Source organism: Ursus maritimus, unplaced genomic scaffold, assembly GCF_017311325.1.
Source record: "Ursus maritimus isolate PB19 unplaced genomic scaffold, ASM1731132v1 scaffold_4, whole genome shotgun sequence".
In the NCBI taxonomy this organism is placed as follows: domain Eukaryota; kingdom Metazoa; phylum Chordata; class Mammalia; order Carnivora; family Ursidae; genus Ursus; species Ursus maritimus.
Genome location: NW_024426552.1, coordinates 56,092,890 through 56,164,978, shown reverse-complemented (window position 1 = coordinate 56,164,978; position 72,089 = coordinate 56,092,890). Strand labels below are relative to the sequence as shown.

General features: G+C 39.6%; 1 protein-coding gene across 4 annotated transcripts; it reads right to left on the bottom strand.

Moving 5' to 3' along the window:
* Positions 1 to 28,084: 28,084 nt before the first annotated feature.
* Positions 28,085 to 46,828, bottom strand: CD200 (CD200 molecule). 4 transcript variants are annotated; one of them, XM_040621228.1, is made up of 6 exons: positions 45,945 to 46,828; positions 42,374 to 42,455; positions 38,490 to 38,810; positions 35,879 to 36,151; positions 33,762 to 33,869; positions 28,085 to 29,361 (listed from the first exon to the last, which is right to left on the bottom strand). In XM_040621228.1, exons 1-6 carry the CDS (start codon positions 45,954 to 45,956, stop codon positions 29,354 to 29,356), a joined length of 804 nt encoding a protein of 267 aa, XP_040477162.1. In that variant the 5' UTR covers positions 45,957 to 46,828; the 3' UTR covers positions 28,085 to 29,353. The 4 variants fall into 4 exon arrangements, with proteins under 4 accessions (XP_040477162.1, XP_040477163.1, XP_040477161.1 ...); XM_040621229.1 differs by lacking the exon at positions 42,374 to 42,455 and having other exon boundaries at positions 45,945 to 46,822; XM_040621227.1 differs by lacking the exons at positions 42,374 to 42,455; positions 45,945 to 46,828 and adding an exon at positions 45,671 to 45,691.
* Between the last annotated feature and the right edge of the window lie 25,261 nt (positions 46,829 to 72,089).

Here is a 72,089-nt window from a genome sequence, read left to right as displayed (position 1 = left end):
AATAATATGTTAAGAGTAGGGGACCTCAACACTCCACTATCAGCAATTGACAGATCATCTAAGCAGAAAATCAACAAAGAAACAAGAGCTTTGAATGACATCCTGGACCAGATGGACCTCATAGACATATACAGAACACTACACCCTAGAACAACAGAATACTCATTCTTTTTGAATGCACATGGAACTTTCTCCAGTATAGACCATATACTGGGTCACAAAACAGGTCTCAACCAATACCAAAAGACTGAGATTATTCCCTGCATATTCTCAGACCACAGTGCTTTGAAACTGGAACTCAATCACAAGGAAAAATTTAGAAGAAACTCAAACACTTGGAAACTAAGAACCATCCTGCTTAAGAATTATTGGGTAAACCAGGAAATTAAAGAAGAACTTAAGCAATTTATGGAAACCAATGAGAATGAAAACACATCAGTCCAAAACCTATGGGACACTGCAAAGGCGGTCCTAAGGGGAAACTACAAAACCATCCAAGACTCACTCAAAAGAATAGAAAAATCTAAAATGCAATCCTTATATTCTCACCTTGAGAGGCTGGAGATGGAACAGAAGAACAGGCCTAAGCCATCACAAAAAGACAATTAATTAAGATTAGAGCAGAGATCAATGAATTAGAAACCAGAAATGCAGTAGAGGAGATCAACAAAACTAGAGGCTGGTTCTTTGAAACAATTAATAAGATTGATAAGCCACTGGCCAGACTTATTCAAAAGAATAGAGAAAGGACCCAAATTAATAAAATTATGAATGAAAGGGGAGAGGTCATGACCAACACCAAGGAAATAGAAACAGTCATTAGTAACTATTACCAACAACTATATGCCAATAAATTGAACAACCTGGAAGAAATGGATGCCTCCCTGGAAACCTATAAACTACCAAGACTGAAACAGGAAGAAATTAATTATCTAATCAGACCAATTAATCGTGAAGAGATTGAAGTAGTGATCAAAATCCTCCCAAAAAACAAGAGTCCAGGGCCTGATGGATTCCCTGGGGAATTCTACCAAACAAGAAGAAATAAGACCTATTCTCCTGAAGCTGTTTCAAGACGATAGAAGCAGAAGGAAAACCAAACTCATTCTATGAGGCCAGTATTACCTTGATCTCAAAACCAGGCAAAGGGCCCATCAAAAAGGAGAATTACAGACCAATATCCCTGATGAATATGGATGCCAAAATTCTCAACAACATTCTAGCTAATAGGATCCAACAGTACATTAAAAGGAATATCCATCACTACCAAGTGGGATTCATCCCTGGGATGCAAGGGTGGGTCAACATTCGCAAATCAATCCGTGTGATAGATCACATTAATAAGAGAAGAGACGAGAACCATATGATCCTCTCAATTGATGTAGAAAAAACATTTGACAAAATACAGCATCCTTTCCTGATTAAAACCCTTCAGAGTGTAGGGATAGAGGGTACATTCCTCAATCTCATAAAAACCATCTATGAAAAGCCTACAGCGAATATCAATCTCAATGGGGAAAAGCTGAGAGCCTTTCTCTTAAGGTCAGAAACATGACAAGGATGCCCACTCTCACCATTATTGTTCAAGACAGTACTAGAAGTCCTAGTCCAGACAACAAAAAAGAATAAAAGGTATTCAAATTGGCAACAAAGAAGTCAAACTCTCTCTCTTCGCAGATGACATGATACTTTATATGGAAAACCCAAAAGACTCCACCCCCAAATTACTAGAACTCATACAACAATTCAGTAATGTGGCAGGATACAAAATCAATGCTCAGAAATCAGTTGCATTTCTATACACGAACAATGAGACTGAAGAAAGAGAAATTAGGGAATCCATTCCATTTACAATAGCACCAAAAACCATAAGAGCTCTCAGAATAAACTTAACCAGAGAGGTAAAGGATCTATACTCTAGAAACTACAGAAAACTGATGAAAGACATTGAAGAAGACACAAAAAGATGGAAAAACATTCCATGCTCATAGATTGGAAGAATAAACATAGTTAAAATGTCTATGCTACCCAGAGCAATCTATACTTTCGATGCCATCCCAATCAAAATACCAATGACAGGGGCACCTGGGTGGTGCAGTCGTTAAGCATCTGCCTTCGGCTCAGGGAGTGATCCCGGCGTTATGGGATCGAGTCCCACATCAGGCTCCTCTGCTATGAGCCTGCTTCTTCCTCTGCCACTCCCCCTGTTTGTGTTCCCTCTCTCACTGGCTGTCTTTATCTCTGTCAAATAAATAAATAAAATCTTTAAAAAAAAATACCAATGACATTTTTCGAAAAGCTGGAATAAACAATCCTACAATTTGTGTGGAACCAGTAAAGACCCCAAATTGCCAAGGAAATGTTGAAAAAGAAAAACAAAGCTGGGGACATCACTTTGCCTGACTTCAAGCTATACTACAAAGCTGTGATCACAAAGACAGCATGGTACTGGCACAAAAACAGACACATAGACCAATGGAACAGAATACAGACTCCAGAAATGGACCCTTGACTGTATGGTCAACTAATCTTTGATAAAGCAGGAAAAAACATCCAGTGGAAAAAAGACAGTCTCTTCAATAAATGGTGCTGGGAAAATTGGACAGCTGTATGCAGAAGAATGAAACTCGACCACTCTCTCACACCATGCACAAAGATAAACTCCAAATGGATGAAAGACCTCGATGTGAGATAGGAATCCATCAAAATCATAAAGGAGAACATAGGCTGTAACCTCTTCAACATCAGCCACAGCAACTTCTTTCATGACACATCTCCAAAGGCAAGGGAAACAAAAGAAAAAATGAACTTGTGGGACTTCATCAAGATAAAAAGCTTCTGCACAGCAAAGGAAACAGTCAACAAAACAAAGAGGCAACCGATGGAATGGGAAAAGATATTTGCAAATGACACTACAGATAAAAGGCTGGTATCCAAGATCTATAAAGAACTTCTCAAACTCAATACCCAAGAAACAAATAATCAAATCAAAAAATGGGCAGAAGATATGAACACTTTCCCAATGAAAACATACAAATGGCTAACAGACACATGAAAAAATGTTCAACATCATTAAACATTAGGGAAATTCAAACCAAAACCACATTAAGATATCACCTTGCACCAGTTAGAATGGCAAAAATTGACAAGACAAGAAACAACAAATGCTGGAGAGGATGTGGAGAAAGGGGAACCCTCTTACACCATTGGTGGGAATGCAAGTTGGTACAGCCACTTTGGAAAACAGTGTGGAGGTCCCTCAAAACATTAAAAATAGAGCTACCCTATGACCCAGCAATTGCACTACTGGATATTTACCCCCAAAGATGTAGTGAAGAGAAGGGCCATATGCACCCCAATGTTCATAGCAGCATTGTCCACAATAGCTGAACTGTGGAAGGAGCCAAGATGCCCTTCAACAGAAAAATGGATAAAGAAGATGTGGTCTGTATATACAATGGAATATTACTCAGCCATCAGAAAGAATGATTACCCAACATTTGCATCAAAATGGATGGGACTGGAGGAGATTATGCTAAGTGAAATAAGTCAAGCAGAGAAAGACAATTATCATATGGTTTCAGTCATTTGTGGAACATAAGGAATAGCAGGGAGATCGGTAGGAGAAGGAAGGGAATAATGAAGGGGCCTAAACAGAGAGGGAAATGAACCACAAGAGACTATGGACTCCGGGAAACAAACAGGGTTTTAGAGGGGAGGGGGTTGGGGGATGGGCTAGCCCAGTGAAGTGTATTAAGGAGGGCATGTATTGCATGGAGCACTGGGTGTTATACGCAAACAATGAATCATGGAACACTGCATCAAAAACTAATGATGTACTGTAGCAGTTCAATAAAGTCTCAAAGGATTAAAAAAAATGGACAAGTCAAGGTTTAGAGAGGTAACAGACTTGTGGGGGGTGGCACGGTGATGTTTGTGCCAGAATGTGAACCTGAGTCTTCTAGCTGCATTACTCTGCTGTGTTCAGAGTGTTTTGCTGAGGAAACATCTGTAGCTTTTTCTTCCTGGGGGCAATCAGATTATACACAAAGAGTGTACATGCTTTCTTGGTTATTTATAACAGCTGTTTCCTTACAGGAACGATTTCAAGAGTTGTCTTTCCCCATTTCCTTCTCCACTGAGAATCTATAGGGTATTTTGTACTCACTGTGGTAGGTATTTAGGCTTTCTCATCCTGGAGATATGCTGCTCCTCTCCCCTCTCTTGCAATGACCTTATTTACTGAGACTTTCAAACACAATCAAACTGTTTGCATTGTGGATGCAAGAACCTTGCTACTACCTGGAGAGCCTAACTGTTGACAAAAACCAGTCCTGCTGGCTGCCGTCTTTGCCAAAGGGGAGAAGACTCTCTGTTCACATATACACTCATATGGGAGCTCTTCCTCTGCTTGGATAACATTTTCCCTCAATTTCCTTGCAACATTATTCATGTCCAAACTCCTTTCCTTAGCAAGTAGGGACATGAGGGATTTGCTCCTGGCTGGGGTTCTGAAATTTTGCACTGAGCTCGATAATAACATGAAGCTTCACAGAGGAATGGATTGTAGAGCAAAGGGGAAACTGGGCTCCAGAATCTTGGGGAAAGTGAAGCTGGAAGTCAAGTAGTCCAAATGCAGATTTTTTTCTAACGTGCAAGGGGATGAGTCATGGTAGAAAACCAATTCTAAGGCCAAGAGGCCAGGTCCAACGTGAGAAGAAGGCAAGGCTAGCCTAGAAAGGCAAGGCTAGCCTAGAAAAGCCTACAAAGACTGAGCATGAGGAGTTTATTAAAGCACCCTAGATAGAAAATCCTTCTTTTTAAGTCCAGGAGCATGAACTTTGTTCTAATTTCTTTATTCTTCACTTAAAAATCTCAATTCCAAGTGGGATGAAGGAGAAGGCAGTCTCAAGAGCTCCAAGTCAGGCATTGAGAAATGGAAAATTATCCTGGGCTCAAAGGCCATTTTGGGACATATAAGAATACTAGGAAGACTTATACTTAAAAATAGTAATTCTCATGAGCCATGAACTAATAGTTCAGTGCTTCAAGAGCAGTCCCTATCTTCCTAGCCGTTCTATTTCTTACTACTTAGTGCTTGAGTTCAAGTTTGACACTGAGCCTACAACTCCCTATTCTTATTAAATCATTTATTTTAATTCACCTCCCCTGACTTCTCTAGGCATCTGAGAATGGAGCTCCTACCCTAGAGGCATAAACAAACTTTATTTACACTCCTTTCCTTCCCCCATCTTTCCTTTTCATTTAGGAATCTCAATTCCAGAGCCTCAAAACTTCGATCAATCCCAGAGTAATACCTCTCCTTCCAAGATTTATGGAGAACCTACTTTGTTCTTGGCACCCTTACCATGTTGTTTAATTAATGAATTACTAAATAACTCTACAGACATTAAATAACATGATCATGTAATGAGGCATTGCATGATGAATTTTCAAATGTGCATCAAAAGTTATAAGTTAGGAGGGTGAGGTTAGAAATGATTTTTTTAAGGAAAAATATAGAGAGCTCTTTTCCTTTTGTAACTCGAGCAAATCTAAAATTACATTGTTTGGGGGCGTGAAAGTCTCTTATATAACACATGATTTGCTTATATAAATAATACAGTTTATTATATTTAGAATATAATATATACTTGTCTTATTGAAAAAATATGGAGGAGTCCACTTGCTCTCATCCCCTTATTTTTTTTAAAAAGAAGTTAGGAAATAACGGAAATCAAAAGCTTGGAAAAAATGATCTGAATTTTTCTCTTTTTATCCCTAGGTCATTACATGTCTAGTGACTGGTCAGTGGAAGCATAGACAGATCCTGAGGAAATCTCCTGGAGGATTTTGAAGGATAGGAAAGATTTACACGAGTGGAGCAGAAGTGGAAGGACAGTTTACCCTCGTCAGAAAAATGTACATATGAGCATAAACACAGAAATATGAAATGTTGTAGCAGAGACTTTTGAGGCAGAATGGGCAGAAGTACAAGTTTGAGGTGATAACGATCTTATTTTCTCCTTAAAAGTACTCTAATCTAGCTGAAAAGTGAGTGTGATATATTTTTTCCTTTTAATAAATTCTGCCTCCAATGGGAACATATTTATCAATTTATTCAACAAATATTTATAGAGTACCTTCCCTCGTGTGACAAATATACAGGTTATATTCTCAACAAAGACAAGTACAGGGAAGTCATTTACACATAACTGTAATTAGCATATTTCATGAGTAGAAAATTTGAACACAAAACTGCCCCCGAAAATCCAGGGAAGATTGTTAGAAATTATAACAAGTATGTATGTATAGGCAAGGACAAGGAGGATCCATTTACTTTGGGAAGGAACAAAGGTGCAAAAGCCTTGCCCATAGGTGAGACTGAAAGAACCTTAAGGCTGACAATACGGCACAAGGAATAAGCTATGGGAATCATCTCATCTTACATTGAGAACACCATCATAGATGCTGAGCAATACACAAACACCTATCATATAATAGAAGAAATGTTTACTGAATAAATGAGTAAATGACTCAAAGTCATTGGGACAGGTGTCCTTGTTTGGCAGTAAATATAATGCTTGTTGGCACAATAAGCAGGCATTTGGTTCCCACATATTATTTATTATTTCCAAAGGCAATCAAGAAAAAACAAAACTCTAATAATTAGAAAAAGAAATAAATCATAAGATTGCCCTCTTTTGAGTTCAAACAATGTCAGTAGTTGACAATGATCTGTTTCTTAAACTTTGAGGGTTTGCATTACATGGTTATTGTATTATCCTGTATTCCTTATAAATCCTTCTTAATAGACACGCGCACGGGCACACACACACACACACACACACAAACACACACACACAACCTCATTGCTTTGTCCCCTGTCAATCTACGGAGTTAGGGAAAGATTGTAGCTGAAGCTAAAGTTGAAGGGGAGTGAGGAGACAAATCTCTTGAAACCCTCTTATGCAGAGGGTCCAGGCGCCTTATGGAGTCCATTCTGCTGGCATTTGGGAAGAGTTTACTAACCAGATTGTCTCTCTGTTTTCCTATCCATAACAAAGTTTTATAATAAGTCTGAACATATGATAAAATACTTTTTTTAGAATGCCCTTTAGGACCCAAGACACTAATATGACTCCACAGAGGATGTCATGGAACCCCTTTAACCTGGTTTATATCTGCCATTGAATTCAGTACTGAAAAGCACAGGGTCTACAATAAGGAAATGATCCTTTCTTGATGTTTAAACCAGCCATTAGTGAACTGGGTCTGAATTCCATGTCCAAGTTTCCTGTAGTTTGATCAAAATTTGATTGAGTCAGCTATTGTCCATTAATTTGCTGTCAGCTTCTCCTGGGGGGGTGCCCCAAGGAAGCTCAGTATTGTCTTCCAAGGCTGTGAAAACTAATCCAGACCTTAAATGTTCTTAATCAATGGCAAATTTATTAAAATTTCAGTTGCAAGAGTGGGCTTCATTCTAATACTCCCCAGAAGTCACCCTGGAAGAAAAATACAGTATTTTAATCGTCAGCATTTATTTAAAATCAGGCATGAAAACATACTTTAGTGTTATTTTCTATTCAAATTTATAACAGCTTAAAAGGTACTTTTAAAAATAGAATTTACTGGGGTGTCTTGGTAGCTCAGTCAGTTAAGCATCTGCCTTTGGCTCAGGTCATGATCTCAGGGTCCTGGGATCAAGCCCTGCATGGGGCTCCCTGCTCACTGGGGAGTCTGCTTCTCCCTCTCCCTCTGCCACTCTCCCTGCTTGTGCTCTCTCTCTCTGTCAAATAAATAAATAAAAGTAGATTTACCTAATATGATACTTCATGGTGAAAAACTAGAACTTTTCTGCTAAGATCAGGAACAAAGCAAGAATGTCTCCTCATCACCCCTTTACAACGTTGTACGGGAAGTCCGAGCTAAAGCAATAAGACAAGTAAAGGAAACAAAATGTATACAGATTGAGACAGAAGAAATAAATCTGTTCACAGATAACATAATTATCTATGTAAAAAGTCTGATAGAACTGACCAAAAAAAACCCTGAAAAAATAAGTGGGGATTATAGCAAGATTATAGGATTCAAGATTAATTTATAAAAGTAAATCACTTTTTTATATACCGCAATGAACAAGTGAAATTTGAAATTCAAAACACAATAACATTCATGTCATTACCCCCCAAAAGAAAGCACTTAGGTATCAATGGAACAAAATGTGTACAAGATTTATATGAGAAAAACTACAAAAATCTTATGAAAGAGATCAAAGAAGTAAATGGGGAAATATCCTGTGGTCATGGATAGGAAGACTCATTATTGTCCAGATGGTAGTTATTCTTGACTCAACTATAGATTCAACATAATTCCAATAAAAATTTCAACAAATTTTTTTTGTGGGTATCTACAAACTGATTCTAAATTTTATATTAATTGTCAAAAGACCCAGAATAGCCAACACAATGTTGAAGGAGAAGAACAAAGTCAAAGACCAACACGATCTTCTTTAAGACTCACGATAAAGCTACAGTAATCAATACAGTGTGGTATTGGTGAAAAAGAAGAAAAGGAGATCAATGAAACAGAATAGAGAGCCCAGAAATAGATCCTCAAAATATAGTCAACTGATTTTTGACAAAGGAGCAAGGCAAAACAATGGAACCTTTTATAAAGAACTTTTATTACATCTACATGCAATAAAATGAATCTAGACACAGACCTTACACCCTTCATAAAAAAGAATTCAAAACGAATCATAGACCTAAATATATAAAGTGCAAAACTGTAAAAGTCCAAGAAGATAACATAGGAGAAAAGCACAGGTGACCTTGAGTATGGTGATGACTTTTTTTTTTTCATTTTTAACAAGAAGTTTATTTAAACAACAAGACACTTCACATGAAGGGAAAACCATCTAGGATTCATTTATTTTAGAGTAATTTATACCTACTTAAAGAGATATTGCCCTACATGTAACAACTATATACAAAAAAAGTTATACAATTGTCCTTGGCTTTACAATGATAAATGAAAAACATTTAAATTAACCAATTGAACAAGGTATGCAAGGACCTTTATGTTGTTCTCTTTTTTTGTTAAACAGTGAGAGCAAAATAACTTACTGAGATATAAAGATAGGAGCTGAGGGCCACGAATGAAGAAGGGGGGTGTTTTCATAGAACCAGTATTTTTCCCCATCTCACGTCCATTTGATGCCAATCATAACATATCACTGGCCATTTAGTTTAAAAAATGCAATATGCTTCTGCACATACACAGTTATATTATATGCAATAAAGGAATGGGGAAGGGGAAAATGAAAGAATCGAGAAAAACTACTGTAGTAGTCAGGATGTGGTGAAAGCAAATTGCAGTTTTCGAATTGAGAATGTCCTCTTTGGTCTGGAGGAACAGACTTCTGAAGTAACAGGTTCCCTTTTTAGTAAACACCTCCTGTCTGCTGCTGGAACACATCACATCAATTGTATCTTCACCCTCCATCTCCAACTGTGCAGGAGTGTCTGTTTCATTGACTGGCTGCTCATCAAATTGGAATCTGGTCTGCCTCATTGACAACCCTGTCATTCCCATTAGGCTTCCGGGAGTTTACTAAGTGCTGCGGGCCCCTTCATCTTAAACGGCACCGCAGAACCATCCTGCCCCCCCACCTTCAAATTAATATGATCGTTGTTCTCAGTCCTGACTCCTTCCTTGCACTTTTTATTGGCCACAGTGAGTGCCAGAGTGTCCTCAGCTGCCACTTCACAAAAGAGCTTCCAGGTCCACACTGAATGAGCACACAGCAGGACCTGGAGCAGCCCAAGAGGGAGGCCGCTGGTGATGTCTCTTTAGATACAACACCAAAGGCACAATCCGCTAAAGAAATAACTGATAAGTTGGTCTTTATTAAAATTAAAAACTTTTCCTCTTCATAGCACACAGTCCAGAGAATGAAAGGACAAGGCACAGACTGGGAGAAAATATTTGCAAAATACATATATGATAAAGGACTGTTATCTAAAATATACAAAGAACACTTAAAACTCAAGAATAAGAATATGAATAACCTAATTTTCACAAGACCGAAGACCTGAACAGACACCTCACCAAAGAAGGTACACTAGTGACAGTTAAGCACCTGTGTAAACAACAGTGAGCTACCACCACACGCTCATGAGAATGGCCCAAACCCCAATACTAACAGCATCAAATGCTGGCAAGATACGGGGCAACCGGAACTCTCATTCATTTCTGGTGAGACTATAAAATGCTACAGCCACTTTGGAAGACATTTTGGCACCTTCTTACAAAACTAAACATACTCTTAACTATATGACCTAGTAATCCCACTTCTTAGTATTTACCCAAAGGAGTTGAAAACTTATGCCCACATAAAAACTTGCAGGAGGATGATTACAGCAGCTTTGTTTACAATTGCCAGAACTCGGAGTCAACCATGATGTCCTGGCTGAATGGAAAACAAACTGTGGTCCACCTAGACAATGGACTGTCGTGCAATGTTTAAAAAAAAAAAAAAAGAGCTATCAAACCATGAAAAAAACATAGAAGAAACTTAAATGCATGTCACTAAGTAAAAGAAGCAGATCTGAAAAGACAACATACTGTATGATTCCCACTATGTGATATTCTGGAAAAAACAAAATTATGATGAAAGTAGAGGACCAGTGATTGCCAGAGCTTGCGGGGGGCAGGAGGGGGGAAAGAATGAAGGGAGTACACAGGATTTTGGGGTGTAAAACTATTCTATATGTACTGTAATGGTCGATACACGTCATTATACATTTGTTGAAAACCGTAGAATGTGGGGCCCCTGGGTGGCTCAGTCGTTAAGCGTCTGCCTTGGGCTCAGGGCGTGATCCCGGGGTCCTGGGATCGAGCCCCACATCAGGCTCCTCTGCTGGGAGCCTGCTTCTTCCTCTCCCACTCCCCCTGCTTGTGTTCCCTCTCTCACTGGCTGTCTCTCTGTCAAATAAATAAATAAAATCTTTAAAAAAAAAAGAAAAAAGAAAAAGAAAACCATAGAATGTGTAACACTGAGTGAACCCTAATGTATAGTATGAACTTCGGGTGGTAATGATGTATCAGTGTGAGTATAGATGTTCCGTTCTGTGCAGGATGTTGATACTGAAGGAGCCTGTGTGTGGGAGGAAGGCAAGGGATATACGGGAAACCTCATACCTTCTGCTCCATTTTTCTGTGAACCTAAAACTAAAGTCTATTTAAAACACACACACACAACTGTAAAGGAAGAAGTCTATTAAAAATAGAATTAAACATTTACAGAACCTGAAGTTCCTCTAAGAACTCCTCAGTCATCTAAAATAGTTTGAAACCCAATAAGTGACACTTTCCTTCATTGTATAACTAATAAAACCCACAATATATATAATATATTGCAATACATGTAACATGGAATATACACATATGTTAACAATACAGTTCACACCTCTTAAGGAACTTTACCAAATCTTTGCAAACATTATCTTCTTTGTTTCTCGCTGTAGCTTTATGAGCCAAATATTGTCTTAACTCATTTTATGTAGATGCACAAGAAACATCAGTGAGTTACTCGCAGTCACAGAACTAATAAATGGAAGAGACAGCGTCAACCCAAACCTGTTGCATGCCAACCTGGCCCTCTTTCTGAAACCATGCCCCATAGGGTTAATAAGATTGAAACTAGCAGAAAGTTTAAAGCTTGTTTGTCAGAAAACTGTTTCTCCCTAATCAGCTATTGTGGCTTTTCAGACCCCACTAAAAAATCCACTAGCTGTCTCTGCAGAAGCCTGGACTCAAGGTCAACTGATACGGTTCCAGCCTATGGACAAGCAAGGCCTTGCTTTCCTTACCAGAGACAATGAGCCTGAGACCCCATCCAGTTTATACCAGCTCTCAGAGCACAGCCCCTTCTCCTTGTCCTAAAATAACCTCCTGATGTCAGGGGCTGAATTTTGCCTCATTCTGATGATGTTAAGTCTCTACCCCAAAGTTGACACGGGATGTATGTTACATATGTTCATTCAATGTGCATCTTTCCTCATGAATATTCATAACTTTCTCCGCCCTTTTCATCAGTATGTATGTAATCTCAACCCCTAGGATCATAAAAAACTTGTTCTCTCCCCCTTCAGGGAGGCAGATTTGAGGCTTGTCTTCCCACCTCTTGTCCTTGTTTTGGCTGCCTCTCAAATAAACTCTTTCCTTGCTGCAAACCTCCTGTGTCAGTGATGGACTTGCTGCACATCAGGTGACGGACTTGGATTTGGTTACACTTTCTTCTGGTCTTTTATTCCGAGGGATTGAGCAGGACTTAGAACAGCTGGTATGAGAAGAAGAAGAAAAAAATACCGAGTACACAGTTCATCTGTGCTTTTAAAAGACTTTGCTTCGTGAGTTTTCCAGAAAGCTGTCTGGTGGGTGCTGGCTGGGCCTCTCCTGGGTGGAGAGCAGCGAACAAATCTGGTGCTGCCCAGAAGGGCCTTATCCGCTCTTGGGTGAACAAAACCAGAAAATGCTGCAGAGGAGACTGAAAGAGTATTCTCATAGGTTCTACTTTCCACTCAGGCACCCACACTTGCTCTCTGAGAGGCCGTTCTGTGAAGATGCTGTCTGGACACCAGAAGTCTAGGAGTGGACAAAACGGGGAAGGTTCATATTTCAGTAGAGGAAACAGCAAATGTCAATGAAGGCCCTGAGTTGAGAATGCACGGAAGGGTTGAACCCTAGCAAACTCGGGAAAAGGCTCTGTAGGAGTGGTCAGGCAGGAGGACGAGTCCCTGTAGCCTGGGGGGCCAGCCACAGGGCCGAACTCTTGTTCGCAGTTTATTCCATTCACATGTTTCCTCCTAATCTGCTTTCTGCTTCCTCCCATTGACACCTGCGTGTTGACCTCAAGGCAGATGGAGACCCCGTGGCCACCAAGGGGTGACGCCTGACTGGTACCACTGCAAGTCAGAAAAGAGTATTAGGTTAAAAAGAGAGGAGTGGAAGATAACAATTGAGCTCTGTTTCCTGAGCCACAGACCTGGCATCAGTTTCCGTTGAAGGAAGCACATTCCAAAGCCTTGTTTCCCATTGGTGCTGCCCACCAAGGCCTCTTCACGGAAAAGAGTTCTGGAAGAAGGCAACTAGATTCATTTTTACCATAACAATTATGCGTACAGTGCCTTAGAAGTGGGAGGCATTTTGGAGAGCTGTGTTGAGCTGCCTCTTGAATAGTTTTCCAAATAAGGAGTTTTGGCATCTGGCTCCCTAGGGATTTCTAGTTCATCCTTTTATTTCCAATAAGACTGAAATTCTGTGTTCCCTCACACTGTCATTCCTCTCTCCTGCTCAGGGTATCTCTGTCCTGGCTAACTTTTTCAGATTCCTTATTTCCAGGCTCAGAGTCACTTTCATCAGAAAGATTTCTTAGAACTGTCCCAGGCTGACATCAGTTGGGCTTTTTTTTTTTTTTTTTCAAATCTCATAGAGGCTTTTGTGTACAGAAAACAATACTTACAGTAGCTTGTGTTATCACTGACATTCAATAGCCTACAGTTATAAATTGAAAAACATACTTTCTCTAAGCTTTTAAATACAATTAAATACAATCTAGTAAATTAAGAATTTTTAGTTTGAAATTGAATACAGTTTGTATTTATTGTTAGGTTAGCTTATACATTTGACAAACAAAATTTGCATAATTCTTTAGATACTATATATAAAAGTATTTTATATTTTAAGTGTATATAATTCAACAAATGAATGTAGAAATCTGATACTTCAAATGTTCTTATGTATTTATTTTTTAAATTTATTTTTATTTATTTATTTATTTTGAACGTTCTTATGTATTTAAACATATTTACAGACCTGGTTACTTGCATTCCCATAAATATTTCGCCTACAATCACATTTCATATACTGGATTTCCTCAAGAATCTCAAGCACTTAAGAAAGCAGATATACAGGGGCGCCTGGGTGGCACAGCAGTTAAGCGTCTGCCTTCGGCTCAGGGCGTGATCCCGGCGTTATGGGATCGAGCTCCTCTGCTATGAGCCTGCTTCTTCCTCTCCCACTCCCCCTGCTTGTGTTCCCCCTCTCGCTGGCTGTCTCTATCTCTGTCAAATAAATAAATAAAATCTTAAAAAAAAAAAACGAAAGCAGATATACAAACCTCATAAACATACCTTCGTAAACACATAAACAACTTTAATAAAGCTAAAAAAAATAAAATGTATACATTTACATATAATTCCATTAAGTATTTCAGCATCTTAAAACTAAACTCACCAAAGCAATCTTGAGAAAGAAGAACAAAGGTGGAGGTATCACAATCCCAGAGCTCAAGATATACAACAAAGCAAGAGTAATCAAAGCAGCACGGTACTGGCACAAAAGTAGTCACAGACGTCAATGGAACAGAGTAAAGAGCCCAGTAATAAGCCCAGGCTTGTATGGTAGATTAATCTATGGCAAAGGAGGCAAGGACATACGGCAGGGAAGACGGGCGCTTCAACAAATGATGTCGGGAAAACTAAACAGAGAAATGCAAAAGAATAAAACTGGATCACTTTCTTAAACCACACACAAAAATAAACTCAAAATGGATTAAACACCTAAATGTGAGATCTGATACCATAAAATCCCTACAACAAAACATAGGCAGTAATCTCTTGGACATCAGCCTTAGCAACAGAGTTATGGATATGTCCCCTGAGGTGAGGGAAACAAAAACAAAAATAAACTATTGGGACTACACCAAAATAAAAAGCTTTTGTACAGCAAAGGAAACCATCAACAAAACAAAAAGGTGACCTAGTGAATGAGAGAATATATACAATAAGGTGTTAATATCCAAGACATATATTTTAAAAACTTAGAAAACTCAACACCAAAAAAAAAAAAATCTGATTCAAAAATGGGAAGAGGACCTAAGCAGACATTTTTCCAAAGAAGACATCCAGATGGCCAACAGACACATGAAAAGATGCTCAGCATCACTATCAGGGAATGAAAATCGAAACCACGAAGAGATATCATCTTGCACCAGTCAGGATGGCTAGTATCAAAAAGACAAGAAATAACAAGTGTCGGAGAGGATGTGGAGAAAAGGAAACACTTGTGCATTATTGGTGGGAATGTAAACTTGTGCAACCACTACGGGTTGGAGGGTCCTCAAAAACCTAAAACGGAAATACCATATGATCCAATAATTCCACTACTGGCTATTTACCCAAAGAAAGCAAAAACACTAATTTGAAAAGATATATGCACTCCTATGTTAATTGTAGCATTATTTACAATAGCCAAGATATAGAAGCAACCCAAGTCTCCATCAATACATGAATGAGTAATGAAGATGTGGTATTTGTATACAATGGAATATTATTCAGTCACAAAAAAGAATGAGATCTTGCCATTTGCAACAACATGGATGGACCTAGAGGGTACTATGCTAAGCGGAAAAATTCAGACAGAGGAAGACAAACAGCATATGATTTCACTTATCTGTGCAATCTAAGAAACAAAACAAATGGGGGCACCTGGGTGACTCCTTCAGTTAAGCGTCTGACTTGATTTCAGCTCAGGCCATGATTTCAGGGTTGTGAGATGGAGCCCCGCGTCAGGCTCTGCACTGGGTGTGGAGCCTGCTTAAGATTCCCCCTTTCCCTCTACCCTTCCCCACCCCCCCAATAAATAAATAAATAAATAAATAAATAAATAAATAAATAAAAATAACAAAACAAATGAACAACAAAAGGCAAATAAACTCTTAATTACAGAGAATGAACTGGTGATTGCCAGAGGGGAGGTTGGGGGAGGGGATGGATGAAAGAGATAAAGAAGATTAAGAGGTACAAACTTCCAGTTATAAAATAAATAAGTCACAGAGATGAAAAAGTACAGCATAGGGAATATAGTCAATAATGTTGTAATAATGTAATAGTGGCAGATGGTGACTACACTTACGATCGTGGTGAGCACTGAGTAATGCACAGACTTGTGAAATCAACATGTTGTGCACTTGAAACCAATGCAACATGGTATATCAATTATACCTCAATAATAATTTTTAAGAAGAATTTTAAAAACCCCTAAACTCATAAATTTAGTCAGTCAGATTACATTAAGTATTGAACTACAAATGGGTAAAAATGGCTAAGTCGGCCAAATGTTTCAGTTAAAATAATTTGTTTACTATGTTGGTTTCTCTTAAATGTCTTTAATATAAACAATATACAAAGCAGTAAAATTATTTTTAAACTTGGTATATTTGCATAAACATAAATTTAAACGAAAAAAAGCACCATAGCTATTTTTTCATCATCTCTGTGTTCATTTTTTTTTTTTTTGTATAGTCTCAGGTTTGCAAGGTTATTTAATTAACAAAGTGGAACAAAACCATTATTTCAGAAGCAGCACAGAGGCTGAGGATATACATTTGGAGTGTTGGTCAGAGATTTGACACTGATGCTATGGATTTGTGGTTCTTCGTCAGTGGTCAAGGAATTGTAAAACCTGAAAGATGTGAGCCAACACAAAGCACACCCCAAAAAGAGTCAGCTCGGGTGTAGACGGTAAGGTTCTTTTCAAGGGTTCTGCTCTGTCTACCGGCGTGTCAATTTGGTGACTCACTTAAGTCCTTGTCTTCTTTCCAGTTTCCTCCTTACCCAAACTTTTATCATATTTGCTTGCAACCTTTTACCCCCTGATTTGGATAGACAAATAATGTAACATATACCAGATTTCAATCTCTTTGCCTCCTGTTTGGAATAAATACAATTGTGCAAGATCGTATCTTCTATTGCATTGGCAATATTTGCATGAGCAATTATTCCAGCTGGGCAATGCAGCAAGAGAGGACATCAATGGACTAAAGTTCACGGAAACTCTAAGTATTAGCTTCCTAGGACTGCCATTACAGTCTCACAAACTGGGCTGCTTATTGTATCACAGTTCTAAAGGCTAGATGTCCAAATCAAGGTGTCGGCAGAGCCATGCTCTCTCTGACACCCGTAGGGAAGAACCCTTCCTTGCCTCTTCCTGGCTTCTGGTGATTTCCTGGCCACACCTGGCACTCCCTGACTTGTAGGTGCATCACTCCATGTTCACGTGGTGTTCTTCCTGTGTCTCTGTATCTCCTTTTTATAAAAACACCGGTCATCGGATTAGAGGCCCAGCCCGCTCCAGCATGACCCCATCTTAACTAATTATATCTGCAATGACTTTATCTCCAAACAGGTTCACATTCTGAGGAATCACACAGGGGTTAGCACTTCAATAGAGCCTTTTTCAAGGACACGATGCAATCCATAAACCACGGAAGAATCAATATATTGAGGATCCTGGTCATATAAAGCAGAATTTCTCAACCTTGGCACTACTGCCAGTGGGGACTGGATAATGTTTGCTGCGGAGGACTGGCCTGTGCACAGTAGGATGCTCAGCTGCATCTCTGGCTTCTACCTGCTCCGTGCCAATAGCATCTTTTCAGCATCCAGCTCTGACAACGATACATGTCCCGAGCATTTCCAAGTGTCTCCTGGGGCTGGGAGTCAAAATTGCTTTCCGTTGGGAGCAACAGATAAAGAAGAGAGAGAGCAAGAGCAGGAGGCCAGACGGAGATGGAGCAGAAGACTCCCCGCTGAGCAGAGAGCCCCCCACGGGGCTCGATCCCAGGATCCTGGGATCATGACCTGAGCCAAAGGCAGACGCTTAACTGACGGAGCCTCCCAGGCGTCCCCAAACTTGCAGTTATATAAGTCACAGAGATGAAAAGTACAGCATAAAGAATAAGTCAATGCCACTGTTACAAGGTTATATGGTGACTACACTTGCTGTGGTGAGCGTTGAGTAAGGTATAGAACTGTTGAGTCAATATGTTGTACCCCTGCAACTAATATAATATGGTATATAAGTTATATTTCTATAGTCCATCAATGCAAAAAAAAGAAAGAATTCCAGGAAACAGAGGTGAAGGATTTCAGGAGTTGGGGATTGGTAGGAGGCAGGGTCAGAAAAGGGGACCACGGCGCCTGGAGGAATGAGTATTTTCCTAGGAGCCACTCCTGGCCTTCTTGTAGCGACTGACATAAACAGGGGTAAGGGAAAGTCAGGTAATGGTGATACAGATGGAGTATATGAGAAATGTGAGGGACAAGGTTTTGTGAGGTGTATGCAAAAGTTTGGGATTCCCTCTTGATCCCTGAGGATGGGTTTTCAGTATGGTTTCTCACAAGTCTCTGACAGGCAGCTCTCAGGACGGCTTCTGCTTCTGCGGGAAGTCATTTCTATAGCATGATAGAGAAAAAACAGCTTGGACTTTGGAACCTGCTCTCCTGGGTTTGCATCGCAGCTCTGCTACTGAGGAACAGGGGTGACTTTTGTCCTTTCCATTAATCTCAGCTACCATGTGTTTGTCTGTCAGCATTAAGCCCGCAGAAGGTGACTGTGTCTATATAATCACCTGGCCACAGGAGAATCTCAACACATTATCTGAAATTTCTGAGGGGGGAAGGATAGCTGTGTTGGTCAAAAATTGACAGGCACACTAGGATTTTTAACCAAAAAATTACCAAAATGTATGCTAAAATGTCTACTGAGTTGTGCAGATATTACTTACTCAGTCATGCTTTAATACAACATTTTAAATATTTTCAATGAACCCACAAGAAGAAATACATCTTCTGTTGTGACCCAGGTTTCAGACTCATGATATTTCATGAATCAATAGTTGTCCTATTACATGTAATACATTCTAACAATTCCCCCTTTCCCCCTATTGTTTCAAATAGAAACAATATAAGTTCATGTCATGATCCCAAATTTGAAGCAACTTTAATGTACTCTACAGACATTATTGAGCACCTTCTAGGTGCCTGGTTCTGACGGCCACAAGGGGATACCTAGAAAAATAAGATGTAGACTTTTTCCCACAGGACACTGAAGAAAAAAATCAAGTACTATATTAAGCACTAAAATGTAAGTCTGCAAAAGTGCCTTGGGATCTTAGCCTGGAAAATCCGAGAACATTCTTCTAGAGGAGAGGACCATGAAACTGTGCCTTGAAGGGGGAGCCAGGATTTGTTTAGACAAGGAAAATATACTGTGACGATGTGTATTCTATTCCAAATGGTTGGTTCTTAGGCAGAGCCATATTACAGGGCTTGGGGTTATGTAAACAGCACTTACCACTTTTCTTGGGTCTTGGAATTGTGGGAGAAATATTTTGTTGATGTAGAATTATCTTGCTTTTGGCTACCTAATCATAGCCCCACAAGCAATCTTCCAAACAGAAGCACAGGAGACAGTAGACTTGACCAAAGAAATGACAAATTAAAGAGCATTCTGGAAATACACAGTAGGATATGCCAGCAGAGGCACACACGAAGCTGCTGAGACCTAATCTGCCCGGCTGGCTTCATTCATCGTGTTGACGATCCTGGAGCCCGCGGCAGTTCTGCTCCTCTAAGAATGTGGAAAGCAGCAGATGAATCCACTTCAGGGACATGGCCGCACAGATAGAAAGCTCTGCCAGGTATTCCCAAATCTATTTGCCAGGCGTGGTCAACATTGGCTTCTTCCGGCCCTGGAAATCGATCTTCCTGTTTGGATCTAACTCTATTATTTTTACCCAACCAGAGATAATGGACAGTGATGTGAGTAAAATCTGGGGATTTCTGAGAAGTGATTCCAGAAAACTATCATTAGAAATATGTAAATCTGGGAGGCGCCTGGGTGGTTCAGCCTTTGGGAGTCTGCCTTCGGCTCAGGTCATGATCCCAGGGTCCTGGGATCGAGCCCTGCTTTGGGCTCCCTGCTCAGCAGGAAGCCTGCTTCTCCCTCTCACACTCCCCTTTGCCTGTGTTTCCTCTCTCACTGTCTGTCAAATAAATAAATAAAATCTTTAAAAAGAAAGAAAGAAAGATATATGTAAATCTGAGGAAATAAAAGCATAACAGAGTTTTAAAACAAAGTTTTAAAAGACTCCCAGTCACTAAACCCTTTCCTTTGGACTCTTCAACCACAAAGGCACTACTCCAATTGCCAGAGGCCCCTGATTTCATAACTCAGCCCCTCACGCTCTTGAACAATGCCAATAATGAGTTCAATTTTGTTGCTTTCCCGGAACTTGTTCTGGTTTTATTTTCTGGATCAATGTATTATTTTCCTAGTTATCATACTTTTCCTGGTTACCAACCATCGTGACTATAACAAATCACCACAAATGTGGTGGCTTAAAACAGCAGAAACTTCTTTCCCTGTTCTGGAAGCTAGAAGTCCAAAAGCAACGTTGTCCACAGGGCTCACCCCGTCTGAAGGCTCTACGGGCGATCAGTTCTTTCCCTTGTCTAGGTTCTGCTGACTCCAGGCATTCCTTGTCTTGGTGCTGCAGCCCTCCTATCTCTATTTCCGTGGTCACCCTGCTTTTCCCCTCTTCTGTGTATGTCTTATAAAGACACCTGTCATTGGATTTAGGGCATCCTGGGATAATCCGGAATGATCTCATCTCAAGGTCGTTATATATATTACATGACATCTGCACAGACCTATTTCTCACATAAGATCACATTCTGAGGTTTTAGGGATTCAGGTGTGGACCTCATTAGCCCACAAAAGAGTGAAGTGAAGTGAACTGTTTAGGAACACCAAAGGCTGAAATGTGGAAATGGTGCCTTTTCATAGGGTTGTGGTGCCTGGCAAAATAGCAAAGTACTCAATGAGTGTTAGCTGTTTTGATGATCATTATTGGGTAGTACTTTGATATTTTCAATGTGTGACCAGTGACTCCTGTGATAGAATCCTCATTCTCCCACAGTCAGGTAGGTAGTATGTCAGAAAACCCAAACTTGGCAACAGTTGTGTCATATAGCACCATATTATTTTAAGGATTAATTTTTATTTGCTCCTCCTCTTCCCCAAAGCGATTTGAAACAGTTTCAAAATACATATACTTAAGAAGTTGTAAATTGAGAAAATCAGAACCAAGTAAAAGGTAAGCATTCATACCAACCAAAATGGTAAATTCTATCCCAGTAACTGGGTGTCATAGCCGGCTCTTACAAAAATGTAAAGCGGTGGTTTTTCTGGATGATGGGATAATGGGTTGATTTTTTGATGCCTCTCCTTCCCTTGTTTTCAGTCCTTGCATACTTTACAAGAGCATGTATCATTTACTATTTCATAATCGGAAAGTAACTGTTTAGTTGGACTTGGCCTTCTTGAGAGTCAAGGCAAGAAGGGAAAACCAGTTATTGAGATAATAAGAATCAGGGAGGAGGAAGTAGGTCAATTCCTTCAGGAAAGTATCAGTTTTTCTAGTTCTGGCTTTTACTTGAAGCACTAAGCAATAAAGCAATATAATGCACTCTGACCTCAGCATTATTTCTCAGCAAAGGCACTGACCATGCCCACAAATGCTTCTTGCAGCATTGTTCAAAAACAGCAGAAGTCCTAAGTGATTCTATAATGGGCTAAGATTATGTGGCCCAAGAACAGATGCCCATTAAATGGACCATGTGTCCTTAGTCATTCACTCTGAAAGATTGCTGTGAAACGAGCGCATGAGTGAGTAGAAAGGCGTGACTCCCGGGTCTGGTTCACCAGCACTGAGTTTGAAAGTGTGCTTAGAGCTGGCTCTAATAGCTTGGGCTATCTGAGGAGGAGAAATAAAATATGTGTTTAAGTTTTATAATATTTATATTGTATTTTCATCAATATAGGTCTAAAGTAAGGAATTCAAAGTTATTGACTGAAGAAAGATTTTGCTCGGAAACCACATGAAAAGGCAGCAGAGATGAACAGATTGTGAACATAGAGGAGAGAATCTTCTCGCTTAGATGGAAGGCCGCCCTCAAGTAGCCAGTTAGTAACGAAGTTGGAGCTCAGTTCTTTGTTTTAAATTTTGGATTATGAGATTTTCAAACATACACAAAAGGAGAGCGGACAGTGTAAAGCACCTCAGTTTCAACACTGGGATCAGCGTATCGGTGTCACATTGCCTGGCATCCATAGCCAAGCTACCCTATCATTACGTACGTCATCAAAGTATAAATTGAATTATAAGCACATTTCTAAGTTTTATTTCACATTCATGACATTACTTCATGCTATTTCACAAGTTGTTTTTAAATAATGCAGATAGGTTAATTTGCCTGTCAAATCTGTCCAGGAAAAGGACTTATTTAGTAAGTCCCTCTGCAGCTATCTCTCAGGACCCAGGACAGCGGGGTGGCTGGAACAGTACTTGGTAAATGCTACCCACTTCGAGGTACGTGCTGATCCCCGTAAAGGCAACTAGCAGAAAGATGTATGGAGGATGGTAAAGAGAATGTCATGTCACTCTCCAGTAATTGTATGGTCAGAAAATTATTATATACTTAATAGTTCTAAAAACCAATCATTACAGACTTCGTCTAATGACATCACCTCTCATCCATCCCTTTGTTCAAACCAAGCCACACATGAGCTCCAAACTTGTGAAATCATTTGTTTTCTTTCTATTCATCTTTCACCACTGTGGAAATGTTCTCTGATATGTTTAGCTTTTGAAACTTGTTGAGAGTGAATGGAAATTCATTCAAGTCTGGCTTTGTAAATGTTCACTTCGTAAGCGATTCTTGTTTTTATTTGTTTCTGTTTTTAACCTGATAGAGAGAAAGTTTCCTCTCCCTACCCAAGAATGTGCTCCCCTCCCACGGTGGTCAAGATCCAAGGCAAAAAAATATGTTTGCTGAAAGCAGTCAAAACTATGCTAGCCAAGGGAAAGAATTCTCCAGAATTTAACTGCATGTAATATGTATCAAACCAGATGTTTACCTGTTCACTGTGAGCAAGCTGGAAGTACATCAAAAACCAGTGATGGGAACAGCTTTGAACCTCATGCAAAGGGAGGAGTTCAGGAAAATTTGGGGTTCCTGTAAAGCCCTGACGTCCTGAAGCTATATTTAAACTTAGGAAATGGGTTTTCTTGGCTAACCCTAACCAGCTTCTATCAGGCCACAGAAAAGTCTTTGTCTGAGCTATGTTGGGAATTTCTACTGCTTGCTTCTTTCATCTCTCCTTGTAAAGGAATGAGGCTTGTGTAGTTTCAGTGAGTCATGTGACAGCTCTAGGTCTCAGTTTCCCCATCTGAAATTACTTCTAATGCTCTCTGTGATTCCTACTCCGTCTCTTGCACAGAGACTCATAGGGTGTTTTGCCCCTTGGCATACACCAGGAAGTTTCAGCTTCCCCAGAAGCATATGCCCATCAACTCTTGAGACATTAGGTCTCAAACTGTTGTTGTCCTTGGTTTATACAAGATGGTGGCTTCTGATGACACTTTGGGGATAGAACTTGGTCAAATCAGATACAATCAAACACACCTTGACAGGCCTGAAGTCTGTCTTTCCAAGGGATTTGTAAATTAAAGTTAGCTCTCAGATGAAGTAGAGAGAAGCATCTTCTCTCCCCAGACAGTTCCGGCCATGTCTAGGCAGCTGCGGAATTGGCTTGGCTTCTCAGAAACCCACAGGGGCAGATGGAAAGGGGGAATAAAATTCTAGGATATTTTTAAGCTATGTGAGTTCTCTGGAACCTTTCAAGCTCTGGCAAGGCCCTTGGGTCATGACATAGTGTCAGATCTGCTGAAGCAAATTAAGTCTAGAAAGAGAATTCAGGGATGTCCATTTTGGCATCCTCTTTAAGTGTTCCGGAGGGACATCTCTTGGCAGGTCGTGGCTGTTACTCCTATTGAGCAAGATGGCAGAACTCTAGTCAGGAAACCAAGGTTGCCTTCCCTCCCCCAATGCTGCCACGTCCTTTGGTTTATATTCCAGTAAGTTATTTTGCTCCCACTGTTTAACAAAAAAAGAACAACATAAAGGTCCTTGCATACCTTGTTCAATTAGAGAGTTTTAATATTTTTCATTTATCATTGTAAAAACCAGGACAATTTTATAACTTTTTTTATATAGTTGTTACACGTAGGGCAATCAGTCTGTAAGCAGGGACAAATGACTCTAAGAGAAAAGAATCCTAGCTGGTTTTCCCTTCAAGTCAAGCGTCTTGTTGTTTAAACAAACTTCTTGTTAAAGAGAAAAAAGAAAGCAAGCCAATGCTAAAAAGAAAGGACTTGAACTTTTGTATGTTTTGTTCTCTTTGTCTCATCCTCAGCGCAAGGAAAGGCCAAGTCATCCCGGATGGCACACTGGGCTTCTGCTTCGGGGGGAGACAAGCCCGGCTGGATTTGTCTCTGCCCAGCAAGAGGGCAGCCCCCACTGCCAGCAGCCCCCGTCCTCCTCGGCCCCACGTCCGCTGCTGGACAAGGGTGAGGCTGGCTGTGGGGGTGAGGAGGACTTGAAGAACGACTAAGGACACGAGGCCCACGTTGTCTCGGTGGGGATTTTGAGCAAACGGGGCAGACACGCGCCAGCATTAGGGCACGCTGCGAGACACACACACACACCCCCCCCCGAGGCCTACCCCGCTCTGCGAAACAGAGTACACACCCAAGTAACAACTGAGGAACCGTAAATTCAGGCAGATGAAGCGCCTGGCCCAAGATCACACATTACTAAGTGCCAGGAGTGGAGTTGAAACCCCCTCTTTTGGCTCAACAACTATTATCCTTGTCCCTATGCCCATGACCACCAATTTCTAAAAGCCCTTTTCCTGCGGTCTCGGTCAGTCACACTTTCCCATAGGGCAGGAAGGATGTTCCAGTGCAAAGTTATTTGAACTACTCCTTCTTCCCATAATGTATTACTGTAACAGGAATTCGTCCAAAAAATATTACTGGCCACCTGTACTAGATGCTAGGAAAAAGCAAGCAAGCAGATGAAATCTCTGCTTACCACCTAATGGGAGAAGGCACATAATGAATGAAATGAATAAAGCACAGAGCCTGCTAGATGGTGGTGGGTGCAATGGAGAACAACAAAGCAGGAGACAGAGAGTATTTGTTGGGGAAAATCTGCTATGTGGCTCTCTTCAGAAAGAACATCCCAGGCAGAGAAAAGAGTAGGAGCCAAGACCCTGGGGCGGAAGCATGTCCAAAGACAGTGAAAAGCAAGGGGGCCAGTGTGGAGGGCACAGCACGATCAGGAGGAAGAGGGGCAGATGATTTCAGAGAGTTATCGGGGCCAATCATGGAGAGCCTTATCGCCCATGTAAAGACTTGGGCTTCTACTCTAAGATGGGAAGCATATGGACATTTTGTGCAGAATGACATGATTTGTATTGCCCTACATTTTAAAACAGTTATGAGAATAGACCTAACAGGGGAGAAAGAGCAGGGAGACTAAAAAGAAAGCTATGACAACAGTCTTGGAGCAACACAGTGATGGTTTGGGCCAGGTAATAGGATCGGGGGTCGGAGCTGGATTCTGAAAGTACTGATAGAACAGGATGTACTGACAAGTAGGGCGTGAGCTGCATCTCGGCAGGAGCGCGGAGGACAGAGCGAGCACTGGCCCAGAAGCCTGGGTTCTCAGCCGGAGTCTCAGCCCACCCCATGCTTACAGCGCTACCTGCGGAAAGTCACCGAAGAGCTTGGGGCCTCATTTTTACACTGAGAAAAATGGGCCTTGACACGTCCCTGACGCACAAGGCTCAAATGAATGTGACGCCTGTGCAGAAGTTCGACTGCTTATCAATGAATCACAGCTGTGTGTGACCTCGTGCAAGTTCGCGAGCCTGAGCACCTGTGGCGGGCGGGGAGACTGAGGTCAAATCTGGAATATCTTCGGGGCAAATATAAAAACCAAAAAGCATTACAGTTGTGAGGAATTAATTTAGGGAGTTTGTTTATTTATTTATTTATTTAAAAAATTCCACGATGGTTTCTTTTTGGGTTTTTTTGGTTTTTGTTTTTTAAGATTTTATTTATTTATTTTTAGAGGGGACACCGCTCATGAGCAGGGGGAGGGACAGAGGGAGAGGGAGAGAAAAGACTCCCCGCCCAGCCCGGAGCCGCTCATAGGGCTCGATCTCATGACCCTGAGATCTCAACCTGTACCCAAATCAAGAGTCTCACGCTCAACCCAGTGAGCCACTCAGGCGCACCTAGGGAGCTCTATTTTTAAAAAGTTAAATCTCTTTCTTGGAAGGCTAAGAATAGCCGTAGAAGAAAGTTTGTTTGTAAAAAAGAAAACTGTTTTAACCGAAGCTTTATGATTCCTAGTTACCAGATGGATTTTGTACTGTTTGAACCTGTATTTATAAAATGTTACGTAGTTGGTGATTAGTAAGTTTTTACACACTCCGCCGAATTCTCATCTTCAGTTTTAGTTTTATTTAAGCACAAAAGTTTTCTTTTGATTTCCCCTGTCTCGGAGGCAGGTTTATCACCACCTTGGAATTTTTCTAAATTTTTACCAGCAAGAGAACTATGTGATTGAATTATTCTAAGTGACTTGAATGTTTACAACTTTCCCAATCTTACGTAAACATGCAGAGCCCAAGCTGCCTCTTTCCAATTCACTAATTCAGAAAAAGCACCCCTACCCGGAACTCAGAATAAATATGGAGGAGTTATTGAGCCCCTCCCAGGGGTGAGGGGGCAGGAGTCACGGGGAAAGGCAGGTATTCCACACGCATGCGCTTTCTCAGGCAGAACCGCGTGATCCAGGTCACCCCTTCCCGCTCCTGCCTTCGTTGGCTATGACCTTCCCAGGTCTTTTCCATCGCGACCCACTGTTTTAAATCCAAGTCTCTCAGTATCTTCCAAGGTAACCGATAAGCCGTTTCATAAGCCAATTTAATTGATTTACAAGTGTACCTCGCTTTATCGCACCTCACAGACATGAGTATTTCACAAATTGCAGGTTTGTAGCAACCCTGCCCAGAGCAGGTCTGTCGGTCCCATGTTTCCAAAAGCATTTGCTCACTGCATGTCTCTGTGTCACATGTTGGTAATTCTCACAATTTTCCAAATTTTTTCTTACTCTTTTATTTGTTAGGTGATGTGTGACCAGGGGTTATGATTGGCTGAAAGCTCAGATGATGGCTAGCACTTTTTAGCAATAAAGTATTTTTAAATGCAGGTATGTACACAGGTTTTTTTAGACGTAACATTAATGCACCCTTAATAGACTACAGTATACTGTCAACATAACTTTTATATGCCCAGGGAAACAAAGAAATTCATCTGAGTTGTTTTATTGTGATATTTGCTTTTTTGCAGAGGTCTGGAACCAAACCCACAATATCTCCGAGCTACGCCTGGATTAGTGATGAAGAAGGATTCGTCCTAGGGCTCTCTGCACTAAGTTATGATGACATAATGGAATGCTTAGGCATTGTAAAGATATCTGTTTTGTAAGGAGTTTCTTTGGGAAAGACTCAGGAAATCTTCTCTTACTGTGGTCTCCTTTTCTGCATACACTTTAAATGACCAGTCCTTAAGATTGTCCCTGAGACTGTTTCAGGGGATCTGCAAAAGTCAAAACTATTGTCATCATCACACCAATACATCATTTGCCTTTTTCACGCTCATTCTCTCTCAAGCGTGATGTGGAACTTCCCAGAAACTACACGATGTGTAATGTTGACATCACCATGATGGCTAATAGAATGCATGCTTGTATATTTTTGTTTTTTAAAATTTAAAGCTTTTATTTCAAATGTGGTAAATATCAGCAAACACTTCTCTTTATAAGAAAGCTCTTTGGGGTCCTCAATAATGTTTTTAAGCATGTTCTAAATTTTTGAGAACTGCTGCTTTAGTTATCCTGCCTGATCTGGCAGTTGAGATTCCAGGCAGGGCGGTAGCTCTGATTAAATTCAAAACTGTAGTAAGCTAATCAGTTTGCAAAGGTTGGTATCTAAAAGCAAAATCAAAAGAGCATATACAAGGAAGTGCTCCCAAATTGACCAGGTCACGTCCAAAGGACCCAGTCACCAACTTGACAGAGCTCCCACTGCCCAGATCAGGGATATCTGATTTGTGACTTTGTGATAATCAGAAACGTTCGTGGCATCTTTTAGTGGGTGAGAGATAGAGGGGAGAGGAGGGTTTCACACACAGAGGGAAAATCTAAAGATTATCATTAATGCCCACATTTCCCCAAAGAGTGTCATGCGCCAAATATTTAGATTTGACACTTTTAATCATTCAGTATCTTAATACAAATATAAGAAATAATACAGAATTAAATAACATGAAAAGCTTACTAAATATACAAATATCCAATTCAACAGTGAAAACAACTTAAGCTTTAGTTCCTGGGTCACTGAGTAGAGATCAGAAAGCAAAAGACACTGAAAAAGTCACTAATTTGGTCTTGTGATTATTAAGAGTTCAAAATTGTTCCACTAGTTAGAACACTATATTTAGAACAAAGGGATTTGTAAACCCATTCATACCTTCTCTGCTATTATGAGAAGTTAACTCATGGGAAAAGAAGCCAGGAGGGAAAAACATTTGAATTGATTGACTGTTATTCAGGAAACTTCCTAAATGCCTGTTTTTATTGTATCATATATCTTCTTGTGAGTTCACAATGACTGATATAGGACTGGATCTTATTATAAGTCAAATGGGACAGGAAATGCTTTTTTAAAATGTGAGCTGCTGGGCTAACAATATTTATTCTTCTACACAAGTAGATAAGTAAAGTTACGGTTGTCAGTGTTATTTTGCAATGAATTCAGTCCCATATTCATTGTGGTAAACGTTAAGTCACAGAAGGACATAAAGAACAGCAGCGAAACCAAGGGTTCGAGAAAGACCAGTTACTAACAAACCAGTCAGCAGGTAGTGGACTGCCACCACCACGTGAGGAGGAAACAGACTCGTGGACCTAAGAACAATATGGAAGAAGAGACGGAACAGCAACAGAAAGGTAAAAGGTAGTCTTAGAAAAGTTCTTTGGTCCTTAACACCTTCCCGTGTTCTCTTTCTCTTTTTCATTTCTTGATTCCTTTTTTCCCTGGAATTACATCAGTTTTCAGGGCAGAATGGCAAACTATCTGGTCCAACGTCCTAATTTTCTGGATGCAGGTGTGGATGCTCATTGAGATAAGTGATGAACAGATGGCCTCAGGTGGAGCCAGAGTCAGCCTCTGAGTCGTGGCTACTGAGTCAAAGTCCAGCCTCCTTTCAACAGCGCAGCACTGCATTGCTTCATAAAATCAAGTCCTACAACAGACTTGAGAGGTAAAACGACTTCCTTTTGGAACCCCCACAAGCACGGGGTAGCTTAGATGGCAGTAGGAAATCTTGAAATTCTTAGGTCTTTTATCCCTACCTCTTCTGCTCTTTAGGTCCCTCAGAGAATTATTCTTTTCCTCCCGCCTTCCTCCTGAGTCAGATTCAAGTAGACCAGGGCGTAACTTTTCAGGGTTCTGTGTGATTCCTCTAGGGCTCTGGATAAAAGAAAGATCAAGATATTAACTTCAAACATTTATAATGTCTATCCTAACACATTTGAAGAAGATACATAACAGAAGGTTCAGTAAGCATAGAATACACCGGTGGATATTTCATTGGCAAAGATTAGGACATTCCTGACCCAATGCGATGTAGGGAGACCGTGACTTTTTCCAAGGGACATAGGTAATTCTAGGAAATAATGTTTTGCAGAATCACTTAGGACTACAAATAAAAAAAAAATTTTTTTAAAGTCAAAGAATTCCAAATAATCTACATGTATTTTATTTATAAGACCTTGAGCTTTGTTTCCTGTGGATACTAACTCGCTGGACATTGGGCTGGGGATGGTCACAAAGTAGACCCATGGAGGGCCTTTCCAGGGCTTCCAGATTCCTAGCACCTAACCTGAAGGGATGTGGACCTCCCCACAAGGCACGGAGTCAGTGAAGTCAAAGACCTGGGATCTTATCTTGGTGCTACCTCTCATTCTCTGTGTAACCTTAAGTAATTCTTAGAAACCGTAATGTTTTAAACCTGCCAAAATTCCAGTATCTGATATCTGTGGTAAAAGACACAGAACAGCTCAAGCAAGAATGCCCAGGCTTAAGGTTCTGCTAGCGAGTGACTCTGTCATCCGGTCATAACATTCTGAGATGACGGATGGCATCTGCCCCCATTCAAGGGTAAACTCTTGTAGAAAAATATGTTGGAATGCAAGATTTCTCCCAGCAGTTTTGACCTAAGCAGTTCAATAAAGGTTGCCCCACACTTTTCTCAATAAAACACCCCATTTCTTCTGCTTGGAGCTATGAGGAAACTGTGGTAGGGGTGCTGGCCGCCACCCATCCAGCCTGCCTCAGGGAGACATAAGTACAATCATTATGCGAAGCAAAGATTCGTATTATTTTAGGAACAAATACTCTTTGTATTGTCCTTCTAACTAGTCACCAATTTTACCATCATAAATTGTTTATCGGGCACTTTTGTTATTTGATATAGTACTAAACTTAAAACAGAGAAAATGGCATGATTCCACCCACGGCATAGTGTTTTATTAATACTGCCATTATCACTGAAAGAGCCCACTTACAGGTTACATTATTATGAAGTGAAGTGAAAGAATTCAGGGTAATTATACAGATAATGTGAGCAAGGGAAAAAAAACCCACTTTGCTATGAAAGGGCTAGACACTTGAAGAAGAAGTGAAATTTGGCATATGCATTTCATACGAATGTCTAAATTTTCTATTGTTTGCCAATTCTGCCTTGACTCAATCAAACAAAAGAAAACTTGTACTCAAAATAAAAATTTCAAAAACTGAGGTGATCAGCTGTCTATTAAGATCTGCCCCAAAGTGAGGTTAGTTTCTGAGAAGCATGTGATCATTGGTGGGTTGACTAATGAGAAATAAAAGGCTATTCTCCACCCCAAATTTAATTTCATTGTAGTAGATATGGAAGGGGCAAATTTATGACATCAACTGTGTTTTAATAACAAGAACTATTATAGAATGGCGGAAAATTTCCCTAGGAAATTTTATTTTATTTTTTCACTTTCTATTTTAGTAATAAAGTGCTGGATTCACGAAAGAGAAAGAAAAGAGGATGTTCTTTAAAAACATATCAACCTATTATCTTACTGTTGCAGTCTCATGGGAAGTCACTACAACGATCCCATCAGGAATGCTACAAAGAGAAATTGCCTCTAAGTCATCATACCTTCCTCCAGAGTGTGCCTTTAATGGGGAAAAGAACACCACCATTCTCTCTGGTTTTAAACAGAATCACAAGAAAGAGAGACTCTACTTTTTCTACAAAAATAACATTATCATTAGAGATCACTCCTCTATCCCAAAACTATGCATTTGCTTGTGCTTTTGTGAGCAAAGAATAAGTGGTTTTGATCTAAAAATAGACTTTGTTGTTGCTGTCCTTATTTATTTAAGGGTCGAACCTTACTTAACTAGATCTGTTTTACCACTGAGAGGCTTCCTGGAGAGGATTCTTTTCTACTCACATTCAGTGAGTTCAAGAATTAATTCATCCCTCCTCTCCTTTTTCTCTCTCCATGAACTTTGAACACAAGCACACGCGCGTGCGCACACACACACACACACACATTCGGTCCCCCCTCTTCACTTCCTTCTTTCCAAACACATCATCATTGTTCCAGTCACTAGGTACAGACAGTTGGTATTATTTTTGACTGATCATGTTTTCCTGCCCATCCAAAAGTTTTAGGTGTTCAGGAGATAAGGGAAAGAAAACGAGAAGAAAAAAAGAAAACCCAAAGTACGGGTAAGGACAGATAGGAAGCAAATGTAGTAGGTCCTTTCACTTTCGTCACAAATTGATAATCAGAATTTGTTAAAGAAATTTAAATTGTCAACATCTTCTATGGTTTTCTTCCATTTCTCCCAACTTTTTGTGTAACTTCAGTTTTGGTCTTGAGTGTTTAAGTCTCCAGCATAATCGACACTGAGTTTTACTAGTTATTTAAGTAAATGGGACCAAGGGATCTGGCTGTTAAAAATATTTGAAACCAGCAAATAATTCAGTCACCCAAACTATGCCGCTGAACATTCAATGTAATTAACTCATTTGGCCGTACGTCAAGAAGACATTGTCCGTAAATGGCAATCCCAGGGCTTGCAAGATTCTAAACAGGTTCAGGTGTTTATTTTCATAAATGAGAAAAAGCCTGGAAACAAAGATAAACTGACTCCCTTTGCTTCAGGAGCTGGAAAGGACACTGAACAATGATGTTTCTCAGAAAACCCAAGACTTACTTAATGAACAAAGGACAATTATTTTGCAAATGCCCCATTCTAGTGGAATTTACCTTGGGCTTGAATAGATTGTATTATAAGATTCTTGTCGAACAGGGACTTTTTAAGATGAATTTGAACACTTCATACTTCTTTCCTCACACTTTCTAAACGACAGCAAGCAAGGACTAAAATACATGCAACCCAATAGTTCCTTTCAAGCAGGACTGAGAGCATGATAGCTGGAAGAACATTCTGGCAGAGGTCAGCAGACCAAAACCAGGGTTCTAGTCCTAAGCCTGTTGTTAACTAGCTGTGTGACCTTAGGGAAGGAAGTCGTTTCCCTCCCTGGCTTCAAGGCCTAATGGAAAGAATGAAATGTTTGGACGAAGTGAATCAAACAGCCTTCTGCGTGTGACACTCTGCAGAGCACTCATGAATTCTATGGGCTTGTGTTTATATGCAGCAACACGATCTGATCGGTAATCTCCTCTTCCCACAGGACAAATACTTTTATCTACTTTTTCAAAGGGGTCATTGACACTGAAGATTTGTCACTTTTCTTATAAAATCACAAGAATTAATGTGGTGTTTATATAAGGCTTATGCAAAATTAAGTGTTCGAAAAACCTAGAACATGAAAGATAGCTTATGATTTAACTTTAAAAAACCAACAGTTTTTTCCTTCCCTATCTTTCAGTCATCTGAGATGGAAAAAACTCCCATATCAGCCTTTCATCCTGGGAAATCCCCATCGCACACACCATAAGCTGAAGCTTTGTATTAACTTTAATAAATTATGCACGGCCTTCCGAAAACAAAAAAATTCAATTCTCTCTCTCTAGCTGATTGTTCTTGTTTTATAGCATCTCATTTTATAGTTTTCTCCCAAGGTTTTAGACTCAGCATCTACGAGGTACTGAAATTACAGAAAGAAGAGAATTGAAAACATCACTTTGAAAATCTATCCATCCATCCATCCAACCATCCACCCAAGATTCATTCACTGTCTTAGTGAAAGTTTATTGAGCACTTAATATACATAAGACACGGTAATAGATGTTGTAGGGACAAAGAAAAATTTATAGTCTATAAGGAGAGAATGACATGACATAGTTCTAAGTATGGGTCACCTGTACTCTGTCTATAGTGGTTGAGACACAGAGTATAACACAGAAAACACTATTTAATTAGTGAGTATACTGGGCAATCTCAGAGTCTCTTACATGGAGTAGCTGGCCCGGGGAGCACTGTAAAAGGAAAAGAGACTGTCCTTCTCGTTAATGGGTAGAGGGACACAGTGTGGGTGCTAAGACTTCTTTCTCTGGTGTTGCCATCAGCGGACTCCACAGTGATCGGATAAACATTTTCCACATTTCCTCTCATCAACCCTTACTCTCTCAACTTTCAAATAATTAGCCATTAAATGATCTTAGCAAATGAAAAGCAGAAACATCTAGTTTAATGTCCAACTGCCAGAAAATGACCCCCAAGGTGTTCCAAAACACCAGCCAACAACAAGCACACACATTGTTGCCATCCCTTATTTCTATCTTCCTGTGCTCCCGGAGGTGCTATTAAAAAAATCATTTGTTTCCTTCTTTGTACTTCCTGTGATAACTTACCTCGGTCTTGGTTCCGATGACGTTTCCAGTATAGTAAGATTGAGATTAAGACCAGAAGAATGACCAAGGAAACAATGCTTAACAAGAGCGGAACTGAAAACCAAAAGCCTGTAGATGGTGGAGGGGGAAAAAGGAGAAACAAAGTCATAAGCAGAAACTGTTGAGGCAAAAAGTGATAAAGCAATCGTGATGAGTTTTTCCTAGAGTGGAGCTTTCAATGAAAATTATCCTCAAATACATACCTATTGAGGTCTCCATTCATGGTTTGGTTTTGTTTCAATAACATTTAGTTAATAATCTAACCACGTGTTTTCTGTGGTTACTATCTCATAAGAGCTTTGAATGCGTTACTTCATTTAATCCTCAAAACAGCCGAAGAGTTAGGTATTATTATCATCATCTCTCATATAAAAACAACAACAAAAACAACAGAACAAAAAACTGAGGCTCAAAGAAGCTAAGTAGACCCCAAATCAGGGTAGTAAGGGGCGGAACCAAGGCTTGCTCGGAGGTCAGTTTGCCTCCAAAGCACGGAGTCTTTGCCACACAGCCCATTAAAGTAATATATTTACTGAGGAAGCTGTGGAAGATACAGAGAAAAATAAAGGGGAAAATCCTGAATTTCATGATTCCAAGCCCAGCAGTAACTCATCTCCATGTTTTTATTGTACTTCTTCTAATCTATGTCTTTGTTATTAATCCTCTTTCCCGCGGTCTGTAAAAGCGGCTCCTCCCTGTCGCTCCGCAATCCTACAGCAGGGCAAGAGCTTCCTGACTCGGGGTTCCCAGCATCCTCCTNNNTCCTGACTCGGGGTTCCCAGCATCCTCCTGACTCGGGGTTCCCAGCATCCTCCTGACTCGGGGTTCCCAGCATCCTCCTCACACTTCTCTAACGGGATTTGTCATGTCATAATTCAGCTGAGCCCCTCAGACAGAGATGTGTCGAACTTCCATGGTTCCAGGGCTTGATAAATGCTTGAAGCATGGAAGACTTTCAGGAAACGTGCGCGGAGTAAACGAATGTTATCTAAATGGTGCATAAATGTTACAAACAATGTAAGTCGATCTTGGCATTCTGGGACGCAGACACGTGTTCCTTTCAGGGTCTTGCTTCTCAGGGAAATTTACCCTCTGCCTTGGCTGAAAATAGGATCTCTTCACAAGTGTCCAGATCTAACACCGCAAATCTTTTGCCCAAATTCACCTACATGTTGACTTTTGGATTTTTTTCGAGTCTGTTTTTTTTGAGAACCCCAAAAATGACTACAGGAAATGTTCCCTAGAGGCCACCATACAGGGGAAAGTTTTTCCAGGCTTTAGTGCTTAAAATGCTCCCTGAAAAAAAAGCATCAGTACCTTTGTAGGAAGTTTATTAGTGAAAGTCTCATCCAGAGAAAGAAAACCATGGCTATTCCCAAAGCATCTTGCCTAAAACTGCCCCCCCCCCTCGATTCTCCCACCCACAAGCCTGACTTCTCATGTCCCTGAGGCCCAGAGCTAGCAGCTTAGAGAGACACACAAGAACGCAAAGGGGTCTTGCTCAGGAGGCAATTTGTTGCAAAGGGGTGAGGAAAACCTCCTCAGATCGGCCCCTTTCTTCAAGGCTCTGTGGCCCCTCTTCCACAGTGTAGGTGAGTCAAAGCCTTCCTCACAGATGTCACTTTTCCCAGGAAATCTTCCTGATCCCTCCAGTCTGAGCCGATCCTCTCCTCCCTACCCTCAATCCTCCCCACCCTCAGTCCTCAGTAAGCTTTCTTCCTGAAGCATTTCGCACGCAGTTCTATAACTGCCCCTTGGGTAGCCCCCGTAGAACCGGAGCTTTCTGAGCACAGGGACTGAGCCTTGCTCACCGTCGCACTTCGGTCCCAAAGCCCGGCACACAACAGACACTCAGGAAAGGTCAGCGGCGTGGATGGATCTCGGCAAAAGCATCTGGGACGTGAGCAACATACCACAGTTACAACAGTAAAACTGGCTTTACTGGTTTCCTCAACTCTGCCTTTCTTTCCCCACTTACTCCATTGTCTCCCCATCGGCTCCTTGGCTGACAGGCCAAGACGCCCTACGGGACACTTGGCAGCTGCGTGTACACAGAGGCAACCACAGCCTTCTCTTACCTTTATCCACAGTCTGTGCGACGCTGGTCACCTTCCCCAGGTGCAGTACCTGGCAGACGACCTCCTTCCCCACCTGACTCTTGGGGTCTTTGACCTGGAGGATGCTCGTGACAGACGTGGTCCCATTGGGGTGCGAGAGAACCTCAGTACTGTTTTCAATCCCTGACCCAGACACCTTCCAGAAGATCACAGGGGCTGGGCGGGCATTGGCAGAGCAAGTGATATTTAGGTGGTCTTCGAAGAATTTATAGTGAAGGAACACTGTGGGCTGTACTGGGACAAAAAAATGATGGTCGGCCATCAGTTAAGTACCACATTCTCCTCAGAGGATGAAGGAAGATCTTTACAGGAAGACACTGGGGGCTCAGGGGATGAGGTGGCCCATGCAACCCAAACCGGGGCTCCTCACTTCTTCCTGTGTCTAATCCTCTGGCTGGCGGGAGGGAAAGTGGCCAGGACAGCCCTGCAACAAGAAAATCCTCTCTGTAGTTTGTCTGCAGGGAGATTAGCTGAATGGACATGGGAGGTCTTCTTTCCCAACAGTCCAGAGCCTAATTATTCTGTTCTCCTTTTCCAGGGGCAAGGCAGCATCTCTGGCTTCTTCTGGGTGTCCCACTCATAGTCTGACAACGGTCACCCGTCAGCACTGCCATAGCAGTAGGCTGCCCTTCTCAGAAGCCCAGGGCGGCTTCAGACCAGACAACCCACAGAGGGGCTGCTGCTGAGAGATGGCCTTTCTCAGCTTGGAGCTGGACCAGGGAATGAGATGCATGGAGGAGACTTGGAAAGTCCCTGCTTGGAATATCCACAGAGAATGTAAATTAGAAATTCACTGCTGATAACCAGAAAATCACAGAATGACAGCTGAGAGGACCTTGGAGATCACCTGACGGAATTAAGAGAAAATAACTAGTTACGAGAAAAGCACATTATTTTAAGTCCAGCTGTAACGCTGTTCCCTTTCAAAAGTCCCTTGACCAATGAATTCATTGTCATTGTGTACTTTCAATGTGCAGTTTATCTCTGCTGAGCAAACACAGGCTGGCTTTCCTGTGGTTGCCCTGGATCCTACGAGATAATTAAAGGGCAGTAGCTAAAGGAAAGCCTGGTCTGTGTTTAGAGGTTCAGGAGGTGGGTGGGTGGCAGTGGGAGGAGGAAATGGGGCCAGAGGGCTGTGGTTTCTTCCAAAGAATACCCAGATTATTAAAGTCAAGGGGCACTAGGGGAAGACAGATGAAAGAGAAGGAAGAGGAGTATGGTTGACACGGTGAGACATGGTGAGACTGGGTGGCAGGGTTCTCTGGTGTATCGAAGCTATAGATGGAAGCTATAAGGTGTGGCTGGAAAGGATCGGTGTGGAAAAGAACAGGGTTACTAACCAGAAGACTCAGGGGAGTCTGGTTTCCAGGTAAAAAATAATACAAACGTTTATGAGTAAAGGAGGGTAGAAAAGAGAAAGATGAGAAAAAAAGGAAGACTAAAGAAGAAAAAAAGTAACAGAAATGAGAAAAACATGAAACAAGAAGAAAAAAGAAGAAAAGAGAGGAGGTAGGAGGAAGGAAGGAAGGAAGGAAGGAAGGAAGGAAGGAAGGAAGGGGAAAAAAGGAGAGTAAAGAAGGAGGGAAGATCGGAGGGAGGAGGAAGAGGAAAAAAGGGAGACAAAGAGACAAAGAAAACAAAAGAAATAGAGTCAAGAAGAAAACCTGACAGAAGATTTTGCAGAGACAACTCATTATAGGCAAAATAAGTGAAAGCAACCTTTTTTTTTTGGCTGTGGCCACACCTCGTTTGCACTCCGGTTTACTGATCCTCCCCTTACCCCTTGCCCACTATTCTTGGTGTGCTTAAACTCTCATTTTAACATTCCAGATAACCCTGTCTAAATTTCTCTTTTTTTCTCTAAATTTTCTCTAAAACTACCACTAAGTGTGCCATGCTCCAAAGTTACCCTAGTCTCACTTCTCAATTCCTGATCTCAGCTATGTGTCAGTTAAAAGGAAAAGAATCTTGTCAAACTAAGCCGCTCGGATTGTAAAAGAATGTTTATTATCCAGTTAAATACCTAGTTGACATCAGGTATGAAGAGCCTCTGAGGTATGTCCCCTTATCAATCCCGAGAGAACTGTGTTGAAAGGGACCACCATAACTGGCTCCGGGTAGGCCGATCTGGCTTTGTCTTTAGATCCAAAAAGTTAAAGCTGTTAGAGACCCTCCAGATGATCGATTTCATACTTACCGTGCAGATAAATAAACTCTGGTTCAGAGAGTAGACGGGACACTCCCAGGGTCACATGACTGCTAAAGGCAAAGCCAGGTCTGAACCATATCACTACTTGTGAAGAACCCGTTATCCTCACCATGGTCCTTCATTTACTCTTGCTGACAGCACCATTCCTCAGAGCAAAGATAACGCCAGGCAGAGATTCAAGGTAGCCCCATGAACTTTCCAAATAGCCATAACCACTGTTATAATAGACATGAGGGTCTAAGTATCTTCTCATGAACCTTTCTGAGGTTAAGATCCTGAAAAACTAGGCACTACCACCATGTTCCAAACATTCTTGAAAATAACATTTCTAGCCAGAGACAATATAGTCTCAGGGATTCTCACCAGAGAGGGTGAGGCAGGCTGTTCCTGAGATCTTCCCAGAACCAAAAGTATTGAAGAGGCACATGTAACACCCTTCATCCTCCAGGGTGGTGTTCCAGAAGGTAATGGTTGAGTTCTTGAGTTCCAGCTGGGTGATATTTATCTTGTCCTTGTAGGCAGGCTGGACCACAACCCCATGGTTCTTGCTGAAGGTGACCATGTTTTCTGGGCTAACGGGCTTGACCTTCTGCCACGTCACAATCAAGACTTCCTCGGAACTTTGCAGAGAGCATCTTAAGGAAGCAGGTGTGTTCAGCGGCATTTTTTCATTTTGGGTCACCACTTTTATCATGGAATCATGAAAGAACATTTACATTTTAAAATTTAATACATAAAAATACACATTTTTCTGATTAAAAAATGCAAATTCAAAGTTAAACACAGAACAGATAGAGAAAATTGCAAAGAAAACATTTACCTACTTCCCTGATGTTGCTAGAGAACTGTAAGTTCAAATATGTTTATTCAATCTTTGAGAGTAGCAGAGTAAAAAAACAAGCAAACTCTCAGCGACGGAAATTATGCGAAGAATCCCTGTAAGCTGAAAGTACGTAAGAATGAGGTTGGAGATGAAAACTGCCAGATAGAATAGAAACATCACCAAGAGTGTTCATGTCTAGAGGTGCAGAAGCAAGAAAGGGCCAATGGACAATTGGCAGAGCGATCCGTTGAAGCGAAGAAGATGTAGCAGTCCTACACATTCCACACACACCCCCGACAGAGAAGGGGCAGCAACAGCAGTGTCTGCCTCTAGGAAGCAGTAGCGAATACAGGAACATAAGGTAGAAAAATGTACCGGACGATGCTTCAGGAGGCTTCTATATAGTACGAGACGTCTTTGACAACCAAATAGCAATCTACGCATTCTCACAATTTTACTTAATGCAATGCAGAATACAAGGCATGACAGCAACTTCCTCCCCCTCCAATGCCGGCTCCTCATGGTGCTATGCTGGACGATCCAATGGGAAATCTTAATATAACAACAACCTAGGCAGACATTTGAGAACGTTGATGCAATGAAAGAAGAATAAACTCTACAAACCCAGGAACTCCTACCAAATGAATAAAGACATCATAAATCAATAAGCTCTTTGCCATGAACAAATGTGGTATCTTCAGAGTAAAAACGAGCCGGCATTGTAAATAGTAGAAATCAGAGTTGTAGAAAATGACAGATACAGAATCTTAATGATTTGGCTGACTTCGCAGAACGGACATCACTGGAGGGTAAACTAGTTAAGTAGGAAAAGCAGGTCAAGGAATTCTTCCAGAATGTGGCACAAAGGGATAAAGATATGGGGAAAAAATTCAAGAGAAATTCAAAGACCTGGAATGTTTCAGCATCAGACCGTTGAGACTTATAAGAAGGGGAAAGGAAGAATGGGAGACAAAAACATTGTAAGGGGCAAAAATGTATTTTTCAAAATGATAAAAGGAACCATCTAAAATAAGATATATTCATTATAAATCTTGATGTTGGGACGCCTGGGTGGCTCAGTCAGTTAAGCATCCAACTCTTGATTTTGGCTCAGGTCATGAGCTCAGGGTCATGGAACTGAGCCCCGCCTCGGGCTCCGCACTCAGCAGGGAATCTGTTTGGGATTCTCCCTCTCCCTCCTCCCTTCCCCCAGGTTCTCTCTCTCTCTCTTTCAAATAAATAAAATAAATCTTTAAACAAACAAACAAACAAACAAACCTTTCTGTGCCTAACAACATAAGTGAAAACAGATAAAAAGCCATAGAATTGAAAAGAAAATTTTTTTTTTTTAAGATTTTATTTATTTATTTGACAGAGATAGAGACAGGATAGAGACATCCAGCGAGAGAGGGAACACAAGCAGGGGGAGTGGGAGAGGAAGAAGCAGGCTCATAGTGGAAGAGCCTGATGTGGGGCTCGATCCCAGATCGCCGGGATCACTCCCTGAGCCGAAAGCAGACGCTTAACCGCTGTGCCACCCAGGCGCCCCTGAAAAGAAAATTAAATCCACAAAAATAATGGGACAGGTTTCTATAGTTCCCTCAGAATTTTCACTTCCATATATTAAAAAATATAGATAAAGCAAAAAGTCAAATATAAGGATGTGAAGATTTGAAAAGTGAATATTTATATATAAATCATTATATATATATTATATGTGTGTAACTTTTACCCAAAGAGAACATACAATCTTTACAAACATTGCTCCAAACTGAACTTGAAATTGGGATGCAAAAAAAGCTCTTACCCCATGACCTTGAACACTGTCCACAATGCAACAAATGAGAAATTTACATACTTCTTTCAACTCTAATTACACCAGAAATCATAGAAAGAATAATCAACTACTATAAATGACAATGACAATAGAATGTATTAAAATCCATAGAAATCGATAAAGCCATTTTTCGTAGGAAAATATTTAATCCTAACTTCATTAGGAAACAAGAGAGACTGAAAAATGAATACACACATGTATCCAAATATCCCAGCCCCCCAAGAGATAAAAGGAGTGAATTAATATAGATAAAAGCACAAATTAATGAAATGGTAGACAGCATGTAGACTTTATCAAAAACACCAAAATCTGGGGTTTTTTAAAAGAATAACATACAAAACATGTTGGCTAGTGTAAATAGAAAAAAAAGAAGCAATATCCTCTCCGTGGCCCTTCAATAATGTCAAGGATGAGAAGATAAGCATAGCAACAGACACAAATTGGAACCCCAAGTATTGCAGAAGGATAGCTTTAGGGCGGTGTACTCTTGGTAGACGGGAGAAGGTATGGGGGCTATACCTGCTGTCGGGGTTTTCTGAAAGTTCGGGGAGATTTTGCAGAGCAGCGATTTGAAGACATTGCTACTTTTAGAATGCAGAATAGAAAAGGAACCAGAGCTAGAGTTTTAACTTCTTAGGTGATTTTTCTATTTGACTATGGAAGAAATAATTCGGTGGAAAGTTTACAATTCTCAGATGCTTCTACGGAATTCCGTTTAGATTCCCCCTCGTCCGTTGGTAAAACCTGTGCCATGGATGGTGGGAAGCTTGCCCTGTCTCCACCTGTGAAGGCTGATATAAAGCAACAGCATATGGAAGATGATAGAAGGTCAAGGGTGAAGTGAGGGGTGGCCTCTCATGGAACAGAGGAGAAAGGCCTGGCACAACTAGGAAACTCAACGAATAAGTGGACAGCACAGGCATATGTTTTATATAGGCTTTTATGCGACTCTATATTTCATTATTTTCCGTAGTTTTCTATAAAAGCAGGGCATGCCCAATTCAAAGGCTACCAGATCACCTTTTTTTTTTTTTTAAAGATTTTATTTATTTATGTGACAGAGAGACAGCCAGCGAGAGAGGGAACACAGCAGGCGAGTGAGAGAGGAAGAAGCAGGCTCCTAGCGGAGGAGCCCGATGTGGGACTCGATCCCAGAACCCCGGGATCACGCCCTGAGCCGAAGGCAGACGCTTTAACGACTGCGCTACCCAGGCGCCCCACCAGATCACCTTCTAAAAAGGGTATATTCATTCATACTCCCCAAGCATTTCCCTATTTTATAAACACAGGGAATTATACTTAAATAATATTTAAAATTTATTTGACTTGATAGGTGAAAAACACCTTAACGTAGAATTTCTTCATGTCTGGTTTTATCTATGGAAACGGTTTCTAAATATTCGAAGTCTTTTTCTACTTCGAAAATAAAAATGTGGAAAGCAGAAAGAACCACTCCCACTCCTCCAAGCAAATTACGTGTTTAAGTAATTCACGCAGACAAATGTTCTAGCACAAACGCTGGCCAGATGTCTCACTCCAGAAGTCGTGCTCCTGCACCCCATGCAGGGGAACTGGGTAGCTTTTTACCTTGCGCCCTGCATAGCGTCACTGCTGTCAAGAACCCAATCAGTCTGTAGGCAGACAGACGACAGAAGCGCGTCCTGCACACCTGAAGACAGAAAGCAAAGCAAAGACATGGGCATTTGCATGTGAACAAAAGGCTAAGGAAGCTTCAATCTCACGACTGCCTCAGGGAACGCGGCGGCTCAAGCCTTAACCACCGATGACTTCGGGTTTGCGGAGGCAGAACCAGAGACTATAAATGGAAGAAATAAAGGAGCATGCTCAGGCTAGGGGAGGGGAAAAGCAGCAATACGGCTCCTCCGTCGTGGCAATCCCTAGCAATTTGAGGCCTTGCTCTCAAAGCCACCATGGTCAAGCGCAAGGTCTCAAAGACGTAGGACGGTCAGGGGAAAGAAGCTGCCATAAATACACACAGAAAACACAGCGACTGCAAATGTTAGACAGCATCCACTTCCCAAATAATCCACATCTGTGAACGTTAAAGACATAACTCAGGGGGAACCACTTTCAAAAAGATACGACTGCCTTGAAGTTTGCTGATGTAGATTTCCCTGAAAATTCTGCAAATTTTATATAAATCGCACCTTTTAAAAAACAGTAATGTCTAGGGGCGCCTGAGGCTGTGCAGTCAACTAAGCGTCCGACTCTTGGTTTTGGCTTCGGTCATGATCGCAGGGTCCTGGGATCGAGCCCTGCCCCCCAGCTCTGCATTCAGTGAGGGATATGCGTGAGATTCTCTCTCCCTCTCTCCCTCCATTCCTCCCGCTTGTGGGCACACACACACTCTCTCTCTCTCTCTCAAATAAATAAATCTTTTTTAAAAAAACAGTAATGTTCTTTTTTTTTCCTTAATTGCTTTATTTTCATGTGTCCGGGTAGAAATCCTTGGCATTTTTACATGGTGACATTTAATTGAATGTTATTCTGGGTATCATTTTATTATAAAATGAGACGGTGGGATGTAGACAGATTAACTGCTCTCTACACTAGCCCCATGGATCCATTCACTTGACCTACATGTGTGTGCAGAAGGGCACAGGCAAGAAATGTAACTTTTCCCTACCTTTTCCTATACTAGAGATGTGTAAGCGATGTAGGTTTCTCTGTATTTTTCTTTACCTGAATTTCATGTTGCCAGTCCAAGTAGAGGTAGAGACTTCATTGCAGTCAATATCACATCATCTCTGTCAATTCAACTCCCTGCCACTCCCACACTTCACAATTGTCCCAATCTCTGGCATTCCATCTCCATTCTTAGAGGCTCACACAAAGCCCAGCCAGGGGACAGGGCTACTAATCCTTATTTACAACCATCTAGCCACGCATTCTCTCAGATGGCTGTGTTCCCCTCCAGTCATCGTGGTCATAGGTTTTTGCAACTAAACCTTGTGCTTGGGCAGTGTCTTCACCGATTTTCTTTCGTTCTCCTGATTCCGTGACCCTGGGTTCTCCCTTTGTTGGGCAAAGGGAAATTCTACAAGTTCTCTGCCTAGACTCGCATGTGTCTATCCATCTCTGTTTTACTCTTCCCTTGTCATGAAGAGGCTGGCCTCTTTCCACAGTTCCCCCCAGGAAAGCAAGGAACAGGTATTTTCTCTTCTTGGATTTCAACACCTCTCTGTAAGTTCTATTTACCATCCTCCCAAACTCCCTCCCCACTCACTGCGATCAGAGACCAGGCTGCCTTTTCAGAACACAAGCTTGTGTCTAAATATAGACTTCAGTCAGTCCCTCTTTGCTCTCCCAGCCTAGAAAATAACTTATTTCCCCTACGGTCAGGAAAGCTGGTTCTTCCATCACCTGCATTCTTCCCATCTGGACTCACGTATGTCCTTGATTTTCCAGTGTTTAGGCTCTTAAAACTCAAATGCTTAGGTTCTTGCTGTATCAACACCTTCGCTTCCAAAACTAAAGTCTTCTTTGACATTCTAATTCCATGCCATTTTTTTTTAATCATATGCCTCTCTCTCACATGGAAGCCCAGATTCTAGCAAAGATGATGAGGAATGCAGAGTGGCTTGGCTCGCGCAGGGAAAATCTGTGTTTTAGGATAAGAAAGCCGATGCACGCCAGAACACAGTGTGTGAGCTGGGAGCCAAGAATGTTGAAGAAGGAAAACACAATGATTGAGGCAAGGGAATTAGAAGGAAAGCCTTGCTATTAAATATATACATAATTATTTCTGGCTGATGACTTGGGGTTAACACAAATATCAGATGTGTGAGCCAGGCAAGTGACTTTACCTCTCCAAAACACAGGCAAAAATAACAGCATCGACCCCTCTGTTAAAAAGACTAAGCAAGTTAGCACATGCTAACTTGCCCCCAGAAGAGTGAGTGAGCACTACATAGATACCGTTATTTCATTGGGTTACTATGAGAAGTAAGCATTTAAGCCACTTAATACAGTGTCTAAGATACAGTAAATCCCAATACATGTTAGGTAACTAAAAAAAAAAAAAATTCATTAATCAAATCACATACAGGGAGTACAAAATGAAAATGGAGCAATCCACTTCTACCCCTGGCCAAGAGGGCCAGAGTTCCCGGAGACCTGGTCTTAACCTGACAGCCTCCCTCGGGCAGCTAACTGCTCCTGTCCATGCCTCTTTCCCCTGACTTTCTAGGTGCAAATCGCGCTCCCATCACGTGTCGTCGCATGGACTTGGGAAAATTAACCTGTCTGCTTGTTTCCTTACTTGTAAAATCACATAACACTCCTCGCTGAAGGATGGCTGCGAAGATCTGCAGCACCCGGGCGGGGTAAACAAGCTCCCAGGCCACCATTCTCCTTTGTTAAGATACTGAAATGACTGGCCGTGCGGTCTTGCCAATAAACCATTTATGAAAAAAATAGATACCCTGAGGTATTACTTGTATTTGGAATTTAGTCTTTTACTATTATTCTTTTCAATTTTCCCAATGTAAATAAAAATCCGCTCATTCTGTTTGTGCCATGGAAACAGATTCGGAATAAACAAAATGTCTGTCTCTCTTGGATACCCTGGGATTTAACCCTGATTCATCTGGTCCTTTTTGGCTCCCAACGCAAAGGACGGAAGGATGGAGAAAGGCCGGTGCATCAAGGAGGGAGCGAGCTCTCCAGCAGGGAGTGAGCCCTGAATGCTGCAGCGGCACCCCAGCTTTGGGTGCCAACAGGGAGCCAGAGCGGCACCAGCCATCCCTTTCTCAGGAGAGCGACCATAGCATGTGCTTTCCTGCGTGCGAGCCGCGGCCGGGGAGCCCACCCCAGCCTGCCCAGAGGACCCGCCGCCGCCTGCGCGCGCCTCCCCGCCCGTACCCCTCGGAGGACGACGATGATCTCGAGAGAAGCGTCTCCGTCTCCCAACACCCTTCCAGAACAACAGCACAAAGAACTGGCCTGGAAACCACCCTCCGCGAGGCAAAATCCGCTTCTCCGCGAGGTTAAGCATCGCGGCACCAAGCCCAGCGCCGAACCAGCCCGGGGCGCGCCGCAGCCGGACGCCCGCGGCCCTCGCCGTCCCCAGGGCCACCGGCGCGAGCTCGCGCCCCCTCCTCCCCTGCGCCCTCCTTCCACGCCCGGCCCCGCTCACCGGCCTCCCCATCGCCGCTCCCGGGCGCGCGCGGCTGCCGGCTTCAGCTGGAAAGCCCGGGGGATCTCACTGCGGCGCGCGGAGCTCCGCCAGCTCGGGGAGGCGGGCCAGTCCCCGCCCCGGGACGGAGCCCGCGTGGTGGTCGACCAGCTTGCAGCGCCGGCCGCAAGGGGCCAGGCCACACGGGGTTTCCAGTTAAATTCCCCATCTTTAAACATTTCCAGTTCTCAGAGGTGGCGACTGGGGAAACTGAGAAAGCATGGGGCGGGGGGATACACTTTTTCCATTCTCTTTTCACGAGGACAGAAAGGAAACGGGGGTGGTGAGGAGTCATCCGTTGGGCGTTAGCGCCTCGAATGGCAACTTGTGCTGTCAAGCAGGTGTGAAATAGCAGGGGGTGGTGAAACCGACAAAGAACAAAGGCTTTTCTTGGGGGGTCTTGGAATTGCAGTTCGGGGAGCACGGGTTCCGGAAACCAGAAAAGTGCTCTGCTCCAGTAGGGAGAGCAAGGGGTTTTATGAAAAAGAAGGAAGGGGTAATTACATGTTGCAGATAAAGAAAATAAGGGGAAAAGAGGCTAATTTGGTGCTAACCGGGGGAGCCATTTCTGATAACTATTGCTTTGTTGTTGCTGTAAAACTAAACTGTCTCTAGCATGTGTTAACTATCTTGACTGTCTTCAAAGGACCCGCATGCCAGTTGCTGTGTTGAAATTTAACTGTTTGTAAAACTATTGTGGCTTCTGGCTCAGTCCAAGAGTTCATTAGTTGGAAAAGAAAATGAAGCTTCAAGATGGATTCTCTCACGTCCCAGAAACTTTATACAATTCCACACAGGCATGTCAGAAATGAAGATTTTTGAGAAATGTTATTCAGTTTCTCCAGATGTCACCTATGAAAATAAAAAATGTTTTGAGGCTGAAGTTAACCAAGAGACACCTTTAAAAAAACAAATGCACATTTATTTTTATCTGGAATCAAATTTTGTATTCAGGCAATCAATTCTGTAATGATCTCTTCTTTCAGAGTGCCTGGTTTGTTTGTTTGTTTGTCTTCTTATCGGGAGGACTTTCCTTCCACTTGCATTGATGAGGAGGATTCGTTTATTTTAACAAGTTCCAGAGTTCTTGGCTCTTAGAGAGAGAGAGAGAGGGAAACAGATCTATGAATTACTCATCTCCTGAAATCTTCCTATTCTCCTACCACCACCCTCTGACAAGGTGCTGGAAAGAGCTTTTAGTTAAGGATCCATGGGCCTGTAAATCTAGGGCTGTAAAATATAATAGAATGACTGCACCTTTCCAGACAAACAGAAACATGACAACACATAATCAAAGGATTAAATGACTCATGGGCTGCCAAACAGGATACATAAAAGAAAATCCACTTTTAGACATAGTATAGTGACATTAAGAAGATCAAATAAAGAAAATTAAGGAGACAAGTTTAAAAAGAACTTCAAAAATGAAGAGAGACACACAAAGGAAAGAGGATCAAAGGGACATTAAATGTCACAAGGCAGTGCCAGGTGCCAGAAGACAATGAGTTAATTTTCATACTGAAGAAAAATAACTTTGAATTCCACATCGTCTTTTATGAACATTGCTATACAAGTATATTTATTTTTTTTAATTTTTTTCATCAAATGTACCATTTGTAGAGGAGTGTGCAAACATCACAAGTATACAACTTGAAGTGTCATAGAGTAAACCTACTTACACGGCCGGAAGCACATTAAAAACTGCACATTCCCAGCTCTCCAGAGCCTGTCACCACCACCCCCCACTGTCCTACTTTTAACCTGCTAGACTAGGCTTGCCTCTTGCTACGCTTCATATAAATGGCATCAGAGACTATGTCCTCATTTGTATCTGGGTTCTTTCACTCAGCAGTAGGTTTGAAGTACTTTTCCTTGCTATTGCATATAGTTGTGATTCATTCATTCTCTCTGCGGTAGACCATCCGTTCTGTAAATACTGTACACCACACTTCTTTCTCTATGCTACTGTTAGTGGACATTTGTTTTCCAGTTTAGGGTTATTTTTAATAGTGGTGCTATAAACATTCTTATACGTGGCTTTTTGTGGACATACATATACCATTTTGTTAGATTATTTTTTATTTTTTGCCAGATATATCTTTTCCTTTTGTTTTATTTCTAATCCTTCTCTATTCTTCTTTTTCCCCCCAAGTGTCAGATATTTTGCTGGACCTAAATTTTTTAAATCTACTCAAAGACTCTGTTCCAGATTTTATGAACAAAATATTGTACAATTATAGGATTAAAAAAAGATTTCTGTAAAGCATATAATTCTTATAAAATTTATTCCATCCAAACTCTCCATGAAAACACTTTCAAAAAAAGTATTCGAAGAAAAAGGAACATTAATCCAGGAGGATGCAACATAGAAAGATATATAGAAAGAATAAATAATTCATCAAAATGTATAATTGTCCCAAAAAAGCAAGATCCCCCAAATCGTATCTCTATAATAAAATAATCGAATAATTTAAACCTACATGGAAAGAGGAAATGAGATTATGAGGGGTAGGTGAGAATTATGGCAAGATATATATGTTTAAGAAATTGACATTACAAAATAAAGAGAAGTATTGTCTTTAGTAAATTAGGAGAGAACATTGGAAGAATAAACATAAAATATAATTCAAAGTAACAAAAACTATTTAACTTCATAACAGCACGGGAGAAAAAAGAATATAACTAAAATGATATAAAAGTTAAAAATGGAAAAGATGTCCTATTATATCAGTGACTACAACATATACAAATAGGTTAAAAACACAAAAAATAGAAACCTAGGACACAGAAGAGTGAACAAGGCAGAGGAAAAAATCCCTTTATGAAGCATAAACCTTACTTTAAAAATTATGAAGCATAAACATTACTTTAAAAATTCTTTGAAAAAGAAAAAATGTGCTTACATAATTTAACATTTTGCAAACAAGGGGAAAATGACGTTTAAAATTCTTGGACAAATCTAAAGAACCAGTTAGAGCTAATTTATCATCTTAACTATACTTACCACATACCAATGTTGAGCAAAAGAAGCAGTGAACTCAATGAAGTAAAAAAGCATAGATAAAACTATAGGCAAAAATCAATAAAAAGGAACAAAATTGAATGACTAGAAAAAGTTTTTTCTAGAAATTAATTGAACAAACTTATGGCAAAAATTACTAAGAAAATTGGGGTGCCTGGATGGCTCGGTCGGTTAAGTGTCTGCCTCTTGATTTCGGCTCAGGTCATGATCTCAGAATTGTGAGATCAAGCGCTGCTGGGGGCTCTGTGCTGGTCGTGGAGACTGCTTAAGATTTTCTCTCTCCCTCTCCCTTTGGCCCTCCCCCCCTCTAAAAAAGTACTAAGAAAATTAGAAACAAAGAAACTATATGGAATGAAATATGAGAAGAACTGACATAACAAATAGAAAAAAATAAGACAATATTATGAACATTCATATCAATTTGAAAACACAAAATGTATATAATTCTGAAAATGACAAGTTGGTCATAAAAATGTAAAGACTGACACGTAAACAATATTAAGTCTTCCAATACATGACTATGGGATATTGTTCCGTTTGCTGTGCCGTTTAAAATTTCCTTCATTAATTTTTTTAAGTTTATTTATTTTTAGTAATCTCTACACCCAGCTTGAGCTCAAACTCATGACCCCAACGTCAAGAGTCACATGCTCTACCGACTGGGCCAGCCAGGCGCCCCTCATTTATGTTTTATATCAGTATGCAAGTCTTTCACCTCCTGTTAGGTTTATTCCTAAGTATTTTATTCCTTTTGGTATTATTGTAAATGGAATTGTTTTTCCTAATTTCCTTTTCAGACAGTTCATTATTAGTGTGTAGAAACACAACTGATTTTTGTATGTTGATTTTGTATTCCGTAACTTCACTGAATTTGCTTGTTTGTCCTAAAAGTTTTTTGTGGAGTCTTTGGGATTTTCTACATATAACATCATGGCATCTGCAAACAGGGACAGTTTATGTCTTCTTTACTGATTTCTATGCCTTTTTTTTTTTTCCCTCCACTCATTACTCTGGCTAGGACTTCCAGTATTACGTTCAACACAAGTGGCAAGAGTGAGGATTTATGCTTTCTTCCTGATCATTGAGGTCAAGTTTACACCGTTTTACCGTTGAGTGGGTTGTTAACTATGGGTTTTTCATATATGACATTTATTATGTTGAGATACCTTCCTTCTTTCTGTACCTCGTTTATTCAAAGTTTTTATCATGAAAGTGCTTAGAATTTTTTCAAATGCTTTTTCTGCATGTATTGAGACGATCATGTGATTTTTTCATTCTTTATTGTGTTAATATGGTGTATCACATTAATTAATTTTCAGATGCTGAAATATCCTTGCATCCCAGGGATAAATCTTACTTGGTCGTCCTGTATGAGCCTTTTAATATGCTGTTGGATTCAGTTTGCTAGTATTTTGTTGAAGATTTTTGCATCTATTTTTGTCGGAATATTGCGGGGAAGCTGTTTTTCTTATGGCGTCTTTGGCTGTGATGTCGAGGTAGTGCAGGCTTCAAAAAGTGAGTTTGGAAGTGTTCCCTTCCCTTTGATTTTTTTGAAGGAGTTTGAGAAGCATTGGCATTAATTCTCATTTAAATGTTTGGTAGAATTTACTAGTGAAGCCATATAGTCCTGGCCTTTTCTCTGTTGAAAGTTTTTGATTTCTGATTTACTCTCCATGCTAGTTATAGGACGATTCAGACTTTCTACTTTATGACTTAATCATGGGAGGTTAGATGTTTCCAGGAATTTATCCATTTCTTCTAGGTTACCCAGGTTGTTAGTATCTACTTTTTCATAATAGTGTCTTATGACCCTTCTTATAAAATTTATATGGCATCAGTCTCTTCTTCAATTTCTGATTTTATTTATTTGAGTCTTCACTTTTTTTTTCTTAGTTTAGCTGATGGTTTATCACTTTTGTTTATCTTTTCAAAAAACCAACTCTCCGTTTTGTTAATTTTTTCTATTATGTTTCTTTTTTCCTAATTCATGTATTTTTTTTAAGATTTTTTATTTATTTATTTGACAGAGATAGACAGCCAGCGAGAGAGGGAACACAAGCAGGGGGAGTGGGAGAGGAAGAAGCAGGCTCCCAACGGAGGAGCCCGATGTGGGACTGGAGCCCGATGTGGGACTCGATCCCAGAACGCCAGGATCACGCCCTGAGCCGAAGGCTGATGCCTAACGACTGCGCTAACCAGGCGCCCCTTAATTCATGTATTTCTGATCAAATCTTTGTTACCTCCTTCTACTAACTTTAAGATCAGTTTTTTTTCTTTTTCTAGCTCCTTAAGGAATAGAGTTGGGTTTTTTAATGCAATCCCTATCAAAATTCCCATAGCATTTTTTGACAGAAGTTAAGACCAACACACAATTCTATAATTCACATGGGACACAAAAAACCATGAATAGCTAAATCAATCTTGAGAAAGAAGAATGAAGCTGGAGGCATCATACTTTCTGATTTCAGAATATAGTACAAAGCTACAGTAATCAAAACAGTGCAGAACTGGTATAATGACAGACATATGGCCCCAGGGAATAGATTGGAGAACTCAGGAATAAATCCACGCATCTGTGGTCAACCAATTTTTACAAGGGTGTCAAGAACACACAATGGAGATAGGCTCATCTCTTGAATAAATGATGTTGGGAAAATTAAAAATCCACATTCAAGAGCACAAAACTGGACCCTTCCTTTACAACATCAGAAAAATCAACTCAAAATAGATTAAAGACTTCTATGTAAAACCTGAAACTATAAAACCTAGAACACATAGCGTAAAGGTTTCATGAGGTTGGTCTTGGCAATGATTTCATGGCTATGACAACAAAATTACAGACAACAAAAAACAGAAGTAGACAGATGGGACTATGTGAAGGTAAAAAGCTACTGCATGGCAAAGGGAACAACAGACTGAAAGGGTAGTCTACAGATGGGCGGAAGTACTTTCAGGAGTCCTTAGGAGACATAAAATTCATCACAAGCATGCAAATATTGGTTTCTCACTGTTATTAATGCATCTAAGACTGTACCCTATTTGCAGGTATTTGAGCTATGGAACAGGAAACAATTACTCAGATACACACGGGCAAGTAGCTCCAGGCAACAACTTTTGGTGGCTTTCAGGGTCATTCTCTTAAAGGTCTGACTCAAGCCCAAAGTGTTCGTGGTCCTCCAGTCCCTTGTACCTGGTTCATTGGCCTGAGCCTCTGCATCTTACTTCTCTCACTCACAGTCACATCATCTGGCCTAATGAGTTTCTAAAACTAGTTTTCATTTTATTTAGGCCATCTTTTCAGGTATGTTTTTAAATTAACCAGTGCTAGTGATAAAAGATAACTTGACCTCTGGAAAAAAGTTTCAAACCATCTCACTCATAAGAGGTTAATCTCCAAGGGGAACCCTCCTACACTGTTGGTGAGAATGCAAGCTGGTGCAGCCACTCTGGAAAACAGCATGGAGCTTCCTCAAAAAGTTGAAAATAGAGCTGCCCTATGACCCAGCAATTGCACTACTGGGTATTTACAACAAGGATACAAATGTAGTGATCTGAAGGGGCACCTGCACCCCAATGTTTATAAGAGCAATGTCCACAATAGCCAAATTATGGAAAGAGCCCAGATGTCCATCAGTAGATGAATGGATAAAGAAGATGTGGTGTGTGTATACAATGGAATATTATGCAGCCATCAAAAATGAAATCTTGCCATTTGCAATGACGTGGGTGGAACTAGAGAGTATTATGCTAAGCAAAATAAGTCAATCCAAAAAAGACAATTATCATATGATCTCACTAATTTGTGGAATTTAAGAAACAAGGCAGAGGATCATAGGGGAAGAGAGGAAAAATGAAACAAGATGAAACCAGAGAGGGAGACAAACCATAAGAGACTCAATCTCAGGAAACAAACTGAGGGTTGTTGGAGGTGAGGGGAGTGGAGAGAGGGAGTAACTGGGTAATAGATATTGGGGAGGACACATAAGGTAATGAGCACTGGGTATTATAAGACTGATGAATCACAGACCTGTACCCCTGAAACAAATAATACATTCAATGTTAATTAACTGAATTTAAATTAAAAAAAATAAAAGCTGGTTAGTGGCAGAATTAAGCCTCAGTTGGGGGGAAAAAAAAGAGGCTTATCTCCAAAGCATATAAAGAACTCCTGCAACTCAATAGCCAAAAACTAATAACCCAACTAAAAAATAGGCTAAGGATTTGAACAGATATTTCTCCAAGGAAGATATAAACGGTCAATAGGTGAAGAAGTGCTCAATGTCATTAATTATCAGGAAGATGCAAATCAATACCCCAAGGAGATATTACCTGACACACGCCGGGACGGCTGTATCAAGGAAATGAGACAGGGGAGTGGGGGAAGATTGCAGAATAGGAGGATTCGGAGTTCATTCCCTCCTGCTGACACACCGAGGCAATGACTACATGTGATTCAACTCACTCTGAAAACAACTTGAGACTGGTGGAACAGATTTTTCACAGATAAAGACATCACACTGAAAAGGGTGGGAAAGGCAGAGATGCAGCCAGGAACCAAACTTCTAGCATGGTGGGGCGCCTGGGTGGCACAGCGGTTAAGCGTCTGCCTTTGGCTCAGGGCGTGATCCTGGCGTTCTGGGATCGAGCCCCACATCAGGCTCCTCCACTATGAGCCTGCTTCTTCCTCTCCCACTCCCCCTGCTCCTGTTCTCTCTCTCGCTGGCTGTCTCTATCTCTGTCAAATAAATAAATAAAAATCTTTAAAAAAAAAAAAAAAACTTCTAGCATGGTGACCTGCACGCAGAAGGGGTATCACAGGGGCGGAGATCCTCCCCAAGGAGCAAGGGATCAATCCCCACATCAGGCACCCCGAGCTCTGATACAGGGAAGGGAAGATGAAGCCTCATAATGAACTGGGAAACAAAGGCAAAAGAAACGCAGCTTAAATTAAAATCCCCTTTCAGCTTGCAGCTCACTGACAGATACCTGAAACATGCAAAGCGCGACCTTCCCCAAGGAACTCCTGGCTGCCTTAGTGACTTAATGTTTATTTTATTTTATTTTATTTTATTTTATTTTATTTTTTAATTAATGTATAATGTACTATTTGTTTCGGGGGTATAGGTCCGTGATTCATCAGTCTTACACAACACCCACCACAACACATACTCTCCCAGTGGATGGATTTCAATATCCATCACCCAGACACCCCATCCCTTCCAGCAACCCTCAGTTTGTTTCCTAAGATTAAGAGTCTCATGGTTTGTCTCCGTGTCTGGTTTCGTCTTGTTTCATTTTTTCCCCTCCTCCCCTATGATCCTCTGCCTTGTTTCTTAAATTCTGCCTTATCAGTGAGATCATGTTTAAAATTAACCTTATATTGGGGCGCCTGGGTGGCTCAGTCGTTAAGCATCTGCCTTCGGCTCAGGGCATGATCCTAGGGTCCTGGGATCGAGCCGCATTGGGTTCCCTGCTCCGCTGGGAGCCTGCTTCTTCCTCTCCCAATCCCCCTGCTTGTGTTCCCTCTCTCGCTGGCTGTCTCTCTCTGTCAAATAAATAAATAAAATCTTTAAAAATAAGTAAATAAGTAAATAAAAATAAAAGTAACCTTAGCTTGGCAGCAGCTGGCCCCTCAAGGTCCTGAAAGCCTTCCTTCCAGATTCTTTAGAGACTTGAGTTATCCCTAACCCCCACTAATTAGAAAGTATAAGAGAAGGGCCATATGCACCCCAATGTTCATAGCAGCATTGTCCACAATAGCTAAATCGTGGAAGGAACCGAGATGCCCTTCAGCAGATGACTGGATTAAGAAGTTGTGGTCCATATAGACAATGGAATATTACTCAGCTATCAGGAAGAATGAGTTCTCAACATTTGCTGCAACATGGACGGCACTGGAGGAGATAATGCTAAGTGAAATAAGTCAAGCGGAGAAAGACAATTATCATATGATTTCTCTCATCTATGGAACATAAGAACTAGGAAGATCAGTAGGGGAAGAAAGGGATAAAGAAAGGGTAGTGATGGGTAGTGTGGTGGGGAGGTATTGCATGGTGCACTGGGTGTTATACGCAACTAATGAATCATCGAACTTTGCATCAGAAACCAGGGATGTACTGTATGGTGACTAACATAATATAATAAAACATTAAAAAAAAAAAGTATAAGATCAGTCACTGCTCACAGTCCCAGTATAGCTCTTTCTGCCCACAGGTCCTATTTAGAAGCCAAGCATTAGGGAGTAAGATAATGAGACTTCAAAATTGCCAACATTATTCAACCCCAAAACTCAAATAGAAGCATTCACAGCTTCCCATCCTTCCCCCTGATAGTCAGAGTCTCCAATTCACCATTGAGGAGCCCAGAGAGGTGTGAAGATGCAAAACCCTACACTTCCGGAACTGGAAAGGGGTCCAAAGCTTCTAATTGCACAGATGTGGCATGTGAAGCCCACAGACACAGTAACGTGTCCACAGCGCTAACTGGAAACATAAATCCAAAGTGGTTTTCTGCCCAGGATTGCATTTGACAAGGACATTGCGAAGCAGCAGGACACATTCGCCTGTGAAGGGGTTAAGGTATAGGTAGGAGAGATAGGAGGCCCCTGACTTTCCTGACTAACCTTGGAAACTATTCCTCCAAGTGGAGAGGCTGAGACAAAGAAGAACAAGAGATAAGGAAACAAACCAAGGCAGCACAAGACGTCGAAGCCACAAGCTTCCCAGTCTGTTTTCAATAAAAGACTGCCACTAAAAGTCCTCAGTGACAACCCATTTGGGACTCCTCTCTAGAGAGCTTTTTCCTTTCCTTTCTGCTCTCACTCTCACTCAGTAAACCTTCACTCTACCCTTTTGTGTCCAGGAGATTCATCCTGCCCTGCAATCCTGCAACACTAACATCTGGCTTTGAAAATCAGCAGGACTTCACTGCAGGAGCTTTGAAAATTGGTGGGGCTTAATTTGGGGAGAGCCGGAGGGATCTAGAAATTAAGACTCTTAAAGGGCCAGCACACTGCATCACTCTGAGACCCGGCACAGGAGCAGCAGTTTGAAAAGCACCTGGGTTACCCATAAAGGAGATTCGTGGACTAATTTTAGCATGTCTGTGAATTAGCATTGTTAATTTATATATATATATATATATTCATATATATGTTCATATATAGATATATAGAGATATTAATCACATCTTCTTTATCATATATATATATATATAATGCAATATTACTCAGCCATAAACAATAAAAAAGAATGAAATATTGCCATTCACAGCATGGATGGATCTGGAGGGTACTGTGCTAAGTGACATAAGTCAGACAGAAAAAGACAAATACCATATGATTTCAGTTACATGTGAAATCTAAAAAAGAAAACCAACCAACCAACCAACAAAAAACAGAAAGATTCATAAATACAGAGAACAAACTGATAGTTACCCGAGGGGAAGAGGGTGGGGTAATGGGCACATTTAGGTGAAGGGAATTAAGAGGTACAAACTTCCAGTTATAAAATAATTAAGCCACAGGGATGAAAAGTACAGCATAGGGAATAATCAAAAATATGCTAATAACTTTATGATAACAGAGGGTAGCTCCATTTATTGTGGTGAGCATATGTAACATATAGAATTGTCAAATCACCATGTTGCACACCTGAAACTAATACATAATATTGTATGTCAGTTGTACTTCAATTAAAAAAAAAACTTGCTAATAACTAGAAAGAAACAAAATGAAACAAATAAAACAAGAAACAAAAGACAACACATGTCGGTGAGGATGGGAACCCTTGCTCGCTGTTGATGGGGATGCAAGATGGTAGAGCCATTGTGCAAAACAGTAGGGAGATTTCTTTAAAAATTAAGAATAGAACTACATACGATGCAATCCCAGTTCTGGATATTTAAGGAAAAGTATTGAAATTAGGACCTCAAAGAGATATTAGTATTTTCACGTTCATTGCAGCACTATGCACAATAGCAAGACAGGGAAACAGCCTAAATGTTGATCTGCAGATGAATGGATAAGGAAAATGTGGTGTCTACATGCAATAGAATACTACGCAGCCTCAAAAAGAAGGCAGTTCTGCAACAGGTGACAATACAGGTGAAGCTTAAGGACATTATGCTAACTGAAATAAGCCAGTCACAGAAAGACAAATGCTTCATGATTCCACTTCTCTGAAGTATCTAAAATAATCAAATTCATAGAATCGAAGAGTGAAGCAGTGGTTGCCAGGGGCTGGGGAAAGGGAGGAATGGAGAGCTACTAACCAATAGGCATAAGTTAAGGAATGTGCGTGAGTTCCAGAGATGTGCTGTACAGCGTTGTACCTGTAATCAACAGGACCATAGTGTACGCTTAAAAATTTTGTTAGGAGTGTAGCTCTTACGCTAAATGTTCTTACTATAATAAAATTTAAAGTTAGGAAAAGAATAATAAAAATCAGCATAAATTTTCATCATTTAATAAGCCAGTCACTTTGAAAGCAACTAAGCTGAAATCAAAGAATTCCCCTGACCAAACAAACAAACAACAACAAAAAAAACCCACAGACGCAGATAATTGTGAAGGAATAGAAACAGCCATCTAATACGCATGTTCCTAAATGGAGAACTATTAAAAGATTAAGTTCTTCTTCTGAGGCTACTGTCAATTTCAAAACCTTAATTTGAAAATTGTATTTCAAAGCCAGGGAAAGATAATTAAAAAAAAAAAAAGAAAATTATTGTCCTGTTTTATTTATAAGTATAAGCAAAAAAATATTCCCAGAATGGTTTAACGCTAGATATCTCACAATGTAGTTTATCATATTAATGGATTACTGTGGAAAATTCATATGACTATATTAACAGATACAAAATTACTTCTTAAGTTCAACAGTCTACATATGATAAAATGACAGAAAATAGAAATATTAAAACATTTCCTAAACTTGATAATATGCTAAAAGCCAAACACTGCAACGTATATCATACTCAGTGAAATTTATTTATTATTATTATTTTTTAAGATTTTATTTTATTTAGTTGACAGAGACAGCCAGCGAGAGAGGGAACACAAGCAGGGGGAGTGGGAGAGGAAGGAGCAGGCTCCCAGTGGAGGAGCCTGATGTGGGGCTTGATCCCATAACACCGGGATCACGCCCTGAGCCGAAGGCAGACGCTTAACCGCTGTGCCACCCAGGCGCCCCTACTCAGTGAAATTTAAAACACAGTCTTTAAGTTCAGAAAAGCAAGATGTTATTTAATATAAAAAAGAGGTCTAAGGCTTAGAAGGAAAGAAACAAAAATGTCATTGAGTGCACAAGAGATGATTATCTACATGGAAAACTTTTAGATAAGCAGAAAAACTTTTAATTAATAAAGAGTTTAGCAAGGTTTCCAAATATAGATTTACCTAAAAAATCCAGAACTGTTCCTAAATCACTAATAACCAGCTAGAAAATTTCATTAAAAAATTAAGATGCCATTCATCGTAGTGAACAAAGTAAAAGTACCAAGGAATTAATTTAGCAAAAATTACACAAAACCTACAGAGAGAAAATTTTAAAACTTTCCTAAAAGGCATTCAGAAAGACTTGAATAAATGGATAGCATATTTATGGGTGGAGTAAATTACACTGTAGATATATCAATGCTCTCTAAATTAAATTAATCTATCAATTCAATGTAAGACTAACCAAAATTCCAGCTATATTTTTTTAATGAAATAAACGTATTTCACAATGTGTGTGTGTGTGTGTGTGTGTATCCCTGAATAGATACCTCTTTAAAGAACACAAAAAGGGATCTCTCCCTACCACATTTTATCATAACAAAAGATCATAAACTATACATAATCATGAAGAAACAAAAAATTAAACAATGGAACAAAACTCTACCTGAGAGAGCTAAAAACAGAGCTCATCAATAAGGAAAAGGATGGATTGTATATAACAGCTGTTAGGAAATCTGGCTTGTTATATGATGACATTTAACAATATATGTCATTCCTACATTATGTACAAAGGTTGAAAGACCTAAATATGAAATAGAAAAATATGAAGCTAATAAATATGATTATATTTTGTGAACTTACGTGAATGATGACTTCTTAAATAGGTGCCCAAACTCAAACTGTCAGGTGAAAAGTTGATGGATTTAACAACATTGAAGCATTAAAGATTTATGTTCTTTTGATGATATAACTGAGAAATTTAGTAGAGTGGTGCCAAATAGGGAGAAGTAATCACTATCTAGTACATAAAGAATCTAGAATATAAAGAATTTCTGCAAATACAGACAACCAACCAGAAATTACATGAAGATACAGATAAGAACCTCACAGAAAGGGAAGCCTGAATGGCTAAGAAGTATATGAAGATATGCTCATACTTATTAATACTCAGAAAAAACCCCAAAAAACAAAATCAGGGGCGCCTGGGTGGCGCAGTCGTTAAGCGTCTGCCTTCGGCTCAGGGCGTGTTCCCGTCGTTCTGGGATCGAGTCCCACATCGGGCTCCTCCGCTGGGAGCCTGCTTCTTCCTCTCCCACTCCCCCCTGCTGTGTTCCCTCTCTCGCTGGCTGTCTCTCTGTCAAATAAATAAATAAAATCTTTAAAAAAAACAAAAAAAAAAAAACAAAAAAAAAACAAAAATCAAAGCAGTCGTTCAACTGGTGTTGGTTGGAGGGGTCCTGAATCAGGGAACGAATAGAAACATTCAGTCATTAATATTAATACAATTTCACTTGAACCCACTAGTTCATGAAACTGGGTTATATAAACAAATCTTTGTTTCCCTTTTATTTCTGAAATGGTAATTGCTGCTACCAAATGGATGATTTAATATGCAAGGCTAAGTCTTAAACTTGAAGTATGCACAATGACAGCAAAGTTCACACACCTACCAATTACCTGTGTGCAGGAAGAGAGCGGCTCATTAAGGATTCCGCATCGGGCTGTCTCAGCTGGGGCGTAGTTTCCAACGCATTCTCTGACCTATAGGTATGAGAACATTGATAGATCCATAAGATGAAGACAGCCCAAACACTCCCTCTAATGGCAATAAATCGTAAAAGTATTCTATGAATAAAAAATTGGGAGATTCAGATCTCTCTAGAGATTGATCAAAATATCTTCAATGCTTAATTCGGCATAAAAATACTCCATTAACAGAACTTGAAGGTTATTTCTACCCTATAATAGTGAGAGCCATAACTTAACGATTTGTCCTGTTGAAGAACATACCCACTACACTCCCAAATTTGTACCTCTGGTCTCATTGGCTCTGTAAATTCCAGATTCATATACAATTGACATATTCTCCTGGATGTCAAACACGCATTTAAAAATTAACCTGTTCAAAATAGAGCACTTGATCCTCCCTCAAAATTTGTTCTTCCTCTAATTTTTCCCCATTTATAAAAGGTTTCTTCGATCTATGCCAGAATGTTTAGAATCATCAAGATAATTTCCTCCTTTTCCCCTTTACCCACATCTATCCAGCTGCAAATCTTGTCATCCTAAACCTCTCCCTAATTCCTCAATTCCCAGTGCTCCCACCCTAGTCCAGACCACTGTTGATTCCCCTCTTGACTACGGCAATCACCTCTTTAAAATGCTCCTTTTGTCATTCTTGAAATCTAAGAAACTTTGTCCACATTCCAGTGAGAAAGATCTTTTTAAAGTGTAAATCAGATCCTTGTACCCCCTTGTTTTCGATACTTCAATAGATTGGTATTGCCAGTAGTAAAAATCCCAAACACCCTTCAAGGCCTGAGGGCCTTAGCTGCCCTAAACCCCATCTTTATTTCTAACTCATTGCTCTCTGCACACCGACCTCATTTTGTCTTGGAGCACACCAAGCTCATTCCCACCTCGGAACCTACAATAACTCTTCCTTTTCTGTCTGGAATACTCTTCTCTGAGAATGTCACTCACAATTCTTTTCTTACTCAGGTCCCAATTTAAATGTCAGCTCCTCAGAGTGACCACTTAATATAAACTAGTCCCATAGTCTCTTTCAATTACATCGTTCTGCTTTATTTTTTAAATAGTGCATATCACCATCCAGTGTTCTCTTGTTTCCTTGTAACTTCTCGTTGACCACCTCTTCCTGTTGAGACATCCGCTTCTAAAACTTGTCTTAGTTGTGTCTCTATTGTCTTCACTGAGAATAATGCATAGCAATATAGGCATTCAAGAAGTACTTGTTGAATAAATAAATAGGTATTTTATTACATTAGTCCTGTAAAGTAAGACCACTTTCATCTTACTGTGGCTTTGTGAGGTACGTTTATCTCAAGCTTCCACTCTCAGCTTTGTTCACCACTCAGTGGATCCCCTCCCACCAGTCGTCTGAAGTTCGCATGCTCTCCCCTTCAGAATCTACTCTAAAGGAAGAATCTTAAGCTCAATTTACCATAAGCATACATGACTAACAGCCTACCTTTAAAACAATCCCAAGAAGGGCATCATTTGACCAAGGATAAACTCCTGACTGCAAGAATTACTAAGGAAATGGAAAAGAGTTTTCCATCATTATTCTTTCCCTGACAAATTTTGCCAAAGGCCTTTTTTTCATATTTAAAACTAGCCCTATTTTACCCCCCTTCCCTATCATAGACAGGTAGTAATGCAACTTACTTTTTCTTTCTCCAAAGAAGGACAATGACCAATGAAACACATAGCAAAATTACGAATGGACCAACTGTACGCAACCAAATATAAGAAGAACCAGAAGTACCTGAAAGACACCAACCACAAACATGTTCTTTGTGACTAGACTTCATTTCCACACATCGCACTGACACTTTGGCACTTTAAATCGGCAATGCTCTTTTGATGTGCCATTGCTTTGTTGACATTCAAATTGATACTATGAGATTATCTGCCATATTCAATTTTATAAAAGAATACACTAATGTATATTCAAATTGAAGGCAGACAATATTTAATACCATTTTACAACACTCAAGTATAAGAAAAAAAGATAAAACCACCCAAATAGTAGTCAACAAAAGAAAATGTTTAAGAAAAATATAGTCACAATGAAATAGTACTCAATTACTAAAATGGACTTTTCAAAGAATCTGCAAAAACCTCAGAAAATAAATTTATAATGAAAATAATTAGTATTTAAGATTAATGTGTTAAGCAATGTGATAAGCATCTCATAAGGATTATTTACATCAACCAAGTGAGTACGATTATTAGGTACAAATGGGAAAACAGAGGCTCTGAGATGTTAAGAAAATTGCCCAAAGGTACATAGCGATCAAGTGGCAAAATTGGGACGCAAGTTCAGTTCTGTCTGATTCTAGAGCCTGCAGTCTTATGAAAAAAACATATTATGAAATTTTAAGTATCAACGCTTCATAGCAGCTATTTTGACCATGGTGTTCCTAAATTGTATTACAAATCCACTTCTTTTTATGTAGACTTCTGAATATAATTTACGTTTTTCATTGCAACATAAATTTAACCAAAGGTCATCAGGATTATCAATGCTAGTTCTTAGATATAATATAAAAATGAACCTATATGCTTTATGGATGGACCTCAAGGAAATATGCACTTACGTTAAATGGCATGGATTATTGTGTATTTCTGTATTCTTAGGTCTGCTTCTGGTAGATTTTGGGGCCCTCTTTCTGACTGAGGTCACTTTTCTGTTCATTGTAACCTCTTACTTCTTTTTAATTTGCTGCTTTCAATTTTTCATTACCATTGAAGAGAAATTCTTGCTAGCAATACTTCTTCCCTGATACTATTAGGAAAATTCAGGCCAGAAAATTTGTGCTATTTATTTTTGACTGTTCAGACATCATTTTGTCTCAGCTTTTAGTTTGAACTATGTTCTTTTTCAATGAGATACTACAAAGTTCATTCAGAATGGGAGAAGGAGGCTGAATGGGCCTAAAATGTGAACAGAGCCCTGAAGTCAGCAATAATAAAGCATGGGAATAAAGGCTCTATAGAAGATTTCAGTAGAATCAGGAATTTATATACCTAATATTTGTTGCAAAGCTAAGCAAGGAAGAATTCTCTTCTAAATTTAAGAGTTACTTCTTTATAGACATTTGTAGCTCAGTGAGAAGTGAAGTTAACATAATAATCCAGCTAATAGATTGATGGGAGGTACATATGCTATTCAATGGGCATATTCTAATCTCATGATTTGGGGAAATTTTCTGGGGAAAAAAGGAGCTGATTAACCTCAGTTTCAAGAAATACACATAACAAAAATATTTAGCTCCACTCCTTCCTAAGGCTTCATTAAAATTATAGTAACAAAAATAAAATGATTAAATGAAAAACAAACAGAAGAGTGATCTTCTTTGGCAAGAGATTTCAACAAATTTACAAAAGATGTAAAATGGATAGAGGAACAGCGTATGAAGGTGTAGAATGAGAGAAGCTGCAGGCTCATGAATGCAAAGAGCAGCTTACACCTGCAGAGAGAGCCCTGCAGAACCTGGAGAGCATTAGAACTCAGATGGCATAAGAAGGAGGGGAGAATCACAGAATGAAACTTAAAACAGTCGAAAGCACCCATTTCAGTATCTGAAATCATATTTCTGGAGAGCCAGGTGTGCTTAACTCTCAGCCAAAAAAAAAAAGAGAGAGAGAAGAAGGGGCAGTTAAGTAATTTAATGAAAATACTGGAAATAACTAGGGTAGGAGGTCAGAGGCCCAGAGAACATGTCCTCTACATTCTGGCTTTTGGAGTCTGCTGGCTAACTGTAGAAAGCAGCCACCTGCTTTCTACAAACAAAAGTCGTTCTTTACAAGATACAATTAACCAAATAAAGATTCGATAATCCTCCAGTCGGGGCTCACTAGACTTTGAATAAAGCTTGTAATCAAAGTGAGAAAGACTGAGTAAAAGAAACATAGAATTAAAATGACAGGGAGCATCTGGCTGGCTTAGTCAGTAGAACTCGTAGACTCTTAATCTCAGGGTTGTGAGTCCAAGCCCCACATTAGGCATAGAACTCACTCAAAATTATAAATAAATAAATAAATAAATAAATAAATAAATAAAGTTGGTAGTGGGTCAGGGGGAGAGTGGAAGAGATAATTAAAGAAAAGAGAAGATAATTACAACACTTCTAAATTATTATTCCCAGATAGATTTGACAACATATTACTTTCATAAATCAGGAAAAACTGGGTATGAAAAAAAAATTAAATCAATTTTAATTTATAAAATTAATCTTAAGTTACAAAAGTAATTCAAAATTATAAACCTGATTGTCAAAAGAAGGAAAAATTAAATGAAAGGGTTTAAAGTTAATTTTTTAAAATCTCCCTGATATTACGAAGAAAAGAAAAAGAGACATATTTTTTAAAAGAAGAAAATAAAAGTCAATTGAAATGTTTTAATGCCCACTTCATTGAGGCTTATAAAAGAGAGTAAGTTAAGTGAACAGGTGGGAAATTCTCAAAGAAATGAGAGAATATTCAGAGTTGAAGGATTTGAGTCTCCAAATTGAGTGAGCTCACCAAATGCCAATTATATTGAAGTATTAAAAATAAGATTAAATACCCTAAAAATAGCACTAGGAAGTTTCAGAACTCTAAGGATAAAGAGAAGATACAATATTATCAAAGAGAAGAAATAGTAATATTTACTATTACTATTATCTGATTGACATTTGACTTCTCAGCAATAACCACAGATGATCAAAGACAATGGAAGAATACTCTACAAGATCTGAGGGCAGAAAGGTGGTTAAACTAAAACTGGAATCAGAAACCCTGTAAAAATGTACTTCAAAAGTTGAAACATTTTATGACCAAAAATATTAAAAGAATTGGCCATCTATACATCTTCACTAAGGAAAAAACTAAAGAGAATTCTTTAGGCAGAAGAAAAATAAAAGTTTGAGCTGGACAAAGAAATAAAAACAACAGAAAGGATAAATCTAAAAGACTATTACTGTGAATAACAGGAAAACAACAATAATATATTTTTGGCATTTAAATATATATAAAGAATTAAAATGAACAAAACATACACCTGAAACTGATATGACATTGTGTGTCAACTATATTCAAACAAACAAACAAAAATTTAAATAAATAAATGAATAAATGAAATGAAATGTGCAAAATGACAGCACAGAGACTGGGAATTCATAAAAACTCATTGCAGTATCTGAAAAGTAGTAAAAGTAATAAATTATATTAGTCTTTAATAAGTCAAGAGATGTATGTTGCAGTCTCCAAGTCAACCACTTAAACTATACAGGAATGTATAGTTAACAAATTAATGGAGGAGGTAAATGAAACAAAAATAAATAACCCTAGAAAATTCAGGAAGAGAGAGAAAGGGACCTAAAACAGGTCAAATAATAGAAAACAAATAGTAAGATGGTAGATGAAAACCCAAATATACCAGTATTTACACTAAATATATAGAGACAAATGCTCCAGTGTCAAAGATTAGGTGAAATATAAAAACAATTATTTAAATGTTATAGGAAATTGTATTATATAAACACAGAAACATAAATATATTTAAATTATTACTTAAATTTTTAAAGAGATTCATACCTTGTTTAACTATGGCTTTGAAACAGAGGGTACAACTGGCCAAGCTTGGGTGGAAGATAAGCAAGGAAAAGTGGGCATCTAAGAGAGACTTTGTATGGTGATGACACTGAGTAAGTTTTACCACACTGTTGAAGGTCACAGAGGTAATCAGCAAGAGAACTACACTGGGAGGAAAGGAACTATATTGGGAGGAGGAAAGTTTGAAGGAGGAAAGTTTGAAGGAGATATAAATGAACCAGGTCTTCACTGACTGTGGCAGACATTCAGTGGAAAGCAGTTAAGGGAGATCAATTAAAAATTTGCCACTTAAGAACAGTTAACCTTTGGTGCAGCCACTCTGGAAAACAGTGTGGAGGTTCCTTTAAAAAGTTAAAAATTAAGCTACCCTATGACCCAGCCATTGCACTACTGGGTATTTACCCCAAAGATACAGATGTAGTGAAGAGAAGGGCCATATGCACCCCAATGTTCATAGCAGCATTGTCCACAATAGCTAAATTGTGGACAGAACCGAGATGCCCTTCAACAGATGACTGGATTAAGAAGCTGTGGTCCATATAGACAATGGAATATTACTCAGCTATCAGAAAGAACGAGTTCTCAACATTTGCTGCAACATGGATGGCACTGGAGGAGATAATGCTAAGTGAAATAAGTCAAGCAGAGAAAGACAATTATCATATGATTTCTCTCATCTATGGAACATAAGAACTAGGAAGATCAGTAGGGGAAGAAAGGGATAAAGAAGGGGAGGGTAATCAGAAGGGGGAATGACACATGAAAGACTATGGACTCTGAGAAACAAACTGGGGGCTTCAGAGGGGAGGGGGATGGGGGAATGGGATAGACTGGTGATGGGTAGTAAGGAGGGCACGTATTGCATGGTGCACTGGGTGTTATACGCAACTAATGAATCATCGAACTTTACATCAGAAACCAGGGATGTACTGTATGGTGACTAAAATAATATAATAAAAAAACATTAAAAAAAACAGTTAACCTTGGAGGCAGAATGGTGATAGAGAATGTTTTCATTACTTGATTCTTTTAACCACGCATATGTATCACAATGACTTAACATTTCTAAAAATAGATGAGTACGCACACTTCTGATATGAATTATTAACACATTTCCCCTTGTTTACTATTTCTTCTACTTACATTCTTGTTTGACTGACAAAGGGACAATCTTCTCTTCATTCCTTAGAGGATGATCCATGCGCACAGTCAGATATTGGAGACCTAGCGACCTCACAGTCTCCAAGGAGATGTTGTACATTTTAGTGATGGTCACCGTGCCATTTGGGTTCTGAGCAAGGTATTCCTCTGGTGGATTAGTCAAGACTTGTGATGGGAAAAGAGATATTTGAGGAACAGGTTTTCCCACAGCTGAGTAAATAAATCTAAGAACATCTTCGGAGTCAAGACTGGACTGGAGTTCAGTTTTTAATTCAGATACAGCTGAGACAAAAAAGGAGACACAAAATTAAATACAAAAAATATGTCATACCAGATTTCTAAGGTGTTAAAGATAGATTTCCCCAAATACTTATATGATGACAAAATGTTGAAACATGTCCCTTTCAGACACCTCTCCTCATATTTTGCAAAACCTCGCAATTCCATCTCTTACACCTACAATCCTCCAGTTTAAGAGAAATGCTTAATAGCTCCATTTTCATTCAACCTTAAAATTACCTTATATAAACCTTCAATACTTTAAATTTCCAGCAAAATAATGAGGGGACATTATGATACTATCACTAGTCCTTCAACATTTTGTTAATTCTTATTCTTTAAGTCTTCTTTCCTCTTTCATTTTCTCCACTCTCTCTTGTTTCTTTTCCTCTCTTTCCCAGTGAAAATTCTGATGCCATTCATGAACTTTATCCACCAGATTAAAATCCGTGCAGTGTAAAAAGTTAGATGAGAGGTCAGAAGACCTAAATCTTATGCCTGGTCCAGCACTGTGTGAAAATGGAAAAGTCATGTAACTATCATTGGCTTCCATTTTTTTTCTTCCGTATAACAAAAGCATGGGTGACCTCTATTACAATCTTTCCTTCTCTAACATTCTTTCTCTGGACCTTAACCTTGAAAGACCACATTCCCCCAAATTTTGACTCTACATAAAACATTGATATACCTATAATATTAAGGCAGATTTGTCCGCCATGGCTGCCATGTGGGAACACATTAAATAGACATTTGTAGCAGGCTTCATCTTCAAATGTTACTTCACGGATAGTTATGAATGATGAATTGGGTTCGATGACTTTACAGTGCAGTCGATCTCTGTATGGTGGAAGAATCTTTTCTCCATATATACTGCTATATGTGCCAATATTTTGTGGCAAAGAACCTTGAATCTTCTGCCAGGTAATTTGCACAACATCTGCTGGAGTTGTTAAATTGCAGAAGATGGTCACATTTTCTCCCAATATAGCTGTTTTATTATTTTTATATTTTATTCTGTGTGGAAAATCTGAAAATAAAACCCAGCATGAATTAAGAGAAAAGTACTTTCATACTACCTTGGACTTACCCTATCATAGCACTTACCTTTCTGTTTTATAATTATCTTTTTATATGTGTCTCTTTCCCACTAAAAAATGAACTTTCCTATCTTCTTCACCATTCATAAATAGTTTCTAAAAGTGTCTCTGGCATATACTACCTAATCAATAAATATTTATTGAGTACAAATATTGAAACATAAATTAACCAACACAAGTAATGATAATTTTGATGAATTTCTGGAGGTTGAGTATGAATGAGCTTGAGGGTGACGAACTCGTCAGGGCTCCAGGCTTAGGGAGGACCTAAAATTCCACAGGTTTCACCAGCATGAACCCCTCTAGTTTCCTATAGTGAAGAGCCAAAAAAATCACCTCATATCTTTGGCAAAGGAAGGGGAAAGTAACCATGTTGAAAGAAGCCCAGGCCATTTTCTATGAAGGAAAAATCTACTCTCCAGGGAAAAGACTTTACCAGATCCTTATCTTATATAGGTAGAAGGACAACAACCCTACTCTGGTTCCCTTCAGCTTTCTTGTCTTATCTAAGGTGGGGAAGGAGGAGGAAAAAAGTAAGAAAACTTGTGAAGGTCACAGCCAAAGGTCATAGGCCCACCAAAAGAGTGAAATTTAAACATAAGATTTTAAAATACTTCCCTCCCCAACTCTTCATCACCACATCAATAGAGTTCCAATATAATGACAATGGATTACAGCTGAAATGGTTGCAAGCCTCAGACTTTTACTAACAAAGAGTTCTTAGGAAAATTCAAAATCAGCAGAAGAGACAAAAACAAAAAACAAAAAAAAAACTACAGGACTTTGAAACTCTTGATACCTAGACTTACAGTAAACAGTAAACACAACCCAACTCCTTGCCAGATTAACATAAAACCCATGTTAAAGCTCTACTTACCTTGGTTCTTATTATCTGATATATCATGTCTGGATTTCAACAAAAAAATTATAAGGCATGCTAAAAGCCAAGAATAAAAACAGTCTGAAGAGACAAAGCAAGTGTCCAAGGCAGACTCAAATATATTACAGATTTTGAAATTATCAGATGGAATTAAAATCAGCTATGATTAATATAGTAAAGACTCTCATGGAAAGTTGACACACGTAAGAACGCATGGATAATGTAAGCATAAATATGGAAACTTTAAAAAGAATTAAAAAGAAAATACTAAAGATATTACAAGAAAATAAAACTATAGACCAATATCTCTTATGAACATAAATGCAAAAATCCTAAACAAATATTAGCAAATTGAATCCAAAAAAGTATTTAAAAAAATACACTCCATGGTCAAGTGAGACTCATCCCAGGTATGCGAAGCTGGTTCAACATTTGAAAATCAACTAATGTAATTTATTTAATCAGCAGACTAAAATAGAACATATTTGATGATCATATGAATAGATTCAGAAAAAGCATTTGATAAAATCCATCACCAATTCATAATAAAACTTGGTACACTAGGAATAGAGGGGAACTTCCTTTACCTGATAAAGAATATCTACAGAAACTTACACCTAGCAAAACTCGAAGTTTTCCCACTGAAGATCAGGAATAAGGCAAGGATGTCCCCTCTCACCACTCCTTTCCAGTATCATACTAAAACCTCTTCCTAATGCAATAAGACAAGAAAAATAAATAAAATGTATGCAGATTAGAAAGGAAGCCATAAAACTGTCTTTTTTCACAGATGATATGATCATCTATGTAGAAAATCAGGAAGAATTAACAAAAGAAATTCTTAGAACTAAGAAGCAATTACAGCAAAGTTGTAGTATTACAAGGTGATTATCTAAAAGTCAATCACTTTCCTGTATACCAACAATGAACAAGTGGAATTTGAAATTAAAAACACAATACCATTTACATAATAAGCAGCCCCCAAATGAAATACTTAGGTATAAATCTAACAATGAGTACAAGATCTATTATGAGGGAAATTATAAAACTCTGATGAACAAATCCAGGAGGAATTAAATAAATGAGAAATATTCCATGTTCATGGATAGGAAGACTCAATATTGTCAAGATATCGCTTCTTCCCAACTTGATCTGTAGATTCAATGCAACCCCAATTAAAATCTTAGCAAGTTATTTATGGATATTGACAAACTGATGCTAAAGTTTGTATAGAGAACTAAAAGACCCAGAATAGTTAACATAATATGGAAGGAGAAGAACAAAGTTGAAGGACTGACACTACTTAACTTCAAAATTTACTCTAAAACTAGAGTAATCAATACAGTGTGGAATTGGCAAAAGAACAGACAAATAGATCAATGGAACAGAGTAGAGAGTCCAGCTATGGACACACATACATATGGTCAACTGATCTTTGACAAAGGTGCAAAGAAATTCAATGGGGGAAATGATAGACTTTTTGACAAATAATGCTGCTGGAACAATTGAGGGTCTAATTATTTTCCTAGGGCTGCCATAACAAATTACCACAAACTTCATGGCTTCAAACAGTAGAATTTATTTTCTCACTGATCTAGAGGTCGAAGTCCTAAATCAAGGTGTTTTGGACTCTTTCACTAACCCAGGGTGATTTCATCCTGAGATCTTTATCTTTATCTGAAAAGACCCAATTTCTAATAATATCACATTCTGAGATTCCAGATAGACAAGACGTGAGGGGAGGAGGGAAGAGGTGGGAAGGTATACTATTTGACCCACTACAATATTGATATGCTAAAAAAAAAAAAAATTGAATACAGACCCCTAACTAACAAAAATTAACTCAACATGGAGTATAGACCTAAACGAAAAATGCAAAAGTACAAAACTTAGAAGAAAACATAAGACAAAATCTAGGTGATCTCAGGTTTGGTAATGTGTTATTAGATACAATACCAGAAGTATGATCCATGAATGGAAACAATTTGACAAGTTGGACTTTATTATAATTAAAGACTTTTGCTTTGTGAAAGACAATGCAAGGAGAATATAAAGCCAAGCCACAGACTGCAAGGAGGCATTTGTAAAACACATATCTGATAAAGGACTTTGTCATAGTTCATTCAGGCTGCTATAACATAGACTGGGTAGTTTATAAACAACAGAAATTTGTTTCTCACAGTTCTGGAGGCTGGAAATCCAAGATCAGGGTGCCAGCATGGTTGGGTGAGGGCTCTTTTCTGGATCATAGAATTCTTGTTGTGTCCTCATGTGGTGTTAGGAACTAGGAAATTCTGTGGATTTTTTTTTTTTTATAATCTAATCTCATTCATGAATGTTCTACCCTCCTGACCTACTCACTTCCCAAAGGCCCCACCTACTAATTCCATAACCTTAGAGGGTTAAAATTTCAGCATATGAATTTTGAGAGGACATAAACATTCAGGCCATAGTAGACTTGTATACAAAATATATTAAAAAACAATAAAAAAAACAAGCAATCTAATTTAAAAAATAGGCAAAAAATCTGAATGGACACATCACCAAAGATCTATAAATGGCAAATAAGCACATGAAAAGATGTGTGAAATCTCTTGTTGTTAGAAAATTGCAAATTCAAACAATAATGAGATTCCACTACACGCCTATTAGAATGGGAAGAAAAAAAGAAGCAATACTAAATGTTGGTGAGAATGTGGAGCAGCGGGAACTCTCCTTCATTGCCAATTGCAATGCAAAATGGTACAGCTACTTTGCAAGACAGTTTGGCAGTTTCTTACAAAACTAAATGTACTCTTGCCATGGGATCCAGCAATTGTACTCTTAGGTATTTACTCAATTGATTTGAAAACTTATATCCACATAAAAACCTACTTGTAAATGTTTATAGCATCCTATTCATAATCACCAAAAATGTAAAGCAACCAAGATGACTTCAATAGGTGAATGAGTAAACTATGGTACATCTATACAACAGATTATTGAGCCATGAAAAAAAATGAACTATCAAACTACACACACACACACACACACACACACACACACAAACACACACCATGGATAAACCTTAAATGCATATTGTTAAGTGACAGAAAACAAACTAAAAAGC

What these genes read in the sequence shown, in the direction of transcription:
- CD200 (XM_040621228.1), bottom strand. An exon ending in AGCCTGCCTCACCCTCTCTG is followed by an intron (nt 36,152 to 38,489) that starts GTGAGAATCCCT and finishes TTTTTGTCCCAG; the next exon opens with TACAGCCCACAGTGTTCCTT. An exon ending in CGCACAGACTGTGGATAAAG is followed by an intron (nt 33,870 to 35,878) that starts GTAAGAGAAGGC and finishes CACCATCTACAG; the next exon opens with GCTTTTGGTTTTCAGTTCCG.